Source organism: Schistocerca americana, chromosome 7 (genome assembly GCF_021461395.2).
Source record: "Schistocerca americana isolate TAMUIC-IGC-003095 chromosome 7, iqSchAmer2.1, whole genome shotgun sequence".
In the NCBI taxonomy this organism is placed as follows: Eukaryota; Metazoa; Arthropoda; class Insecta; order Orthoptera; family Acrididae; genus Schistocerca; species Schistocerca americana.
The window spans coordinates 37,263,828-37,335,916 of record NC_060125.1 but is presented as its reverse complement, the minus strand read 5'-3'; the positions used below and the strand labels follow the sequence as shown (position 1 = coordinate 37,335,916).

Genomic DNA, 72,089 nt, shown 5'->3' with positions numbered 1-72,089 from the left:
AGTTCCTGTCTAAAAGACAGAATTTTATGACAGTGCTGCATTTCATTTGTTCTTTTGAACGACAGACACACACACACACACACACACACACTACGACTATTTTAAAAAGTCACATAAATGAAACGCTTCCACTATTCGCGTAGATACTTGACTTACGTTATTAAACAACATAACGAGAATGAAAATACATTGATATTAACGAAAAGAAAGGCATCTGAGTGATGGGCCCAACTACACTACCGCTCCCAATATGATTGAAACAAAAACGCAACAAAATCAAAGTTTTCTCACACTCGGTGGCGTTCTTCGTAGCATGTTGCTTGCCAAAATAACAGAAACAAAAGTACACGTGTTAGTGGCAGAAACACTTCCACTGCCAATATAACGAAAACAAAAATTCATCGATAGCACAGGCGTCCTTGTGCCACGCCCGTAACACTTCTGCTGCCAACATAAAGAAAACCAAAATTTTTGTGTAGTAAAGGCAAGAAACGCTTTCACTGGCCTCTTTCTCGGAGTCCAGACGGCGAGCTAATCCACAATTGTGTGAGTCGGGGAGGGCGGACGTGACTAGGGAGAGAGACGGGTGGGCAGTGTCCTTGCGGGCAGATGCGGGACGGCCCAGACACACATCGCGTGCCGCCCGCCGCCCGCATCTCGCGCAGTCGGGCTGCCTGCTGCCTCCCCACTGCGCCTCTGACGGCCACTCTCTCCAACTCGAAGTCTCGCCGCCTCACCCTGTGACAAAGCGCCACCGACCGCACGCTTAGTTTCTCCCTGCACGCTTTACGTGAAGTCAAAGAGAGACATGGAGCCGCAGCGCTTCTTATCAATCTTCGTATATATAGACACTATTTTGCTCCTGCAGCCGATATGAATCAATACACAACGGAATTAAAGACATCAGCTGCCAGTGGGTACAGATTTATATCAATGGGGCAAGTTGAAAATTAGTGCCGAACCGGGATTCGAACCCGGTTCTCCTTCTTACTGGGAAGATGCGCTGACCACTGTACCAATTTGGTAGTGAGGAGAGGCGTACTCGGGTAGTCCGTGCAATTGTGGTGAGCACTGTGCCCGGGTGGTGTACTGGTCAGCGCATAGGCGTAGTGAACAGCTGGGTTCGAATCCACGTCCGGCACAAGTTGTCAACTCGACCCATCGATGTAAATCTCAACCTTGTGGCAGCTAACGTTTTTCATTCTTTCGTGGCTTGATTCACACTGGCTGCAGGATCAAAATGGTGTCTTTTATGAAGCACGAAAGAGCAGACCTTACATATACAGGGTGAAGCGAAATTCTCGCACTCGGACTTCGTAGCGCGACTCCTCGCATGCCAGCGATAAAAAAAAAAAAAAAAAAAAAAAAAAAATGTCTCTGACAAAATTTCGTCCCGCGAGTACATCCGGCAGAAAAAGTACGTTAAACAGAGGCAAACTTGCAACACTGTAACAACATGTACCGTAATTACCTCTTTCAGTTAATGTTACTCATGCTGCACAGTTGGTGCAGTGCATAGAGTTTTGGGATCGCATGCAGGAGGTCGTTGGTTCGATGCTGGGTTGAGGCATATGTTTTTTATTGTGTAAATGTAGTCCAGGTGGTACGATAGCTGGCATCTTAAACGTCAACAGCGATTGCAGCGGGTCCTCTAGAAAATATTTGCACTTGCATACTACAATCGTAGAAATGGAAGATTGATCAGCTTTGAAAGAAGGCTTTTCCACGTCGTGGGCGTGAATTTATTCGCACCACTTCACCTACTAGATGCGAAACCTGTTTTCTTTGTACCCTCCTCCAATGGTCCCACAGATTAGTAGCAACTATTATTCTTGCCTCGTCCAGGTCCAATACATTTCGTTAGGACCTTACGTTACCAGTAGGACTAGCAACGTACTTCGCGAATAATGTCCCAACTCGGTTACTATTTTGTGTGTTATCAGCATGGTCTCACTAATTATGCATTTCAACATTGAGTCTGGCAACCGCATGCTGTTTACTATGTATCTAAATGCATTATTATTATTATTATTATTATTATTATTATTATTATTTTCGATTATTCCCACTTAAAGAGTGCGTTTGAAGTTGAATTCCTTTATGATGATTCTTTATGTTTTCTCTGAGCCCAAACTTTCTTCATGTGTTCACTGTGTTGTTTCTTTCGCTCCGCTGTCCATTTGCATCCTGGTCTCTTCTGTGTTGTGGTGTCAAATTTATGTTTATTGATGATGTTTCTGACTTCAGTTCCATTTTCTGCATCGTTTACTGTTATGTGTGCTTGTATGAGGTCCTCTTCGACATCTTTTGTCCATTTTGTTTTTCCCCTGCCTGAGTTGATGACTTTAAGAATTCGCTTTGAAATTCTGTTTTCATTCATCCTGTGGATATGGACGTAGAACTGCATTCTTCTTTTCCTTATTGTATCGGTAATCCTGTCTGTGTATTTATATAATTCTGATGTTGGTCTCTCCTTCCAGATTCCTTGCTCTTGTATCGGGCCAAAAATTTTCCTGAGAATTTTCCTTTCTTGTTTCTGTGTTTCTTCGATTTTAGTTTGCCCACCTATGTGTGTTGTTTCAGATGCATGCAGTGCCTCCGGAAGTACGACAGTGTTGTAGTGCCACAATTTTCATTTAATGTATATGGACTTTTTGTTATAATAGTTCAACGTGAGTTTATATGCTTCCTGTAGTTTTTTTATTCTTTCCTCATTGGCCTTTAGGTTGATCCCTGACGACTGGATGATTTCTCCCAGGTACTTAAAATGTGGTACTTGTACGATTTTCCCATGGGTTGTCACAATATGCAATTTGTCTTGTCGCACTCTTTCTATGTACTGGGTTTTCTCATACGAAATTTGCAGGCCAGTTCTTTGTGCAATTTCGTGTAACTTCTCTATGGCATTAGTGGCTTATTTTTCATTATTTGTGAGGATTGAAAGATCATCTGCAAAAGCTAAAAACTTCACATTGAATCTATTATCTATTCTAATGCCAATTTGGATCACTTGGACTCTTTTCCCCATGTCCTGATAATTTTTTTAAGAATGATATTAAAGAGTAATGGTGAAAGTCCGTCACCCTGTCGCACTCCAGTTTGGATTTCAAATGGTTCAGAGATATCCCCCATAAATTTAACCTTGGAGACTGTGTCAGTTAATGTTTGCCGAATGATTGCTCTTACCTTTCTGTCAATGCTGAATTCTTCCAGCGTATTGCAGAGCGCAACTCTGTCTATTGAGTCGTAGCCCTTTTTAAAATCTACAAAAGTGACCATTGTGTTTCGGGTGTTTGTCATCTGGAGAATCATTGTCAGATTCCAGATCTGTTCTATGCATGATCGTCCCTTGCGAAAACAAGTCTGGTAATTTCCTATTTGTGGGTCAGCTTGTTCTTCTGATCTATTCATGAGAACTTTTGTTAGGATTTTATATGTGGCCGGCACGATTAAGATACCCCTGTATTTATTTGGTTCAGTTTTGTCCCCTTTTTTGTGGAGTGGGTGGATGAGTGCGCATTTCCTTCTCGGGGGTTGACCCAATTTCATCGCAGATTTGAGGAGGTCCACAAGTTCTGTCCAGTTTGTGGTGTTTGTCTAATTTCCTGTCAGATGTTTTCCTTGTTGATCTTTATGTATTCAGGGTCTGGTCTCAGCACTTTGTTTAGTTTTGGCTTCTTTCTGTTGGGTTGTAATCTGGTCTTTATCTGCAGAAGATGGTGGTCTGATTAAAAAAAATCCTCTTCTCGTTTTCACATTCAGAATTTCTGCTGTGCTACTCTTGGAGATGGCCACATGGTCTATCTGGAACTCACCCTCCATTGTGTTGGGCGACTTAAAAGTATACAGTTTCTTGTTGGGTTTCTCGAATTGTGTTGGCATAATTACGAGGTCGAAATTTTCGCAAAAGCTTATCAGTCTTTCCCCAGTCTTGTTAGTTCTCTTGTGAGCTGTATGGATTCGGGTGATTTTCCTGTATTTGTTCTCTTTGCCTAATTGTGCGTTAAAGCCGCCTAACAAGATTATGCATTATTATTATTATTTTATCGATGGGACAATGGAAACATTACGTCTATTACCGTCAGGGAAGCGGTGTAATTCGAAACCGAACATTTCACAATTAGCGGTAACGGGATGAATCATACAGAACAATATGTCAGTGAGGTAATGCGCTTTAGGAACAGCGCGCAGGACTGACGTGTTTATGCTGTATGCGCCGTCCACCAGGTAGGCACTAGCTGCGAGCGGAGTAACGCACCCGTGGCAGGCTCCAACGTACATGCGTACACGTATTGAATTTTCTCATTGTAAACCAGTGTGGCAGACGTATGGCACACACAAACGATTAACATGTGGATATGCCTCTGGCCCTTGGTGCACCTGACAACCGGGCTGGTGCTGCCGCTAGTGAATATGCAGCTAGATATCCTCGTCGACGCCATGCGTTTCGTCTTTTGGAGCAGCGCCTTTGGGAGTCAAAAAAATGGTTCAAATGGCTCTGAGCACTATGGGACTTAACATCTGTGGTCATCAGTCCCCTAGAACTTAGAACTACTTAAACCTAACTAACCTAAGGACATCACACACATCCATGCCCGAGGCAGGATTCGAACCTGCGACCGTAGCAGTCGCGCGGTTCCGGACTGAGCGCCTAGAACCGCTAGACCACCGCGGCCGGCTTTGGGAGTCAGATTCTCTCCTTACACCATCACGTGACAGAGGTCATCCACGGACTCGCCGTACTCCAGCTACTGAGGAAACTATTCTGGAGGTCGCACACCAAGAGCCTCAGCGGAGTACACGTAGCGTAGCAGAGCAGCTGCGTGCCTCGCAACGCACGGTCGTCAACGTGCTGCACGAGCGCGGGCTGCACCCCTTTCTATCATTATTGTCACTGGTTGTTAATGTGCGACATCTGACCGCTCATATTACATGTAGTATAAATGACAAGTAGATGTTGTAATATTGTGCTCTGCTATCATCTTTACCATTTCGACATTGATATTGCTGTTGTAGTTATTCTGTACTATGGCAGGTCGTTTGTTTCAACTCTCTATTACTTTTTGTCTAACCACGTATTTATTACGTTCAGCGTTACAAAACGCTGTAAATTTAGGATACATGCGACCTAAGAAACGGTGTATATTACTATATAAAATACCAGAATGAAATTAGCAAGCAAAAACATTCTGCCCCAACCCAGGATTGAAACTTCGACCTCCTGAATGGTAACCCAAAACTCTATGCACTGCGCCAACTGTGCAGCACGTACAACGTGTACTGAAAGAGGTACTTACCATACATGTGGTTACAGTGTTGTCAGATTACCACTCTTTAACGTCCTTTTCCTGCTGGACGAAATGTTGTGAGAGACGTTTTTTTACCGCTGTCACGTGAGAAGTAGTGCTGTGAAGCCCGAGTGAGCGAATTTCTCTTCACCCTGTATAATTAAGGCAATGACGGCCAATGAGCGCTCCAGTGCAGATTCATACCAAGCGAATCGGCGAGATGTTGCGAGTAATGAGCCTAGTGAGCAGGGGCACTACATCAGTAGTGTGGGGTATGGGGAATGAATTTGTGTCCGACGGGAGTCGTGCTAAGGTGGTCTGCTGACTACTGTGTCTGGATGGCTTAGTGGTCAGAGCATCTGCCTTGTGCCCAGTAGACCGGCCTTTCATTCCTTCGTGTCTTCATTCGTCTTGGTGGTTAGCTCCCCCGTTTAATCTGACACCTGAGACTGTACAGCATTTACACTCTCTTCTCAGAACAATTGCTTAATGCTTTTGTAGCTGACAATGAAAATGAGCTGAAACTGTGCTTTGATTTACACAATCGCAATACGATAGTTAAAACTAATTTCCATGTAAACTTTGCGTCCTCCTCTAGGGATCAAAGTAGAATTTTCTATTCAAATGCAGTCGACAAGTTCCCATTTAATACAAGCTGGACATAGGGAAACCCAAATCCATTAAAAAGAAAATGAAAAACGCACCGTTAATCATTTTGTCTGCATACTAACAAAATATCACGAATCAAGGATTAAAAATTATCTGAGCTACGTGGCAAGCAGCCGTGTCTATTGTAAACAATGTGCTCATTAGTAAAGTACTGCCTTTGGACTCTATCTAGCGACATTGGGGAATCCTTTCAATGGAAATTGTACTAATACAGCTACACACTGATCAGCTAAACTTTATGAACGCCTGAGTAATTGCATGCTAGTACGCCTCTGGAATGCAAGACAGTAGCGACTATGCGTGACAAGGATTCTAAGAGTCGTTAGTAGGTTTCACGAGGTATCTAGCACCAAATTTCTACGTACACCTCACAGATTTCCCGTAAATTAGGGGCCGATGGTTCGTGCGCGTATAGCTGGCTCGCGAGAGCCTTCGGCATGTGTTTCGGCATGTGTTTCGGGGGATCTGGCGAGCAAGACATGAGCGTCAAGCTCGTCAGAAAACTGTCACACGACTGTGGCCCTGTGACATAGCCAGTTATCCTGCTGGAATATACCACGGTCGTCGGGGAAACGTCAAGTGTCAAGCACGAAGGCATGCTGGTGGTCTGCAATAGCGCTCACGTAATCTAAAGCTGTCATCATTCCTTCGGTTACTACCACAGGCTGCTTGTAAGCACAGCTTATGGTCTCCCATAGCGTAACACTACGGCCACCAGTTTGCTCCCATGTTGCGGTGCATGTTTCGAGTAGCCGTTCGCCTGGACGTCGGCATGTGCTGACACGAGCATCGACAAGAAACTTGATTCATGTGATCAGCTGACACGTTTCTATTGATCCACAGTCTAATTTGTATGATGCCGCGCCCACCGCTGTTGCCATTGGGTGAGCACGAGGGCACGTACTAATCGTCTACCGCAGAGCCCTGTGGTGGACAGTGTACTTCCAAACACTTCTTCCTGCCCGAGTCGTACTCTGCCGTCACATGAGACACAGATCGCCAACTACACTCCTCCAGAGGTGGCTCAGGCCTCCGATCTCCATGTGACAAGGCGTTGACGACGAACACGTTGTTGCCAACTCAGTGAGGTATAACAGCTAGTAAGGTAGTAAGGCAGGTACAACAGCTAGAAACAGTCTTGAGGCAGCGTAAGCTGCGGCGCGCAAATACCCGGACTGTATTCATTCAGTATTTAATAAATAAAGAACTTAATTTTAAATCTCTACAAAACTCTTTCTCACTCACATCCTCTAAAATGATGAAAGGAAAAGCGTTTATAGCTCACTACATTTTCGCTATTCATATTGTGAAAATTCAGCATTTTAATTAATTAGCTCTTTACTACCGACTCTATTCGCAACACAGTTTTAAGATAGTATCCACATACACCACTGGAATGTAAATTGTACTCTAGAAGAACTGCACCAAGTAGCAGCACCAGTGGCATCTTGGTGGGAAAGTGTGGGCTGGGCGTTCATCAGCTGGTGTCGGCCAAATTACCGAAAAGAGCGGGCGCCGGTGCTGCCGGCCGGCGGGCACTGGCGGCGGCGGCGACAGGGCGCCTCCATTAGCGCCCGCTGCGCGCTGAGAGCTTCCGACCCGACCCGGCCCGGCCCGGCCCGGCTCTACTGGCGCGGCGCGGTGCGGCGCGCTGGCGCCAGTGAAAAGCGCGCGCCCCGCTGGCTGCGTGTCGCGCCGTAATTACCGCCGGGAAATGAGCAACCGGTCGGTAGCCACTCCAGACGCTCACCGCGGTATGCCGCCAACTCCACACCGAGATGCCGCCTCTCGGCTGAGGACAGTCCCTCGTCCAGCTCATTGGCTATTTTAAAGCGTTTGACGTTGCTCGCTCCCGAAACTACCCGCTGCATTACTTTGATACCTATTTCTTTGCTACCCGCCACATCATCTAAGTCTACCGTACCTGCGTCTGAATCACCTCGTCAAGCTAGGGTGGTCAAAATACACTGCCAGAGAAAATATTTGTAGACCTGGAAATACGACGTCGATTTTGATCCGATGGCGGCATACGCCACCTGCGGAATAGTGGATGTACTGATAATGGTTTCAACGCTGTTCGCCGACAGATAGCGTAGCGGCATATGTACCAGAGGTCCATCTGTGTCTACCTTTTAACAGGTAACGCTCACAGCCACAAGGCTCATTGTGGTGCAAACGTGTGAAGCTCACAGGCAACCGTGCCATGGGGACGCACTCGTGTTTCCTACAGCTGAGTGAAACGGATCAAATTGTGGCCTTCGTAGTCGCGGGATGGTCCTTTCGGAGAACTGCCACACAAGCTGGACTCGCTGCGTCAGCTGTGCAACGACATTGTTGTCAGTGGTCACGTGAAATTTTCAAACCCGTGGACCGTAGACGAGGATCAGGCTGCACAGATTCCACGCAGGATCGTCGTAGTGTAAGGGCAGCAGCGGCAGGTCGTACAGCTGCCACAGCACAGATCAGAGAGCCAGTGAGTCCAGACGAGTCAGCACGAGCTGTTGTGAAGCGGCTGTTGGCAGCGGAACCGCGGGCACGCACACGCGTGGCCGGCCTTCCACTCGCACGACAGCACCGACGTGCACCGCCCCAGTGGCGCCGCCAGAGAATCACTTGGAAGGTGGAACGGCGCTCCCCGGTATCCGGTGATAAAAGCGGGTTGTGACGGTCGTTCGTGCGTACGACGGAGACCTGGTGGGCGCTGTCTCGTAGAGTGCATTCGTCGAAGAAACACTGTTCTTACGGTCTGGGGTGCGGTAAACTACAACTCTCGTTCACCTTTGGCGTTTCTGGAGGCGGCGCTGACTAGCGCTCGGTGTGCACACCCTGTTGTTAGTCCCGTTACTCTGCCGTTCTCGCAACCGTAAGGTCGCTCGCCCACACACCACACACCAGCCCTGAAACTCAACGTGCTTTGCTACACGTGCGGCAGCCTCCCTGCTCAGCACGACCTCCGGACTTGTCTCCAACCGAGCACGTGTCGGGTACGATGGGATGAGAAGTGGCTCGTGCGACTGGTCAGACGACAACGCTCACACAACTGTGAGAACACGAGGAGCAGGCATGGCATAACGTGTCCCAGCACAGTATTCGCCAGCTGTACGATTGACTGGATACCAGAGCCAGCGCCGTCGTTGCCGCCCGTGACTGCTAAATCACGAACTAATATGGGTGTTTCAGCACGGATCGATACCTCATACCTCAGAACCGCTTGTGCTGTTGATCTGTAAATGTAATCACTTCGTGCAATCCATATTGAATTCTGTAACAATAAATCTTGAGTAAGTTGGAAACCTCTAGAAGGACGTAAAAGTTTTTCTTCCGCCAGTGTAAATCTTAAATATTTCCTGAAACCTTAACATTGGACGTTGTGATCCAGAAATAGATTATGATATCAATATAATGCTTATTGTTCAATGTTATTCTAGTGAAAACGCTCCATGTTGCTACCGTGAGTGAGTAGCACGTGCAGTGTATGGCAACCGTGTCGCCTGCAAACGTTGCAATACCTGTGCCTGGCGTCGTGGCGAGAATTGTGCGTTGCTTCAGGACGGTTCGCATAACAATAGTGTATGAGTGCGACGAGAGCCTCCGCAGTCACTCTACTGGAGCACGGAGTGAGACGTGTCAACGTCGCAGCAGACGTCGCTGTGAGTCAAAGTGGTGTTTCTAGAACCTAGAACAAGTTTTTAGCGACGGGATCAGTTGAGGATCGTCGCAGAAATGGTCGAGGAAGAAAACAAGAAATGTAGGACCAGTAACTGTATAAAAGAGTAAGCAGAAACTCCTCGTCACAATGCTACACATCTACGGCGGCAGTTCCAGACAGCCATCGGAGTGCAGCACAGACGATGCGAATGAGGCTCCATGAGCAGCGATAAGCCGCCGGAAGACTTTCCAAAGCTCCTTCTCCGAAACGGGTTTGAAGAGAGGCTCGTGTCACACACAGTAGGAAACCAATCTTTGTGGGCTAGCCAGCAATGGGACAGTACACTCTTTTCTGACGGGACCCGTATCAGTCCGCATCCTGATAATGCTGGGGCACAGAGGACAACTTTTACACCTTGTAATACATTGCCAGCCTTGTCAAGGCGGTTATGTCATGTTTTGCGGTGAAATCATATGTGGTCGCAGGACATTGCATCTGTCAATACATGTGAGGATGACTGGTGTGAAGTATCAGGACGACATCGTTTCACACATTGTGGCTCCATTTGGTAAAGATACTGGAGCGGGATTCACGCTGATGGACAACGATGCACACGTCCATTGTCTCAATATTTTCAACACCTTCCAAGTGGAGCACTGAATCAGTCGGTGTGAATGATCTCCATATTCTGCAGATCTCATAGACATAGGGTATGCACGTGCCGTGCTGAAACGAGCGGTTTGCAATCGTCTTGTCCACCAGAGACGTTACAGGCCGCTGGACAATATGCCAGAGTCTGATCTGCACAAATTGTTAAGGAGTATGCCTAACGGCATTCGCAAGTGCCTCCAGCTATTAGAAGGGCCAATTGTTTCATAAAAATGTGTTATGCAAGAGGACAGTGAGGATAAAGTGTAATGTTTGGACTGGAATCATTTGTGTGTGTGCGTGTGTGTGTGTGTGTGTGTGTGTGTGCGTGTGTGTGTTCATAAAGTGGAAATTTATCTTTATTGTGATTTTCTCATTACTGTACCTGACAGAACAAAATCAGTTCTGCTTCAATTTCCAACATTTATCTCTAGCACTATATGTGAAACGTATCGCCCTTAATTGGCGGCAAAAGTTCAACAATGTTTCTATATCGGGAAGTAGAATGACATGTTCCAGTCTCAACGAACATCGAACAGGTTTAAATCTCACGGAACACGCACGGTTTCTGGGTCCGTTAGTTTTCTTGATATCTGTCAATAATCTGCCGCTAACTGCGACAGTTGTCACAAACATTTTTCTCCTTGCAGTGGGCAGAAGTGTTATTATGAAAGGTATATGGTAGAATCTAATATGAGTTATATAGCTGACAAGGCGGTTGTTAACATTTGAACATGTCTTCCAGAGAATAGATTAATGCTTAATTGCAACAAATCGAAATGCGTACTATAATGGAATGGGTAAGGATTAAGAAAGGCTGACCTACGAGCAACAGCTCATCACGCTGAAAGCGTCACGATACATTCTGATAGTGCCTGTAACTGCTAATAACGATTGTTGGAACCTGACCAGGACGGTAAAGACCACTGAAGTAGAAAACTACGAAGTGAGCAGCGTTTTTAATTGTTGTTGTTGTTGTCGGTGGTGGTGTTGTTGTTGTTGTCGCCTTCAGTCCTGCGACTAGTTTTGACGAAGTTCTGCCCACTAGTCCATCCTACGCAAGTCTCTCGGTCTCTTCACAACTACTACACCCTTCGCTCATTTCAAGCTTCTTACTATATTCAAGCCTCGGTCCTCCCCCGTGCTTCTCTCCATTAACCAACTAATGATTTCCCAGTACCTTCGGATTGTCCTACCTCTCAATCAGGTTGTGTGCAGTAAATTTCTTACAGTTTCAGCCATCCCTTCTTTATTTAGTACAGGCCTGCCATATGAGATATTAATATGTGCTTCTCTATTATCCACAGGCCTCTTTAACTTCCCTGTAGGCGGCATCTATCTTACTCTTCGACACGCGTGCTTCTACAGCTAAGTACTTTTCATCTAGCCATTCCTGCTTTGCCACTTTTTCTTCCAGTCAGTCTCATTTCCTATACTTCTGTATTCCCTTTTTCGTTCGCTGCATTGTTATACTTTCTCCTGGTCTTCAACTATTAGAGGCGGCAGAGTCACTGTCCACACGAGTTGTAGCTGAGTCCCTCCACCAGAGACTACCGCGGCTGCGCTGCAGCTGGCGGCGGCGCTCAGCCCGCTCGCAGTGCTGGAGAGCCCGCCGCGCCGCGCCGCCAGCCGTCCAGCGGGCTGCATGCACTCGTCGCTTACCCTCTGGCGGCCCGCCACGGGCGGCACCCAGCGTGAGTCGCCCACGGCAGAAAAGGGCTTATCATTCGTCACAGTTCATTCCTGCATGACACGGACAGCCCACAGGCCGACAAAATGTCTCTGCGTCCTCGTAACTCAGGAGATAAGCAACTCGCAGTTGTGTGAGGCCTTCATTGAGCATACCACACTGATCGCCCGTTCATTCTCTCCTGCTTTCTTTCAGTCAGGTTTAACACCTCGGACGTTTGTATTACCTAAATAAGGAACCACTCGTAATATGAAGAAAGTCTACTGAAGATGTTAGACACGAATCAGGTAGGGGATGGATAGGGAAGGAAATCGGCCGTTCAGTTTCAGAGGAACCATACCATTGTTACTCTCGAGCAATTTAGTGAAACTGCAGAAAAACCAAATCGCGATTGGTGGGCGGGCGTTTGTGTCGCCGCCTGCCAGCACACGAGTCGTGTGTCTTGTTACTGCGCCATCCAGTTCGATGCTCGTGTTCTTCTTGTTCTCCAAAGACTGGTCTGAAGCAGGTCTCCGTGCTGTTGTATCTGAAACCTGATTGGTAGATACTCAGAGAACGCATAGGATAAGGTTACGATTGTGGATGGGACCGTTAACAGTTACTGTGAGTTTCACAATCAAACACACAACTTTATTTTTCTAAGAACCACTTATTTACACATTGCTTTAAAGATCACAATTAGACAAAACGGCTGAAGGCCTAGTTAAAGAAAATTTGATATGATTTCTGGGCTGAAGGCCCAAAAACACACCAAGAACAAGAACCGCTGAAAGGCCTGGCTTAGAAATCGAAAGCAATTAAAAATAGAAGGTAAAATTTAAAAAAAACATGCAATTGAAAACAATTAGCGGCTGAAGGGCTACACTACACGTCTGAAGGATAACTATAATTAAAACACATTATAAACAATTTTTCTAACCAAGAAATTTCTTTTTAAACTTACAACAGAACGGCCAAAAGCCTAATTAAAGAAATATTAACGTACCACTCGGCTGAAGGCCATAAACAAATTTGAATCGACGGCTTAGGGGCTGGATTACAAACAATTTAAAGAAAATTTTTTTTAAATAAAATAAATCTTCAAAATTTTAATTTAACATGGCTGAAGGCCTTTATGTAAAATTTAAAAAGAAATGAATAAATACACGCCGAGAGCCTCGTTCAATACTTCAAACTAAAATGAAAATGACAATCTAAAACAAACAGAATAAATGGTGCTCAGAAGTGTTCCAAGGGTCAGCCTGAGAAAGTAGCTCAAACCTAAGGTGAGGTGAGACAGGCAGCCAAGAGTTGAAGCTAAATAATCGGATGGCAACCCAAACTAGGGACGACCCAACGACTGACCAGGAATTTAACCAATTCCCTTCCTTCCGACCAACGGCACAACAACTGAAAATATCTGCCGAGAACGAGGATACAAACAGCACTACGTCTTCAGAAATTGGCGTCTAAGAACAGCCAAGGGAGCAATAACCACTCCAAGCAAATATGAACCAAACAATTTAAAGGCTATCGAATTACACGCCGTGCCGGACAGCATCAACAAGACGAGGGAAAGGCACACTGCCGGAAAACTACACTAACGACCAGGGCAGGTACCTGGGATGTTAATGGCCAAGGGAGCAACAACCCACAAATGAACAATGAGATGTCACAATAGTTGAGGTTTCGTGACAGATTAACTGATCACTTAACTTCAACGTCCAGGTTCGGTGGGCAACAAACTTTGTCGCTGTCGCAGCTTGCGCCTCACAATCCGACAGACAGCGTGTGCACGCCGCCAGCTGTCCCGGCCTGGCCACGCGCTGCAGAGACTTCCTCACTGCTCCATCCCAGCCGACTGACTCGTGCAGCGCGCAGACAGCGTTACATTAGCTGCACAGTCAAAACCACGCAAGCTACACATTGTTCCACGGAAACACTTCCACAAACAACTCGAACAATACTAAAACCAGTGACTGTGGAATAACAAAGACGAATGACAAGTCGACACACACGAAAAACCCAGAAGCGGTTGGCGACCAAATACACGTCATCTGATGAGGTGACCGACCGAACGACCAACCAAGGTCGTCCCCACTCAAGTCACGTGTGTCGGCAACGGTCGGGCGAGTTACGACTGTCCGGAGCTCACTGCAGCTCCGACCCGACTAAACTCCCGACACACGACAACCTGGAAATACTAGCGGTCGCTCCAAAGATAGTACGACAGCGCTCTTATCGATATATGCGCTGCTGCTGCCACTCACTGGCACCCAAGCCAGCAACTTAGTAACGCCAGTAAGTCGAATAAGAAACGGGACGGCAGTACCGTAAAGAAAATATGTCAAGCAATAAACGACACGAACACGAGCCGCGCACGGCTCAGTATGCCTTGCAAGCCTGTTCATCTCCGAAAAACTGCTGCAACCAACATTCTTCTGAACTTGCCTACCGTATTCACCTCTTCTTCGATTTTTACCCCCCCCCCCCCCCCCCCTCAAGCACACACGGTTCCCTCCGATACTAAATTCCTGACCCCTTGATGTCTCAGAATATCACGCGATCCCTCTTCTAGTCAGGTTGTGCCGTTAATTTCTTTTCCTTCCATTTCTGTTCAGTATCTCCTCATTAGTTACGTGATCTATCCACCTAACCTTCAGAACTCTTCTGTACCACCGCACTCCAAAAGCTTTTTTCTTTTCTTTTCTAAAATGTTCGTCATCAATGTTTCACTTCCATACATTCCAGACGAATGCCCTCTGAGTAGACTTCCTAACACTTAAGTCTAAATTGGATGTTGTCAAATTTCTCTTTTTCAAAAACGCTTTTCTTGCATTTGCCAATCCACATTTTATATCTTTTGTATTTCGTTCATCGTCAGTTATTTTGCTTCCAAATCGCAAACTCATCTACTGCTTTGTGTGTCTCGTTTCCAAGTCTAATTCCCTCGACATCACCTGATTTAATTATTCCATTATCCTTGTTTTGCTTTCGTTGATGTTCAGCTACTCTGTCTCTGACAGAGTTACAATGTCATCGGCAAATCTTAATTTTTTTTTCTTCTCATTGTACTTTAATTACCATTCCCAATTTTTCTTTGGCTTCCTTTACTGCTTTCTCAGCTTTCATATTGAATAACAACGGGGATAGGCTGCAACCCTGTCTCGCTCCATTCTCAACCACTGCTTCCTTTTCATTCTTCTCGATCCTTACAACTGCCATCTTGTTTCTGTACAAGTTGTAAAAGAGCCTTTTACTGCCTGCATTTTACCCCTGCAGCCTTCAAAATTTCAAAGAGAGTAGTCCAGTCAACATTTTCAAAAGCTTTCGCTAAGTCTACGATGCTGTACAAGGAACTTTGCCTTTCCTCAACCTGTCTCCCAAGATAATTCGTAGGGTCAGTACAGCCTCGCGAGTTCCTATATTTCTCCGGTATCCAAAGGAATCTTTCTTGTGGTCGACTTCTATCATTTTTTTTCTAGTCTACTGCAAATAATCCTTGTTATTATTTTGCAGGCATGACTTATTAAACCCATAGTTCGGCAACATTCACGCCTATCAGTACCGGATTTCATTGGACCTGGAATTGTTACATAATTTACCCGTAATTTTTCTTTACCAGTAGGAGTGTCCGCTTACCTTCTCCAAATAGAGAAACACCTCATCCTTATACTGTGGGTATCATAAATAACAGCATAATTAACATCGATGAATGTATACGATAATAAAAGCGAAAGCGTTCCGTTTAACTATTTGGATCCTTTATTGGCAGCCGGTGAGAGCAGGGTAGGCTGTAGGAGAACTTTGGTCCTTTCAGCCGAACATCCCAGACGTGTGGGACTTGGAAGGGGGGCGGGGCTGCAGCGCAGGGAAAACCTCCCGTACATCTTGGTCGCACTGGGGGATTGGAACTTCTTTAATTGGTTTCCGGATAAATGACGTCCATTTACTCACACAAAAATTTAAAATTTCTGTATCGGTAGATATCTATGTATGTAGAGTGTCCGTGCGCGCAAACGTATTTGGAATGGAAACATTTTCATTAGTTCCCATACATGTGGGATCAAATTACACATATGGCCCCCGTTTGGGGAATGTTGTACATGTATACGAGGCATCGGTACATTTTGCAGCTGCTGTTGTAGGTATGATCCAAGAAGGAGGATTCGCGTGGGGCCTGAAACTTGGTTAGCTAGGTCGGCTGACATCAGTACCCTGGAGTCATCTCAGAAGTGGTCTTCAGCCCTACTGTTGATACGATAGGAGAAATGGAGCAGCGTTGTTTGAAAGAATTCGGAACGAGTGCAGCACTGTTCCGAAATGCGACGACGGCACACACAACACCTCCTGTATCAGATAGCACACGGAATACCTCCTGTATCAGGAAAGAGTGTGCGGAAGTAGCATTGTATTTCTAGTTGATGTAGGCCACTAACCTGTTTTTTGACAACTATAGCTTAACGACCGAAAAATAAGGAAGTTTGACAGAGCTACAGGTACCAAAACATTGTGAAAATTGCTTACTAAGATCAAAATTTAACGGTTAACTTAGTTATTTTCTCACCTCAGCGACCTTAGATTTTGCGCCAGATACTGTTTAATGCGGATCTGCACCAAGCTACTCTTTATCCCCAAAAAATTACACGCTGATGAGAATCTAAAGGCGGACATCACCTAGACTGTTCAGTAGCAGCAGCCAAAACAGTTAAACGAGGTGAAACTAGCGTAGAGTGTGTTATACCCACTGTTAACAGTAGCCTGAAATATTACGGTGAGAACGTATATCAGCTACAGCGAGAGTGTTTACTTTTACATCTACGTAGCTATACGTTAAGATTGTTATAGGAATTTGACAACGACTCATTATGTAGGAAAAAGGGATAAGTTATAATTGGCACACTCCACTACTCACTATAAGAATGTACAATGGCTTCAGGTCCTATGCTTTAAGGATTAACTGAAAAACTGATACTGTTGTTTTTAACTTACTGCTCACTTGCGTTTTGCAAGTATTGTTAGTTCCCGCAGATACTGGTGTACAATAGACAGTGTCGTGTTATATCGAAGAAAGTTCTGAATTTGCCGGACTTTGAACGTACTCCATACAGCTATCTACATAAATAAATCAGAATTATATTTAAAAAAAATAGATAATACATCAGACAGGTAAAACAAACACTTCTGGTGATGATATAAAAAGAAAGGAGAAAACAACTTCAAACAACATATTGAGACCACACACAATTAGGGTTAAGAATAGGGTGAGACGGGGTTGTAGCCTACCCCGATGTTATTCAGTCAAGCAGTTAAGGAAACAAGCAGTAAATAAAACCAAAGAAAAATTTAGAATAGGAATTAAAGCCTAGGGAAAAGAAATAAATACGATGAGGTTTGCCGATGAGATTGTAATTCTGTCAGAGACAGCAAAGAACTTCGAGGAACAGTTGAACGGAATAGACAGTGTTTTGAAAGGAGAACAGAAGATATAAATCAACAAAAGCAAAATGAGGATAATGAAATGTAATCGAATTAAATCAGATGATGCTAAGGGGATTGTGCTAGGAAACGAGACACTGGAGTAGTCGATGAGTTTTGCTGTTTAGACAGAACAATAACTGATAATGACCGAAGTAGAGAAGATATAAAGTGTAGACTGGCAACGCAAGGAAAGCATTTCTGAAGAAGAGAAATCTGTTAACATAGAATATAGAATTAAGGGTTAGGATGTCTTTCCTAAAGGTATTTGTCTGGACTGTAGCCATGCATGGAAGTGAAACATGGAAGATAAACGCTTTAGATAAAAAGAGAATACAATATTTCGAAATGTGGTGCTACAGAAGAATGCTGAATGTTAGATGGGCCGGTCACGTAACTAATCAGGAAGTACTGAATAGAACGGGAGAAATTTATGGCACAACTTGACCAAAACGAAGGACAGGCCGATAGGACACATTCTGAGACATCAAGGGATTACCAGTTTAGTATTTGAAGGAAGAGGTGAATACAGTAAGCAGATCCAGAAATATGTAGGTTGCAGTAGTTATTCGGAGATGAAGACGCTCGCACAGGATAGAGCACCAAAGAGAGCTCCATCAAACCAGTCTTCGGACCGAAGACCACAATAACGGCAGTTCATATTTGTCTTTTCGCTTTCGTTAGACGCGAGTGAAGTTCTTTACACATTGCCAGTAATGCGTGCACAGATGTTGGTAACCAGTATTTCTTACAACTTACCTTTGTATCTTTGACATTACGTCCTAATGATTGGTACATGTAAAAAAAACAGTATGTGATATATGACTTGCACTTCGGCGAAGTCAGGAAGTGGACGTGTTGCGATGCTCATGCAGTGAAGGTGCTGTGCAAAGCGTCATTGGTAAAAGCAAATTTAAGAGCAGGCCCGAGTTTATGGAACCGAGGTGAGTTTGATAGCACTGCTGTTATCTGCACATAATGTTCTCCCTTAGTTATCTGAGAATCTTGCAATCCTTTGTCCCACTCATTCAGAATCCTCTTTCTCTAAATCGGGAATAGCACCTCCGTTGGAGCGCATGTCTTTCTAGTCATCTCTTCTTTAGGAAGAAAATCAGCGATCTTGTTTCCCAATACGTTGTTGTACGCTTTAATCCAATACACGGAGACATTGCGGACATTCATTTCCAGTTGGTTGACATTTGACCTTGTGGACTATCGCGTTATTTTTATACCCTCGTTAAAAATATTTCATGGGAATGAGCGAAGAATCCGAGAAGATGACAATGATTTCCTTCGGTACCTAGGACAGTTTTCAAAGATCTCTCTAAGCTCTGCTGTCATACAAAAAGAGGTGAGGAAACTACGCAGCCTGTTTTTATTGAGTCCTAGGAATTTTCGACAAAAGCTAGTGAATCACACGGCACGTGTTTGCGTATCGATAAAACTGGTTGCAGATATGACGCCTGGTTGTCACAATGGTCTGTGTGCGCAGGTGTGCCGGCAACGGAATTTGCCCAGAGGCAGCTCGGCTGGCGTGCCGAGAGAGTTTTTGTATGCGTCGTCAGTTACTGCCTCTGCGGTCTGCTTTCTCTCCCGTAATTTAAACCCGGAGGTAGTTTTCCAACATATGCTAACTGTTGGAATGATCATTTCGGGGAAACCCACTTCTTGATAATGAATTAAGCAGGCATCTATTCGTCGATAGGGGTCGCTGTTTTGGTTGTCAGAAAGGCAAAAAGACGAGGAAATCGTCATCGAATTTAGTTTGTGTTTAAAAGATGAGGCGCAGTGCAGACTCTTCACCGAAGAAATTGATATTCGAATATTGGATTGGTCTTTCAATAATAAATTTCCGTGATGATCAAAACAACGATATTTTACAATAGACACCAGCATTATCAGTGTATGGATTAGAACACCGTACTGAGCGAAGGTAGCTTGTGTACATCCCTCTAACCACGCTGTCGCGATAACCATTTGCCTTTAACACTGTCTTATATAATTGTATTGGTTAAAAACAGTCTTGGTTGCAATTTAGTATATTATTTTTCAGCGACGCGTTTCGCATTATTTAGGCATCTTCAGGTTATCTACATAGAAACCAGAGAACAAATACTTCTATTTAAGATTCGCGATCGCGTTGTGCAGACTTTGATAACCTAGAAGCATCTATAAACAGATCAAATATTGAAAGAGCAAATACCTTAATTAGGTATTTCTTACAAGAATCCTTCAGCCAGTGTAGCCAAAGGGCATCGTCGAATACATCAGGCCAACATCGCCTTCGTTAAACTCAGTAAAACTAGAAATATAAAATAGTAAAATCATTACCTTTCCTACATGGACGCGAGAGGTACCAAGCTCTGCATAACGCGTTCCCGTTCACAGGAGCGAGTAATATGGAGACTCAGGTAGTAAGCATAATGCACCACAGCGTCGTGTGCCAGTACTGAAGCCTAATACAGAATCACCTCAATAGGTGGCGCTGCGACGCAGCAGTGATAAGAATGAGAGATCGTAAACTGGATATACATACCCACTAAAACTTTATAAATGTAATGCACGCAAAACATTGATAAGATGGAATTACTAGGGGCAACACCTGTGCAATAACTTATCCCAAAATTCTGATGAAGCAAAATGTAAATGAACGCGGTAAATTTAAAATGAGAAAACAAGTTGTATAATACAACACACAGATGCAGTAAATAAACAGATTTTTCGTATCTTATACCACTAGAATCAGAACATTAAATACACAGGACCGTAATTTCAGATAAAGAAGCCGCCCATATAACACTCAATACTGTGTCACTCGGGGCTAGAACTTCTAGCAAGAAAACTTCTTCTTTTATAAAATACAAGTAAAATTATTAGGCTTAAAAATACACCAACGTGGAAGACGGACGTTATGCGGGAAAACCTTTCCCCCCTTTTTTATAGCTACATTGAAATGTGTAAAATGCGTTATCATTTAAAGCGACAAAATCGCAAGTATTTGAGTCAAAGAAACTGTAATGGCTTGGCTAAGAAGACGACATAAGACCAGAGAGAAACAGGGCTCATATTTAGGCAGAATTACGAGAGCTCCAGGATTACATTAATAACACCGATTTCATATCTTCTAAAATGGCCTGATTGGCGCCAAATATTTGGCTGTTAAGGAGAGACAAATCTTTGTCTTCCATATGGCCAAATATTTCAATTTCTTCCAAAATGTTCAACTTCTTACCCTTTTGCGCAAAATGCAAAATCTTAAGATTTTGTACTTGCGGAGGACTGTGGCCACTAGCTTTAAGGTGTTGGGCAAAGGCAGAGCTCTGTTTTACCTGTCCCCATCTATTAAGATGTTCTTGCAATCTAATTTTGAAGGATCTGCCCGTTTATCCAACATATCCTGCAGTACAGTCGCGACACTCCAGCAGATATACCCCCGATGCCAAAAGGTTGTTCTTTTTAGGTGATTCATTATGTATGGACATAAACTGGAGATTGGTAGCCGCGGAAAATACTATACGAGAGCCCACTCCTCGGAAAAGTTTTGCCAGTTCATAACTAAAATTGCCCATAAGTGCCAAAGAAATGTAATTGTGCTCCGCGACAGAAGGTGCATTGGGTGAACTCCGAAGGGGCGTCGTTGTTTTGTCTTGGTATATCTTACCAACGAGCGCAACCCTGTAGCCATTATTACGGGCGATATACCTTAGATTGTCAAGTTCTCTATTAACTGCGTCTTCGGATAATGGCAATTCGCATAGACGCGTGATCATAGCTGTAAAAAACTAATCTTATGCTGGCGAGGATGGCAGGAAGAAGCATGAATAATAGCATCTGTGTTCGTGGGTTTGTTATCACGTAGCTGTAACGGCAGATCTAGGTAATTGAGGACTCCGTCAGTATTCATATCCTCATGTGTGAAAATCATCTTTGGGTGAAGGGCATTAAATTCATCAAACAAACCCGAAATTTCTTATTCATCGCCATTAAACACAACCAGAATGTCGTCAACATAACGCCGATAAAATAAAATTTTTGACAAAAGTAGGAATTGTGTTTAAATCCCTGGAGCTCAATGTAGTTAACGAAGACATTAGCCAAAAAACCAGTCAAAACGCTGCCCCGTAGCCAGGTCATCTCTCTGACTGTACATGTTGTCATTGAACGAGGGAGATAACCTCGACAATTTCATCTGTTATCAATCGCTTATCGATTATCCTGGATAATCTAAATGGTTTCTTCTATCGGCGCATTTGTGTAAAAATTCCTTATGTCAAGGGATAGCAGACGACAGCCTGTCGGGAAGACCTGGTCCTGTAACAACGTAACCAGTTCTTTCCGACTCGTTAACGTCAAAGTCTGTTCAAAAACAAATTCTTCTTTCAAAATCTGCAAGAAAAATCTTTGCGCAGGTTCACCTATATTCCCTCTTGCATTGATTAACGGGCGGATAACGAAACCTACCTTATGAGTCTTAATTTGGGCCCTCAATCTTGACAAACTGTTAGGGGAAATGATAAATAAACATCCTTTAAGACAATCTTTAAGTTCCCTCGCATAAGTCTCCGATGGATCGTGGTCTAACCGGTGGATGTTATTCTCTTCGAAGAATGAAAGAACCTTATCCACATATACTCGTCCATATATAATAACGGCTGAGTTCCCTTTATCTGCGCGAGTAACAAGGGCTTCCTCATCCTCGAGTTTTTTGTTTATAGATCTCAGAACTGACGTCTCATCATTATGGGCTTGCCTTTTTACTGCCCTACAGGCCAATTTGACATTTTCTTCTTTAGTACACTTCGAAGCGTCGATGGACATTTTTACATCTGCTACTAAAGTGGCGATCTTTCTACCATCAAGCTTATGTTGAATACTATATTTTAAGCCTTTATCTAGAAGTCGAGATTGTCTTTCATCGAATGTAAGTTGGGTGAGATTATTCATCTACATCTACATTTATACTCCGCAAGCCACCCAACGGTGTGTGGCGGAGGGCACTTTACGTGTCACTGTCATTACCTCCCTTTCCTGTTCCAGTCGCGAATGGTTCGCGGGAAAACGACTGTCTGAAAGCCTCCGTGCGCGCTCTAATCTCTCTAATTTTACATTCGTGATCTCCTCGGGAGGTATAAGTAGGGGGAAGCAACATATTCGATACCTCATCCAGAAACGCACCCTCTCGAAACCTGGCGAGCAAGCTACACCGCGATGCAGAGCGCCTCTCTTGCAGAGTCTGCCACTTGAGTTTGTTAAACATCTCCGTACTTTTTTGGCGAAAGTAAGGGCATTTCTAGGAGTAATATTCGACTGTGAAATAGCAGTTGGACATCGCAACCTAAGTATTTCAAATTTACGAGCATGCTTCAGCAGGATGAGTTGCTTCTCTTCCCATACTCCTTAACGCGGCCCTCTAACTCACTATTTTTCAGTTCTAGAGCGCATCGATCATAAGAAAGTGCAGAAAGATCTTGACAAAATTTCCACATGATGTAATGAATGGTGGCTGTCTTCAAATGCAAGATAATACTAGAAACAAAGATAAAGGACCCAATATCATCCAGGACGTAGGCTAGGTGAGAAACATGTTGAGCAGGTCACCTCTTGTAGTTCCTTACGTAAATACTAAGAAGAGATGTGAAATGGAACGAAGAGTGCAGTGCTAGAAAAGGTGATTGGATCTCTTAGATTTGCGGGTAGGTACTGGGAAAGTACAGAGCACCTGTAAAAGAGATGCTGGTGTGGCCAATTACAGATTACTGTTCAACCTATGGGCATGCTTATCAAATACGTATTTCAAGAGACATCCAGCGAAATCAAAGGCTTTCTGGTGGGGTCGTTAACTGCTCAATACAGCCCATAGTAAAGGGCAGTGCATATGCTCGGAAGACTTAATTGTTTTCGGTTGGAAGAAAGATGGCGTAGTTCTTGTGAAACCTTGTTGCGTCAATATATAGGGTGTTCCAGAAATATTGCAACAAAGTTACTTCTAGGGGAATGAAAAGGATTGAGAATTGTGTAGCAACCAATGGCCGCAGACATAGGGGGTAAGTGGTCGCATATGTCGAAGATTAGAAAGGAAACAGGAGCGTTATTCATTTCAAATATTTACTAGACATAATGAGAACACATGGTGCACGACGTGAACACAATTCTAATGATACAACAGATGCTCCAAGTTTGCACCATCAGACACGACGCATGCCTAACACCGCCGGAGCATCGACCGCCGAACATGCTCGTACACACTGGGAGTTTCTTCGATGGTAGCTGCTGCGCAGACTGTTCTTCCGATGAGATCCATTTCAGACTCCACAGGATAGCGATGGAGGAGTAGTTTGCTCAGTGTGGATCTGCTGTTCGCAGGCATTTCAACAGTTCATCCCCTCATCGATGTGGCTTGGGCGTAACGGGCCCGTTCCCTGGCCCCCGCACTCACAGTTTTTATCGAGCCTCGATTTCTTACTATGAGGAGCCAAAAAATCTCTCTCATATTCTGTGGAGTCTGAAGCAGATCTCGCCGCATGAGTCGTCTGCGCAGTTGCCACAGTCAAGGAAACTCCCTTGTGTTCGAGTACGTACGGCAGTCAGTGCTGCGGCGGTGTCCGGCACGCGCAACGTCTGATTCTGCAAACTTCGAGCGTCTGTTGTACCACTAGAGCTTCATTCGTGTCGTACAAGGCGTGTACCCGTTGTATCCAATAAATGTTTGAAATGAAGCATTTTCTCCTTTCCTTTCTGATCTTCGTCCTCTGCTGCCTCGTCCTCCTGACGTGTGCGGACGTGGGTTCCTGTCCAGTTCTCATTCCATCTGCTGTGCCACACAGCCCCTGCAAGTTTGTCGCAGCCTTTCCAGGATACCCTTTAGGTGACATGTATGCGAAGAAGATGGTGCGACCATTGTGATACACTGCCGTATAGCTGTCACGCCTCCGCATGTTACTGCGTTCATTCCACTCAGCCGACCGGCGCACACGCTTTCTCCACTATTATGACTCACGCCAGTGGTGGACTGTCACATGACTGCGCTGTAGCACTTCAACTCTGTTCACAGCGTTCTAAAGCGGCGGGTGCAAATAACACACTGCCCGGGAAAGAACGTGACGAAATCAGAGCACATCCTCGGATGTCACTGCAATTTCGTGTACGTAATGACAGTCAGCAGATATGTGCATTACTAAATTTGCAATTCTCTGCGACAGGTAGAACAACCACCAGAGTGCATTAGTGTCGTTCGTGTTTAGTAATGGTACTAGGCCTGGTAGGATATATAACAGGCGTGAACTGGCAGATGCTGAGTGATCATTGTGAAGGACGCGGAGATGCTGCTTTCTCTTGTGAGACACCGGTATCAGCACATGACGGAGTTTGAAAGGTTCCACATGGTGGGTCTCCATTTGGCCAGTTGGTAAAAAACTCCCATTCCTGGCGAGCATTCGCACGTGACAGCGGCACGGAAATGGACTGCATGACAACGTGAGGGCAGGCGTACTCGTTATCAAGGCTGCGGCTGACCGCGTCCGACCGCCTCGAGCAAGTGTCGCTGTACTGTGCACCAAGCACACCGTAATCCCTTCACGCACTCCAGTCAGCCGAGAACACCTAATGGCATACCTGCGACATTCTGTGTCACGCCGTTCCAGTGTTCGGAGGGTAACAGTAGGCAGACGAGGGGAGCACTGTTCCGTGCCTAGGCTGGCCTTAACACTACAACACAAACGGCTGCGATTGGAGTGGGCCGGCCGGGGTGGCCGAGCGGTTCTAGGCGCTACAGCCTGGAGCCGCGCGACCGCTACGGTCGCAGGTTCGAATCCTGCCTAGGGCATGGATGTGTGTGATGTCCTTAGGTTAGTTAGGTTTAAGTAGTTCTAGAGGACTGATGACCTCAGCAGTCAAGTCCCATAGTACTCAGAGCCATCTGAACCATTTGATACAATGTTGTGAGTAGGCTGACACTACCAAGTCGTTTGTAAACCAGAGTAGATCTTGTAGTCACACAGATAACACGACGTACCCTGTCAGCCCGTGAAGTTTCATTTCGTCCCTTCTGGGTGCTTCGCTATTATAGAAAAGCAGTCGTTTTTTTGTGGTCAGTTCATATTTAGAACATCAGAGATCGTATTACAGTGTAATTCAGTAGAGAACGTTCGAGTGTCGTAGACTGTGGGATGTCCAGGTATCGAGCTAAAAGTGTGACGCGGCACTTTCTTTCTCGCTTCGCCGTGAGAACCGTACTGCGTATGCTTTACGGCGCGCCTTGTAGCTGGCGCTCCACTTTATCTCTCGGTTCAGTGAACCGGAGGCGCCCCTCTGCAGACAGCTGCTGCAGCTGTGTATCAGACGTCGGCTGCTGGCGGCAAGGCGACGGGACAGTGGCAGGGCCAAAGCTTCTACTTGACGGCCTAGCGACGCGTCGGTTGGACGTGTCGCCTGCCGAGGTGCCTGCTGCGCCCTCCGCCCTCCGCCCTCCTCCTTCAACGTGTCAAACTGGCCGTTACGTCTGCGACATCGTGGACACGACATGCAGCAAACTTCAAATTACTCTCAGCTGCACTAGTGCTGCGATATCCAAATTATTAGCGTTATTGTCCACGTGTACCACGTAGGCAGGAGTAATGCCATCTACATTCCAAGTAACATTTTTTCCAAAAACAAAATAAAAAAGAAATAAATGATGTATACTTTCCAGGGGGCCTTTCTTGTAACGAATATTTGAGCAGCAGTACACCTTTTACACCTTTCATTAATAACGCCCCTGTTTCTTTTTTTATTTTTATTTTTTTTTTTTTGTTTGGTAATCCACTTCCTCTACTGAAGACCTTTTTTAAAACGAATCCGAGTGTACCATTCACGGAAAAGGCGATGTTATTAAAATCGTGAGACAAAACTGAGTTTGGTCTTCTGCTCTACCACACAGCCTATGTAACGTAAGTGGTCTACCTTCTAGAACTAACAGAAAACAGAAAGAAAGCCAACAAAATCCTCGCCGATCATTCAATGAACCGCCTGCAGTCGAAGGTTTGTGTGAGTACAATGCCCTTGTATGAACAGAGGATGAAAATACTTCTTTCTCCAAGCTATTCGCAGGTTGTGTTCCAAAAACGAGCAGCTTGGAGAAAGAAGCGGAGGTACTTTGTCCACAACCTACCCATCATTTTCCTCGACAAAGCTCGGTAGCGTATGGCGCAAGCTCTGATCAATTTGTTCGATTGATGGGTGGGAAATGCTGTGATAACCACCACACTCCCCAGACTGAAGCGCTTCTGACTTCAACTTGATTCCCAAATCAAATGAAGTCCTTCGTGGCATTCTCTTCAGAACTGTTACAGCGATTTCTACAACTCCGTTCGAACTACCGGCACGTCTGACACAACTAATGACTTCCTGCGAGTCGCAAATTTCTGGCAACGCTCTGTACACAGTGGTGCTTATTAGTTTCAAGGACAGTAAAACTTTGAAACATGTATTGATATTTGTTTAAGCATGAAGTGCGTTGGAAAATTTCGAATACGCTACCACCATAGCTATCCAAAACACGCGGAACAGACCGCGACTCGAACCCGGATCTTCTGCTTGACGGGAGCGGTCGTCCTTGTGCAGTGGTTCGCAACCTGAGGCTAATCATCCTCTAACAGGTAAAGTGAAATTTTCTGAGGAGTAAAGACTAAACCATTCGATTCTTTTTCAGTCAAGAAACTTAATTATTTTCAAAAGGTCATTACTGTTATCACAGTTTTGTAAGACTCTAATACTGATTATATAAGTTAGCAATAAAAACTTTTTCTCAGTTAGAAACATTAACGCGGTGGAGGTTACAGGTTCCTCTCCTAGTGCACCCACTACACACATATGTTGTACCTTCTCCCGTACATCGCTGATGATAAGAGTCAGATATATATGTAACAAATGCTAAATATCTGAAGAAAATGTCTTCTCCAAGTTGTAGATAGTACCTGCAGTAGTTCAGAAATTGCTTCATTACTCGCTTCGAAACAGATAATGAATTAATTGGCAGCACGACACAGCAGTAGGTACATAAGGGCTACTATAGTGTTGTACAATGGCTGTGGTCAGACACAAAACATTACCAGCCTGAAGTCTTCCAATTTCTGCCAGTTCAGAAATGAGGAGCGCAGCAGTCAGCCGGCCGGGATGGCCGAGAGGTTTTAGGCGCCTCAGTCTGGAACCGCGCGACCGCTACGGTCGCACTTTCGAATCCTGCCTCGGGCATGGATGTGTGTGATGTCCTTAGGTTAGTTAGGTTTAAGTAGTTCTAAGTTCTAGGGGACTGATGACCTCAGCTGTTAAGTCCTATAGTGCAGAGCCATTTGAACCATTTTTTTGAACCTCAGTAGTCAAATGATTTACGAACAGTAAGTGTACTGCACACATTTTAAGTTGATGGATTTTAAATGGGACTTCTGAGTGCAGACGAAGCAAGTGTCTAGATGGAGAGTAGTAATGCAGGCTAAATACGGTTTGTAACAAGTATCTACCCTCACTGTGGATAGTTATTAACGTTCTTATCTGTAAAGGAGTTGAGTAGCACTTGCGATGCACCATGGATTCCTCCGTCATTTATTCCAAAACACACACACACACACACACACACACAAACTAAAAGAAACGCCTTTCATTCCACAGTTTCGTTAGGAGCTAAAGTTGGTGGTAAAGCGGTGGACGGGAGGGGGGGGGGGGGGGGGGCAACAGACGGTACGGGATGGATTAGGGCGGAAGTGGCAGTTAAATAGCACTCAGGGGTAGTGGTCTAAGAAAGGGTGGGAACCACTGTCTTAACCGATCGGCTATCCGCGCACGCCTGCGCGCGTCACGGTCAGACCCCAACTTCCATATGTCCCAGTGTCTCGTACGACGATGTTATCCCCACGTAGGGAGACACTTACTTAGTTTTCTCGTCAAATTGTCTTGGCATTGACTTGAAATACGTTAGTGCGGCGTCTGTATCTGGCAGACACCACTAACGTATTTTGTACAAGTTGTACAAAGGCGTGCTCAAAAGTAGCGCCTCCTAATTTTTATGGAGACCTCTTAAGGCTTTTGAAATAAAACAAACTTTATTAAAGGTGTACATATTTATTCTTCATCTGTACAGCCGAGCGAGGTGGCGCTGTGGTTAACACACTTGACTCGCATTCGGGAGCACGACGGTTCGAACTTGTGACCGGCCATCCTGATTTAATTTTCCGTGATTTCCCTAAATCGCTTCAGGAAGATGCCGCTACGGTTCCTTCAGATGGGCACGGCCTGCATCCTTTCCCCTACTTCCGTAATCCGACGGGACCGATGACCTCGTTATTCGGTCTCTTCTCCCCAAATCAGCGAACCAATCGCGTCTACGTATTTTCAGCTCCCTGCCGCTTATAGGACTCCCAATTTCACCGTGCAACGTTGCGGCACGCGAGGTAACTAGGTCGGTGCGTGAGAGACGTGCGGGTGTGTAGTCGGGCCTGTAGTGCAGAGGGTCCGTCCCCCAGCAGTGCTGACAGCGCCGGCCGGCCGGACCTCACACGAGCGCTGCGGCCCGACGCCTCGCCTTCCCCTGTCACTACCCTGCCATCCGCCGTCCTTCGTACAGCCCCGATTGAATCCTATCCGATTTTCATCTGTTTGCAAAAGACCTTCGAGCACTTCACTTTGATAGTGACGATAGGGCAGGTAGTGATTCTGACTACGTGGCGACGGCAGCGTCTACAGCGGTGGCATCGACGAAATGGTCTCTCGTGGGGAGAAATGTGTTCGTTGTCAGGAAGACAATGTTGAGGAATAAATATGTAGACACGAAGAATAAAGATACAGAATGGTAAAAGCGTTCGCTTGATTTAAAAGCTTTAAGGTCTCTCGGAATAAAAAAGAAATCGGAGGCATTATTTTGCAGCAAGTCCTAGTAAATAAATAGTTTTCATTATTGAAGTTCCATACCTCTGATGTGTCACACGATAGGTTTCACAGAAACAGTGGAATCTGTTGAATGTTGTTGCTATGTAACATTGCGTTGTGCGCGAACTGTTCCACACTGCATCACAGGCAGGACGTTCGAAGTGATTGTCACGCGAAACATATATAATGATAAAGAGCTTTTCATTAGGAATTTACCGAAGTATCAAATATTTGCAATCATAAATACCATAGAAGTGCTTTCCTGAAAACTGATAAATGAAAATACCAGATGATCATTCATTTCATTCCCACGTCAAAATACCAGTTTGACACCCATGTCCTGTCCCTCCTCCCGCTGAAATAGGAAACGGCGAGATATTTTTTTTTCTTTTCATTTCGGTACTTACGACACCGTTATTAATTAAAATGACAATGCAGTAATGTCTTCCACTGCGATCGCAGTTCAGACCGTACTGAAGAGGATTGCAAATTAAACCTCGTAAATACGGGGTGTGAAACGTGAAACTAATAAATGAAAGAGATTCATTGGTAAAACGAAAAGAAGAAGAAGAAAGGATTTAACGTCCCGTGCACATCCAGATCGTTAGAGACGGAGCACAAGCTCCATTTGTTTCAAGGATAAAGAGGAAAATTAGCCGTGCCTTTGAAAGGAACCATCCGCGTATTTGTCTGGAGCGATTTAGGGAAACCACTTGCCGGTTGCGGATCTGAAAAGTAGTCCTCCCGAATAAGAGTCCAGCGTGCTGACCATTTCGCTACACCATTTATTACCCTTACAGTAGGGCCAGAGCGAGTTCAGTGAAACCGTTGTCTGGTGTATGTGTGTGTGTGTATCCGATGGTAGAGAGGGAGCATTAAGTGGCGGCAATCTGGTTGTCGCCATTGGACGAGGAGGGAGTACCGCGAGAAGGGAAGGGTGCTGCTAGTGGGGTGCCGGGTGGGGAGCGGGGGGGGGGGGGGGGTTGCCCCACGGGGCGCCGTGTCGGAAGCGGCCCTTGATAAGCGTCGGGCTCTGGCCGGCGCCTGTTATCGGCGGCGCGGCGCGAGTTCGTGGCAGAGGCAGAGGCGGCAGCGGCGCCGGCCACGTGTTAGCAGAGCGTCGGCCACGGCTTGCCTCAGTCGCCCCGCGACACGCACGCAGCTGGCACAGTGCGGACGCGCCGCGCGCTCCCACCTCAAACTGCGTATCGTTCCTCCTCTGTAACGTTCTCTTACCTTCGGGGAACGACATTGCTGGACAGGTTAGTCGTGTGCATCAAAGGACCACGACTGTTACTCTTGTCGAGTGAGAGAACAGTTCGGATCGTAGTGCGAATACTGGATATTTATATCTTCGACCTTCGATTGCACGTCTCATGTAACGCTGCAGAATCACCAAGTGATTTGCTACACTTTCCGTGTTAACTGTTTCACCGGTACGTGTCGTCGCTGCCACATTGACGGTAGTTAGCGGCGGTCACGCTTTACAACACTTGTCTTCGGTCCGTGCGACTGTTGAGTGGTGGCTGAATTGCGCAGCGTGTGTCAGAAGCCGGCCTGCGAGCAACAGGTGGCAGTTTTGCAGCAGTTGAAGCGTCGAGCAGCGTAATTCCGCACTCGGCGACCGACTTAAGCAGTGACGCAAGAGCAGTGTTTTGTGACGTCACACCGCTGTCAGACTGTTTCGTGTGTATATCGTAACGTTCTTTCATCTTCGTAGAACAACATTGCGGGATACATCAGTGGAAAAAGTGTGTTAGTATGTGTCATAAAACTACGATTGTGACGACTAGGAAGTGAGATATTAGTCGGGATCGTAGTGCGAATAGTGGTACATACATCTGCGATCTTCGATTGTATGTCCACCTTTGAGCGTGGAACGTTGCCGAATCGCCAAGTTACTCGCTGTACTGCTAGAGGTGTTTAATTGTTTTGTCGATAGATGTCACTCCTACGACAGTCTCGGTAGCTACGAGCGATGAAGCTTCAGGTCTTTCCTAACTAAACATTGCGGTTCTGAGTTTTGTGATTGGATTGGTCATCGTGTCAGATACCAGAGTGAGAGCAAGAAGTAGTTGTCGTGGGAAAATTGGCAGTGGAATTCTACATCCAACAGCGTAAATTAACAGGAACGCAAAAGAAGTGTTTTTCATATACATTTTCAAGAAAGACAACTTACAAAACCATTATCCTTCGACTAAATGTGAATTATAGTGTGCCGGTAAATGACAGCCAATGTTCTTGGAAGTATGATCTGTGACAGAGAAGCATATTTGTGATCTGACGGTTGGCCATAGAAAACTGTGACTCAGATACTACTGTGTTTCCGAAGAATAGTGACAAAATTCGAGAGCGTTAGTTCGACTTTTCCTAGGACAGAAAGTGCAGCGTTCCACCACCTGTTGAACTCCAGGACGTAAACTGAAATACCAGAGCTACGGAACTGTAGTTCTGTTTTGAACCTAGAGAAGTAGGAACCCGAGAAGTATCTCTAGAGAACCGTTGTAGACGCTTACTCATGTCTGTTACTGCTGATAAATCGGAATGAATGTATGACATGAAATAAAACAAAAGTGACGTCAGCAGCTTCGTGCGAGTAATTTGGTTACGTGCTGTTGGTGTCTAGACCCGCCAAAGAGTGTTGCACGCTACAGTGGAAATTATATTGGCAAACATCCGAATACAAGGCTGTGAGGAAATTGAAGACGTCCAGCGTACACGTGTCTTACTGACACCGGAGTTGTATCAGCGACGTCAGAGAGCGCCATGGAAGAAGAGGAGCACACGACGCAGTGGGCGTTGTTCTTCCCGCTGCAGGCGGGCATGTCTGCCTTCAAGTCGTCGCTGCCCCCGTCGCCAGAGTCACCGCAGCCGCCTCCGACGCCGCCCCCCACCTACCACCAGCCAGCGCGGCACGCGCTCCGGCGCCGCTCCAGCCTACCCGCTCTGGACAAGCTGTCGCCGGCGCTGGCCAGGCTGCGCCCGGGGGCGGCGTCGGCAACCGGATCGGCGCCCCACTCGCCGGGAGGCAGCATCGGCGACCTGATGAACCTCAAGTGCTTCGGCGGCACGCCCACGGGCGGCGAGGCCACGGTGTCGCGCGGCGTGCCGCTGTCCACGCTGGGCAACGCCGCTCCCGGCGCCGCCTCCGGCCCCCGGCGCCGCGTGCGCTTCGACGACACCGACGGCGCCGCCCCCCGGCCCGCGGTGGAGCTGGCCGCCGTGAAGGCGCGCGCAGACGCGTGGCGCACGCAGGCGGCGCCGCCCCCGCCGCCCCCGCCGCCCCCGCGCAGGCCGCTGTCCTGTTCGCAGCGCACGGAGCGCCTGTCGCGTCTCATTCGCCAGAGCCAGCGCGAGCCACGACCGGTAAGCGAAGCCGACACAGAACTGTCTGCTGGGAGACTTCCCCAGGTGGACATAGCTCCACATCCGTCGTGCCTAATCCCGTGTTCTCGACCTGAGGGTTGTTACATCCTGACGAATAAACGGTGAATTTCTCAGGAGTAAAAACAAAAGGGCTCGACTGTAATTAAATGACTTTTAAAATTGAGTTACCATTACCAGCATTTCGTAAGACTGTAATATTGATTACATAGGTTACCAACAATTACGTATGCTAGTTTACCCTACCCCAATCAGTGAAAACGGATCCCTGGTAGAATCGCTTTGTTCTGCGTCTCCCCGTGTGTCTGTCTGTCTGTATGTCCTTCCAACTGTTAAGACCCATTTTTCTAAGGAACGGATTGGCATACCAAGTTAAAATTTATGACAGATGCTAAGGTCTATGGTCCCTTGGCAGTGTAACAAACGTTAGCTACTATGGCAATGCAATCAAGAGATACTGACATTTGTGTCAGATTTCGATACTCGAAAACTCATTTATCAAAGCCTCTAGAGTACTTTCAGTTGAGCTGGAATCATCGAATTTGACGAGAAGCAGGGTTTCACAGTACAGCTGAAGGAAAAAGTCGTAAAACTGCGCATTTTTAATAACTTGACACACACAAAAATTTTCATTTCGTATCTGACTTGTAACATGAAACTAAAACTTTCTCTAGTGTCTTAGAATCACCAAGACCGATATTTTGCCAGCATTAATGTCGCTAACGGGCAAAAATCAGAGAGATTCTCGATTTGCAGAGTGGATGAACTGTCTATATAAACAGACTTAAGTTTGTACGGAACCCTCGGAACACGTCCTACTCACGCCTGGCCATTTTTTACTTTTTGTATCATTATTATTTCTTTTTTGTCAAATTCTACCATGATTCTATGACACGACGTGATGGAGATTTCAGTTTGTCAAACGAATGTATGAACATCTCCTTTATACAGGCCGCTTCCTATAGACATGCGCTTATGAGCTAAAACACAATTAGCACTGGCCACGCCGACGTTCGATGACATCTGGTGGCGATCCGGGAACGTGGCGTATCTGGGTAACGAGTGTACACGTAAGCGGAGCAGACACCGATAGGGATCACGCCAGCGAAGACATGGGCTGAAGAATGGGGAAATCCACTGAGGCAGGCGACTCTGACAACGGGCAGATTATTGTTACGCAGAGCCTGTGAACGAGTATCTCGAGAACGGCGAAGATGGTCGAATGTCGACGTGCTACTGTCGCGTGTATCAACGGATAGAGGTAGAAGGACAGTCCAACTACCACTATGCGTTAAATGGTTGGACGTCCACGACTCTTTGGCAGAACGTGGAGTTCGGAGGCTTGTCTGCTCCGTAAAGTAGGATAGATCGGCATCTCTGGCAAAAAAGCAAAACGCTGATGCACGCAAAAGTGGTTCGGAGCACTCCGTTCATCGTACATTGTTCAAGGAGTCCCGCACCACATCATCCCTACGTGTTTACATGTTGACCCAAGGACATCGTCAGTTACGATTGCAATGGGCGCGGAACCGTAGCGATTCGACCGTCGATCAGTGTATACTTGTCGGCTCTTCGGCTGAATCACGTGTCTGCTGCTGCAGGTCGGTCGTCGACTCCACAAACGCCCTCATCGAGGGGCTCGAAACTTGCAGCAGTGGGAGACATTCTCCTGCGCCTGCATGGGGCCTGTGACAGTAATCGAAGACACGCTGACAACTTCGAACCACCCGCATCCCTTTGTGCTTGATGTCTTCTCCCACGGCGATGTCATCTTTCAGCGGTACAACTGTCCCTGTTTCGGATTCAGAATCGCGCTAAAGTGGTTTGAGGAACGTAATAGTAAACTCACGTTGATGTGTCGGCCACCAAATTTGCCTGATGTAAATCATGCGGAACCCATCTGGATCGCTATCGGCCGTCGTCACCGCGTATGGAAATCAGCGGCCCATTATTTACGCGAATTACACCACCTGCGCGTGTCTGACGCCACGTACATCCAAAAACAGTCGGATCCCCGATACACAGACCAGTGGTGTATTTCTTTCCAAAACGGACAAACAAGTTATTAAGCCGGTGGTCATAACGTTTTGGATAATCAGTATACTGTATCTATGACGGTAGAATTGACACTTATATATCACGTAAGCTTGAATATCTCTTGAAAAGGCCCCCTCATGTTGTAATAAGTTGCTGCAGTAGACCAGAAATTGCTTCATTATTCACTTCACAAGAATAAACGAACTAATGAATTGCATAACGTAACTATGTTATAGTTACTATCCTATTGTAAAGCCTACTCTGTATAACAACAACAATAATAATGAAACTGAAAGTTATCAGATACAATGCTTTGGCAAAATGAAGTCTTAAAATTTTTGTCATTTCAAAAGTAATGAGTCCTACAGTCACGTGATTTAGAAGGAGTAAGCCTAAGTATAGTCCATATATTGCAATTTAGAAGTGCGGGGTATAGCTCACGCAAATGTCTTTAGGTAGAGGAGTGGAGCAGAGGAAGCAACTGTCTACCATCAATTTGGATAGTTAGCTTTCTTTTCTGAGGAGTTGTAGGTAGTACTCGTGATGGACTGAGAACTGCTTGATCGCTTTATAAAAACATTGTTTAAAGTAAGCAGTAGCAATCGACTCAGTAGTTAATGGGCTGAAAGAACATCAACAAAAACAAAAGTCATTTATCTTTCGTCATTTTAAAACGAAAAGTGTCCCAAGAAAATTCTTTTGATTTTAACGTTTAGTTGACCGCTAATGTATATCGATGATACGAGAAGGGTGGGGGGCGGGAGGCGGGAGGGGGGGGGGGGGTACAAGGTAACCACTGATTTCACTCAGGGATAACTTGAACTGTTGAGAACCACTGGTGTATGTTGGCAGCAATATGGGGTTGCAAGACATAGGCACCGAAAAACAAGCGACTACGATATCTTATAAGGATAAAAAGTAGCAATCTAAATTTCAATTTATTTTACTTTTGCTTCTGTTGGCAGGTTTCTGTTAAAATAGCCATCATCTGACCAAGACGAGCTGCTTTGTAATACCGTAAGGTATCCGTCACTGATACATTCTACTATTACACAGTAGCTCCTCATGTTTTCTGAGTAAAGTGTTCTTGGTCTGCCTAAATCGATCACTACGAGCAAAACCAAAATAATTTGCGATTTGGATTGTTGCTTTTCATTCTACTGTCGAGAAGAGTAGCTGAGCTTCCAGTACATTGCCAAAATTTCTTCCACTACTGTAGTTGTGATGTCCACAGATGAATAAATCTTTTGAATTACAATAATATACCATATTGGCTGTCCTTTCTTATATTAGAATGTCCTTTCATTTTGTCTTTTTCACTGCTCAGCAGTTGCGACCACGTAGCTATTTCCATGCTTCTGGTGTAAAGCATCAAACGGACTCATTTGTGTTAAAGTCCAAACTTGGGTTCGTCATACACAGTTGAAATGTCACAGAGGCTCAGTTCGGCTATTTTCAAAGCGTACTTTGTTCACACTTCATCAAAATCAGCTTTAAAATAAACGATAAGATATCAAGTGTTTCTTGAGTAGATACTCAATAAACACACGACGTAATGTTGATTACATTTGTTTTATGTAGTCATTTCACATAGAAACATTGCAGTCAGATCGCCTGTTGAAGGGCAGAAGCAAGATCAGATTTTAACGTACCGTTATTGGACGCAGAGGTCAAAGTCTGATTGGAAGGAGTAATCAAAAGTATCCTGGCCGTGTCCTTATTGAAGAAACTAACTCGTCATTCACCTTAAGCGATTTTGGGAAACCGCAATAAACCTAAATCTGGACGAGGAGATATAAGTTTTGAACCCCCTAAATGCAATGAACAAGTTCTTCGGGACGCTACAGACTTAATGAACTCGTTACCTTTTAGTGGTCTACAAATGTTACGTATGTCGGCGTAACGCTTGCCAATTGTAAACAGTCGTCCACATTAAATACAGATACGGTAGCTATCGGCATTCCTACCTAACCAACGCAGTTTTCCTTATGATTGTGCTGTGTCTTTAGCATTAAATTACCACGGTAATCTAACATCTCTTGTATGACTGAGGAATGAAATGGCATGACCAGTACTCGAATATAAATTTCAGTCTTCAGCATAGGTGTAGCAGTGGTTAAGAAATTAGACTACGTTTCCTCTGTAAATCAGAAGTAGTGAAACGCCTCGTGTGCGAAGCTAAACGCAATGAATTTGGGCTTAGAGACTTCCCCGCGGGCATAAATGTTATCCGACAGGAAGCACCGGTGACCGACCGCGATAACACGGGGACTTGCCACTAACGTGCGATAGTGTGGAAGGCGAAATCGTCCACACTCATGTGGACTGTCTGTTCAGCGTATGGCAAATCATACGCTGTCATAGCAGTCGTATTGCGTTTCGCATCCTGATGCGTGTAATTGTTGAACAGAACTAATGATTAGCTGAGAAACTCATGTAAAATTATTGAAAGGTGACGTAACGAAAGGTCTAGATGAGAAAATGCAGTTACGTTTGCTGTCTAAGGGGTGATCTAACTGGCAGGCGCCGGCGCCTATGACTTTGGTGGTCTGTAGCGTCGTTGGAAACATTTCCAGACACGGGTTCCTATCATGAATGTGATCCTCAGGACACATTCCTCAAAGTTTGTCAGTATTGTTTTGTAGCACACTGTGTATAAAGGACAATTCCGTGATGATGTTACAAACTTTTTAGAGTATGATGGTGTGGAGTAGTTGCATCAGTTTGACGCTAGTGACCGCGACCCTGAAACGACTGGGTCGAACATTACAAGGGAAAATTGGTCTGATACTTCTGACAGTGGACATTTTCTGCTGCAAGCTCTTTGCATCCGTATTTTGGGAATAAGTAGTATGGACCAGTAAAGGAAAAAATTAACTGGCAAACATGGGTCCTAAACTGCAAACGTTAAGTGCTAAGAGCACTTGACCAGTAGAACAGATCTGTCTCATAGTGGCAAAGACGGACAATTGCTGATAGCTCTTAAGATATGCACATTAGAACACATGTTTACTGGTCATTTTTTTCTTGTTTTGTTTAGCGGCAGAAACTACTCGTCTGACAGCTCTGAATTACTTCATATGGCACTGTATTTTCGTTTTTGAGTAACAGTGTAATGGCAACACTAATGGCAGCCATAACTGCATGCATCAGATATTTGCTTTTGTTTCTACATCTACATCTACATTGATACTCCGCAAGCCACCCAACGGTGTGTGGCGGAGGGCACTTTACGTGCCACTGTCATTACCTCCCTTTCCTGTTCCAGTCGCGTATGGTTCGCGGGAAGAACGACTGTCTGAAAGCCTCCGTGCGCGCTCTAATCTCTCTAATTTTGCATTCGTGATCTCCTCGGGAGGTATAAGTAGGGGGAAGCAATATATTCGATACCTCATCCAGAAACGCACCCTCTCGAAACCTGGCGAGCAAGCTACACCGCGATGCAGAGCGCCTCTCTTGCAGAGTCTGCCACTTGAGTTTATTAAACATCTCCGTAACGCTATCACGGTTACCAAATAACCCTGTGACGAAACGCGCCGCTCTTCTTTGGATCTTCTCTATCTCCTCCGTCAGACCGATCTGGTACGGATCCCACACTGATGAGCATTACTCAAGTATAGGTCGAACGAGTGTTTTGTAAGCCACCTCCTTTGTTGATGGACTACATTTTCTAAGGACTCTCCCAATGAACCTCAACCTGGTACCCGCCTTACCAACAATTAATTTTATATGATCATTCCACTTCAAATCGTTCCGCACGCATATTCCCAGATATTTTACAGAAGTAACTGCTACCAGTGTTTGTTCCGCTATCATATAATCATACAATAAAGGATCCTTCTTTCTATGTATTCGCAATACATTACATTTGTCTATGTTAAGGGTCAGTTGCCACTCCCTGCACCAAGTGCCTATCCGCTGCAGATCTTCCTGCATTTCGCTACAATTTTCTAATGCTGCAACTTCTCTGTATACTACAGCATCATCCGCGAAAAGCGCATGGAACTTCCGACACTATCTACTAGGTCATTTATATATATTGTGAAAAGCAATGGTCCCATAACACTCCCCTGTGGTACGCCAGAGGTTACTTTAACGTCTGTAGACGTCTCTCCATTGATAACAACATGCTGTGTTCTGTTTGCTAAAAACTCTTCAATCCAGCCACACAGCTGGTCTGATATTCCGTAGGCTCTTACTTTGTTTATCAGGCGACAGTGCGGAACTGTATCGAACGCCTTCCGGAAGTCAAGAAAAATAGGATCTACCTGGGAGCCTGTATCTAATATTTTCTGGGTCTCATGAACAAATAAAGCGAGTTGGGTCTCACACGATCGCTGTTTCCGGAATCCATGTTGATTCCTACATAGTAGATTCTGGGTTTCCAGAAATGACATGATACGCGAGCAAAAAACCTAAAATTCTACAAGAGATCGACGTCAGAGATATAGGTCTATAGTTTTGCGCATCTGCTCGACGACCCTTCTTGAAGACTGGGACTACCTGTGCTCTTTTCCAATCATTTGGAACCCTCCGTTCCTCTAGAGACTTGCGGTACACGGCTGTTAGAAGGGGGGCAAGTTCTTTCGCGTACTCTGTGTAGAATCGAATTGGTATCCCATCAGGTCCAGTGGACTTTCCTCTATTGAGTGATTCCAGTTGCTTCTCTATTCCTTTGTGCTGGTTGACATTAGTAAACAAATATTCCATAGAATTTTGTTTGTTATTCGAGCCTCATTATTATCTCGGACATGGTATTAAGCTACGGACCACTAACTCAGGAATAAATTTCATAAACTAAGATGCTCACGCGAGTTTTTGATTTATGTCTGTAATTACGGGTGTCCGATTATCATCTAGACTATAAACACCACTAAATTATTCGGTTCGCCCGAACGACAGAAGCGGTCTGTATCCAACAAATCAACTGTCTCTTAAATCAGTGGCTTTTGTGTGTGTGTGTGTGTGTGTGTGTGTGTGTGTGTGTGTGTGTGTGTGTGTGTGTGCGCGCGCGCGTGCTCGTGCAAATATTGATATGTCAAGCTCATCTTGACAGTTTCTGATGTATCAGCCTCGCTGCTGTTGAAATACCATTTCTAGTTGTGCCGCTTTATCCTACATTTAACTCCATGACCTCGGTAATTGTGTGGTTCATATCCATTTAGAAAACGTTAGTTGGTGTTTCCCTCGATGAATTTTTCCTACGAGAGTAAATCGGTTCGTTCGACCAAACATAAATAGATGTGAGCGCAGCACAGTTAAGGATTTTGTAGATGGTGCAGAAGACGGACGATTATAACAATACGAATCGTGTCAGTGCTGATAATGAATCTCCCTCGACACTGATGTGTCACTAGTCACACGTCAATAGTCAGACCCGGCAACTTTCACTTCCCCGCCAGTCGGCTATCACTAATGACATGTATTTCTGGACAAGTACCTTAGCCACCGGATATTGCACTTAAATGGGAGCTCCGAAGAAAATTCAATACATTCTAAACGGACACGCACCCCAGAAAATATGTTCTGTCGAATCCGTCTTACGGCGGTCCGACGCTCGTTAACGGTTTCGTGTGCACTGCCTCATGTCTTCGTCATGCTAGACTTCCAGCGGAAACATCAACCGCTAGGATTTAAAAGCCAGCACTCGCGTTGTAGGAGCTGCAGTACCGCACACGCATCGTTATCAGGCCGGTCCGATACGTCGTCGTTGCGAGTCAGCTAGTCATGCGGGCGCCCTTAAACCAACGGACGCAGCAACAGGTGTTCCACTCGTGGTGGCTTTCATTTACACGGATTCCGCGGTACTGTTACCTTGACTCACTGTTCATCACGTAGTTTTCATCCGAACTGAAACTACTGTGTCGAGGAAACCGAACGAGGTACCGCAGTCATACGACGAAGTCCGCTTTCGAATGTCTAGAAAAAGTAGGACAACTATCTTTATTGAGAAAACAGGAAGCTTCCCATATTTGAGAGGAGATAGCATGGATCAAAACAAGAAAAGTTTGTCTGGCAAACATGGACTCTAAAGCGCAAACCTTATGAGCTATAAGCACTTGTTCACCTTTGCTCATGTGAAACACATCTACCGAAGAAATGCACATAGCTGTTAACATATGCAATCTAGAGCCGATGTTCACCAGACAATTTGTTTCTTGTTTTGGTCCATACTATCTCTTCACAAAAAATTAAAAGCATAGAAATCGCAGTATAAGAGGTCTTCTGTCAGAGTTATCAGAAAGATTTTCGCATATTACTTATGCCTTTATTCCTATCTCCTCAAATTCGTGCCTGTTTTTCAGTTTTATTCTGCAGCTCATAACCAATAAATTATGGTCATAATCCACATCTGCCCCTGGAAATGCCTTACAGTTTAATATTCTCCTTTCCACATCTTAGCATTACAAACCCAAGCTGAAATCTTTCAATGTCCTCAGGTCTCTTTCTGGTATACAGTCATCTTTAATGAGTTTTAAACGAAGCATTTGCAATTATAAAATCATGGGCTGTGTAAAATCACTCTTTCATCTAGTTCATGTTCTACAAGTGAATCTCCTTGTCCTCCTCTTCTTGTTGCCGAATTCCAGCCACACATCGCATTTAAATTTTCGTCTCCCTCAACTAATTTCCTGTATCTTATCACACATTCTTTCAATATATTTATCATCTGCGCAGCTAGACGGCTTTTAAACTTGTACTAGGGTGGTTCTGGTTGGCTTCGTGTCTGTCTTAGCTACGATAATTCGTTCTCTATATTGTTAATAGTAACTTACCCTAATTTCTATTTTGTTATGCATTATTATACATTTTTCATTTCGTATTGTGCCCAAGTCATGTTCTTGCTCCTACCGAACTTCTTTAATTCTCGACCAATCAACTTTCCTCATTCAGTTCTCCAACTAGCCTACCAGGTTCCACGCTCCGACCCGTAGAATGTCAGTTTCGTTTGCCCTGATGACGAGAACCTCTTAAGTTGTTTCCACTCGGAGATACAAATGGGGGCTATTTCGCCTCCGTAATATTTCACCCAAGTTGGAGTCCTCATCGTCAAGCCGTCTCGGAAAAAATTGCGGCTGTAGTTACCCCTTGCTTTCAGCCGTTCGCAGTACCAGCGCAGAAAGGCTATTTTGGCCAATGTTACAATGAGTCAGTCATCCACACTGTTGCCCCTGTGACCATCAAAAACTGCTGGCCCTCGTCATAAGCCACAGGCCGGTCCTGCTTCTGTGCAGATACACCTACGTTATGCTTGCACCTACGTTACCGGCTATCTGTATCGTTGATTCACTCAAGTCAGCACACCTCGGCAAGGAGTATGGTTCGTTTGGCGAGAGGACACCAGGAAAGAAAAACTGTTGTGAAGCCAACGTTAATCCTGTCATAAAAGTGCGTGCGTGAATCGCGTAGCGACAACAGCACACATGTGATTCAGAGCGGCAAACACCCGCTGAAGCAAACACGGGGGAGGGGCGTATGGTCTCCTCAAAATATAAATACGAAGGAGAGCACCAGTGGGTCGGCTCTGCCCCGTGGTCTGGTGTTTCCTGAAGGATGTCTGACGGCGTAAGTACACGTCAGTTGCGAGCGGGAACAATTGCTTTATTCAGAGAGTAATAGAATAGTTGCCATGCATTTGACCATGATGGAAATTTTACTTTATCTCAACATATTAATCATAAATTTTAACGTCTAAGTCGACATATTATGTGAATTTATTGTATATGTGCAGTTAATAGTAAATTAAAGTTCACGAATTCTCAACCATATATGGAACACAATCTGATCTGACACGTACAGAAAGCCAACAATTGCTACAATTAAAGACTTCAATATACGCAGTGTTCACAGATGAAATATTGATTCTTTTGCACTTTTATATTATGAGACAAATTAGGGAGTTGCAGCTGTTATGAACGCAGCTGAGTTTCGTTACTGAATGCATAAGACGGCAATATAAAATACATTGTGGACAACTCCCAGCACAATCCTTAGATTATGAAGTCATACGCACTGTCTGTGTTTGTCCAAGACACAGTATTAAGTGAGGGATCTGTCAACACATCAGAGACAAACGACGTATCGCTTTCTTATGGGTCATTAAAAAAGATCAGACTAATTGCGGCTGAGGAGGAGAAATTCAAGCAATCATTCCTTGTGCGCTCCAGACGTGAGTGGAACGGGAAGGAACCCTAATCCATGGTGAATGGGAAGTACCCTCTTCCACGCACTTCATGTTTCTTTCCCTTGTACGCATGCAGACGTAGAACTAAAGTTTTCGTCCGTCGAATGCATGTTTTGTATTCCATTTTTTTGACTACTCTCTCTTCACACTGTACTCCTCAGGTTTCTAGATTTATTAACGCGTCTGATATCGTCGAAATTAATTTCTTTCTGTGTCTGTAGTTCGTTGACATGTACATAGGCTATGGTGCTGCGGATATCATTACAGGAATTGACGTTTCACAGTTCCCGAATAGAGGATTCTGCTAAGTTCGAGGGCATTCCATTCAGTTCTTTCCGAAAGATGAGCATATCTAATGACGTTGGCGGCACATTGAAACGTGCTTGAAAGCTAAAGCTCTTTCAGTATTTCCGTCGTATGGTGGTCTGGTGCCGAGACGATCCAGATGAAAACCCTAGCTTCATTATATAGTAAATGTGTGCCCTCTGTCGTATCACCAAAATTCTGCTCGCAATGTGCGAATACGTTGTTCAGAAATGTATTATTAAACCCATATCATTAACTAGGGACACTCTTTCGTCAATCGACAACAGTAAGACCGTATACATTGTCAAACCAATTTATGTGCCAGTTCAGCGTTCAGCAACGAGACTTCTACAGGTAATGAAGTAATTATTTGATATTTTAAACGATAGAAACTCCGGGTGGGAATATAAATAATGCTGGAAAACATAGATTGCTACTTACCGTAAATATAACACTTTAAGTTGCAGACAGGAACAATTAAAAGACACTTAAGTTTTCCACCTCAGCCTTCGTCGAAGAAAGAGACCGCGTCCATATGTGCGTGAGGTATGCTTGCTTGTGTGAACGAATGGAGTGTTTTACTCTTTTTCCGACGGTCACTGAGGCCGAAAGATGAAGTGTAAGTATCTTTTAATTATGCCTGTCTGCAACTTTGCGTGTTGTCTTTACGGTGAGTAGCAATCTACCTTTTCCTAGACTCTTGATATTTGAAATTTCATTGATACTTCTAGCTGAAAGGATGCATTTTCCTCAAAACGAAAATTCTTTTGCAAAGCACTGAGTACTGCCTAGAGAAACAATCTAGGCGAATTAACCGAATAAAAAAATACACGGCTGAAGTGTCGATGCTAATTACTCATTCAGACGTACGTAAAGTCGTCGACTATTTCTAGAGGGGACTTGAGCTGTGTGTAATGCAGTACCTAGAGAGTGCCATGCTGATGTACTGGAGTAAGGATAATTGACGATTGCGTTCGGTCACACCAGAGGTTATCATGACATCGTAAATGGGTGACCTCTTAACACTCAGAACGCCCACAAAAATAAGATTAGAATATCAATCACTGATCACAAAAAACAGTGATAAGAGCCATTGGTCTGCGAAACGCAGCTGGTGTCTGCTGGCGCCTCCTGCACCTGCACCAACAAGAACTTTCTCTAGTTGTGCAAACCGCACGACAACAGTAAGAAGACATCTTGTAAGTGTTCGGTCGTGGGTTGGAGTGTAAAGAATGTGATCGGTATCGTGAGGCGAATTAATTATTTGACTTCGCTCTGTTCTATACATTCAACCTCGTGCACCAATGCCGGCCGGAGTGGCCGTGCAGTTCTAGGCGCTACAGTCTGGAACCGAGCGACCGCTACGGTCGCAGGTTCGAATCCTGCCTCGGGGATGGATGTGTGTGATGTTCTTAGGTTAGTTAGGTTTAGTTAGTTCTGAGTTCTAGGCGACTGGTGACCTCGGAATTTAAGTCGCATAGTGCTCAGAGCCATTTGAACCATTTGAACCCGCACCAATTTACAAACCTGTCTTACGACGTCACAATCTCCTTGTCAAAAGACAGGCAATGACATAACAATATCATCGTTTGGAAGCGTAATTAGTGTGGCGTTTGAGGACTACAACTGCTTAAATGAAGAAGTGGTGATGAATGTGAAAAAGTGGCTTTGGACAGGTGTGCATATTGTGAAACATCCCCTTTGAAAAATTAATGAATTACTGTTCTGATAACCCTCTGCGTTATTTGATTTTCAAACAGCTGAGCAAAACGTACTCAGACATTACTCTCTTTACTTATTCTGATCAACACTAAACTGACACACAATATTTTTAGCGCAACGCAATCTGACTTTCAAAAATCCCTACAAAAGAATGGCCCTGACTAACAGTAACCTATACCTTTCACGAATCACTTACCTCACAAAAATCTTCGTTACTCGAACTACTGCAATACAGCGAGCCCCAATACCGCCAGCTAAATAAAAGATTCAAACTACTGAAGGCACTAACTACTGATAGGCATAGTTAGCAAATGAAAGATTTTGATAGAGAACAAGCAATGTATTTACCTTAATAATGTTCAAAATTCATCATACATGATAGCCAGTATTACAAATTTACTCTTTCTGATGGACACACGTCCAGATCGTCTTCTCTCAAAATTCTGCCATCTCTCTTCCCACATCCACCACTGCCGACGGCTCACCTCCAACTGCGCAACGCTACGCGCTGTTCACATCCAACTGCCCAACACTACAATAGCGAATATTCCAACAATGTCAACCAGCCACAGACTGCACACAGCACAGCCAGTGATTTTCGTACAGAGCGCTACGTGACGTTACCAACATAAAAACCTAAATAGCCTACTTACAATTGTTCTGTTCAACTTCATTGAAATCTCACACCTACAGTTTCAAGACCCAATAGGTGAGAACCACTATCACGTCAGCAGAAAAAGTTTGTTGTTCACATAGTGTAAATATTTTAAGCAGAGGGAAATACAGAAATAAGCCACCACATTTAAAAGTGTGTCTTTTTGAGTCCTGTTATACGGATATTTTCTTTCTTCGCCCTTCCAAAAATTCTCTTTTAGACCTTCGACAGGTGGTCATTCAGATGTGTCTCGTGACAATAAGGGCAGTTTTGCATGGTACTGGATGATAACGCTGTTTCCGACGTGAGCGATCTGTGTTGAAGCACATTTTCATGCAGTTCTGCCCGACGAAGGCCACGCACTTCTCTCGTGAGAAAAAAAAAACGGTGGATATCGCGGAGATGTCATGTGGTGCCCAGTGGCATTTACGACTTCGATACACTGGGATCGCTTGCGCATTTCACAACAATAAATAAACATAACAGATTTTTACCCGCCCGCCGGCGGTTCTAGGCGCTACTGTCCGGAACCGAGCGACCGCTACGGTCGCAGGTTCGAATCCTGCCTCGAGCATGGATATGTGTAATTTCCTTAGGTTAGTTAGGTTTAATTAGTTCTAAGTTCTAGGCGACTGATGACCTCAGAAGTTAAGTCGCATAGTGCTCAGAGCCATTTTGAACCCTTCAGCGGAGTGTGCGCCGATTTGAAACTTCAAACTCTTTTTGAAGCCCAGTTATGGTATATCATATTCTGATTTCGTTTTGAAAGCAATATTTGGAAGTGAGAAAGGAATCAACGGAAACATTACCTTGAATGGAGAACCCCTCAAAGTGGTAGAAAGTTTCACTTATTTAGGGAGTGAAATATCTAAGGGTGGAAGAATAACGAACGAAATTAATAGGAGGTTACAGAAGGGAGGCAATTTCTACCAAACAATAAAACACCTGATTTGGAATAATGAAGTTTCAGAAAGAGCAAAACGCCTTATGTATGAGAATTATTACATCCCTATTGTCACCTATGGTGGAGAAACATGGACATTGACAGAACGGGACTGGAGCAGACTGCAAGCAGGGGAAATGAAATTTCTCAGAGCAGTTAAGGAAAAAACAAGAATGGACAGAGTAAAGAATGTAGAGATTAGAAAGGACCTCAAACAAGAAAGTATGAGAGAAGAAATTGAAAGGAAGAGATTAAGATGGTATGGGCATGTTAAGAGGATGCATGGGCAGAAACTCCCCAAAATTATGGAAGAACTAAAGATGGATGGGAAAAGACCTAGAGGGCGCCCAAGAATACGGTGGAAAATCTGTAGAAGGGAGAGGTGTGACCTGGCAGCAGGTGGAGGAAAAAAAGTGGTGGGAGGACCGAGCCAAATGGAGAGGACTTATCAGCACCCAGACCCGGCAGTAGCTGGAGCGGGATCCGGATAACTAATGGACCGCGGCCGATTTAAAACTACCACCTAGCAAGTATGGTGTCTGGCGGTGACACCACACCACGTTCAATGACAGCCCCGATGTTTTCGATCGTGTTCAGATCTGGCGATTTGGGGGGTCCTGCACATCAAATGGGACTCACCACTTTATTACTCAAACCACTCCGTCAAATTCCTGGCCTTCTGACATGGCACATTATCCTGCTGAAAATGCCCCAGGCGTCTGGAAACATCGATCACCAGTGTACAATAGTGCTTGGCCGTCATGGCGCCCTCCTCGAGCTCCAGTGGACCCACGCATGTCCACGGGAATGTTCCCCACAGTATAAAGGAGCCGCTGCCAGCTTGTCTCCGTCGCGAAGTTCAGGTGGCAAGGAGTCGATCCCGTGAAAGACGAAGGTATCGGGATTGATCAGACCGTGCTACGCTGTGCCACTGTGCCGGTGTCCAGTGCCAATGGTCACGCACCTGTTTCATTCGTAATTTGCGATATTGCGGCGTTAACATTGGCACAGGCGTAGGTCGTAGGCTGCGGAGGCTCATCGTTACGAATGTTCGGTACACTGTGTGTTCAGGCACTCTTGTAGTTGCTCAGGATTAAAATGTGATGTCATTTCCCCTACAGTTTCGACGCCTGTCCTGTTTACCAATCTTCCCAGCGTACGACGTCCGACATGTCTAATGAGGGCTGGCCGCCCAACCCGACGACGTCTGGGCGTGGTTTCACCGCGGTTTTGCAACGTGAAGAGACTGACTACAGCACTCCTCGAACAGCCGACAGGTCGTGCAGTTTCCGAAATGCTCGTGGCGAGCCTCCGGGCCCTCACAGTCTGCCCTCAGTCAAACTCTGATGGATCGCGCGGCTTCCCATTCTGTACAGGGACGGCACACTCACTGGTACTGCTTGCAGCCACCGTGCGTGGGTCTGACCAGCAGTCGTTCCTCGCCAGGTGGCGCTGCCACCGCTTGGACGGGTTTGTATCGATAGTCACAATGTTCTGGGTGATCAGTGTAACACTATCTGGCGTAAATGTCTCCGATTCTATCACCTGCATTCAAGCAGTGCTGAGACAGGCAAAGTCTCATGGCAGTACAGTAGAGTGAGACGACGAAGACAACTGACTTTCGCCCTCTCCGGGGCAGGTTTTATCGCCATTTTCGAAGTTCTCCAGGCAACCTACTTGTGTAGTCGACTGTCACATAGCATACCAGTTGTCGCCACCTTTGGTGGAGCCGCTAAATAGACGATGCCTATGGTCTCTGCCATCGACATGTCTTCGTTCATCGCCAGCAAAGAGATATTATGTTCCAAATCTTGGCGGAACCACATTTGCTCAGCATGACGAAGTTGATGTATGACATCGGCTTTGTGTTTCCCTACAGGCTCCCCAGCCAGGAATTCAGACGCTGGTTTGCTGTACACTCAAGGTGTTTGAGAAAGTCTTACGGTATTTCTTGACGAACTAAACTAATAGGAGGTTCTCAGGTTTCCAGGCATATCATCTAACTGCTGGCGTAGTCCACAGTTGTGTTCTGTTACCGGTCAATTACTCGCATGCATACCTGACAACCCAAAATCTCCCATCCCGTGTTCAGTGTCGAGACGTCTGCTCTTCTCACTATCCGTCCGATCCTCCAATTATCAAAACGACCCCTCTAACTGCACCTCCTCAATTTCATCTCCGGGTATAACCTTTCAATCGACCATCCAAAAATGCAGACTGAGGATAAAACATGGGCATGGTAGCTCGAAACCGGTTATGGCACTGAAATAAAGCAGGCTAAAATGTGGTTGCGTTGTTCACCCACAATCACTGACGGCCGTGAAATTCACAAGATCTAACATGGATATAGTAGCACTGACTTAATTTTACCACAGACTGTACCCCTTTTTACGGTTCCGTACCTCAGTCGATAAAAACGGAACGATTATAGCATCACTTTGTTGCCTGTCCTTCCGTCCGCCTGTCTGTCCGTTCCTACGACTGCTCAAAAACGAGTGGACGTATCAAGTTATGTTGGATATCCAGGTCACTGGTCCCTTGGCGGTATAATAAATGTAAGCCACTATCCCAGTGCAATAGAAAGGTAGGGCCATTTATGTCACACATTTTGATACTGGCAAACTCACTCAGCAAAATCTATAGGATCTTCCCATTGACCCAGAATAATGAAATGTGGTAAAAATCAAGGTGTGTGTCATTTGTTGTCCATTGTCTGAGTGTCACACCATCTGTTAAGACCCTTTTTTCTCGGGAATGGGTATATGTATCAAGTTGAAATTTGTGTTACAAATTAATATTGTAATGTTGTTACTTTAATTTGGTATGCTGAGATCGGTGCTAATTGACAGTGAAAGTGGGTTAAAAGCCGTGATCTGTCTGGGGACGTTAACCGTGGATTACTGGGCAACTGTTTTATCAGATATTTAGTCTAGGTTTACCAAGCAGACTAACATTAATGATAATCTTTTAATAGTCATACAAAACCGGTAATATATATATATAAAAAAGGAGAATTTAAATAAAAAGAAAGGAATCAGTTTATATTTGGAAATTTATTTTAAGATTGTTCATTGAGATTTCAGCATATTATACGTGAGTTATAACGGAGCTGGTGCCTTATTTACGATTGAAAAAATGTGAGATTGTAATCTTACGGAACACATAAAATATGGAGCCAAGACTGGGAGACTGCATACAACACTACATTCATAAAATAACACACGAAGAACATTGAAACATAAGCAAGAAGAAATTAACCACAACCAACAGATTCAGTTTTTACCCAAAGAAATTACGTTCATACCACAATCCTGTCCGTCATGTAATTACCACACACTGGTATACTAAATTCATATTAACTCTTTGTGAAATCTTCGCAAAAAGAATAGCTGAGGGCTACTTTGATGATTATACCACATGCTTCACGTGGTCAACTTGGTTTACACAAAGCGTACAACTCCACAATAATTTTGATAATTAAAATAAATTAGATCGAAAAGCAATTGACAAAAGAAAAACCTTGAACTGGTTACTAACGTCTTACTATTAACCTGATGGGTCAAACAGTTATATAAGCACGTGGTAGTGGTCTCGCAAAGTACACCCCACGTGGGCTGAACATAAAGAAAAGTTGCTATATTGAAAATATAGTCAAGACGAGACGTTATAATCACACAAGCATTCGCATTTAAGATTGATCTTAGTTAGAGTTACTGATCAACACGTAGTTCCACTTTACTCACAAAGTAGTAACAAAGCAACTACCGGAAAATAATCTGAACTTCACACGAGAACTATATTGCGCTGCAATTTAAGATAACATCGGATATTTTAGACCTAAACCCGAAATAAAAGTGATTAAATTTTCAGTTAGGCTGAACTTAAGAAATCCATGGTCCTACGGACTTAACAGACACGCGCTTAGCCGGAGATCTTACCACTTCAGACGCTCGCCACGGCCACCCTGCAACTGCCCTACAGCCGAGCGTGCTTCCTGAGGGTGGCTCACAAAGACCAACGGAAGTGGCCAGAGGGGCAGCTTCCTATACCAACATGACAACGGACGGACAGAACCATACTAAGGATAGAAACCTCTTTGCTTTTAGGAAGCGTAGCTACCTGTTCCGACGTTGGTCCTACTGTTCTCTAGCAGACAGGCTTGTCTGCTACCCTCAAGCATGCAACTACAAATACATTTGCTCATTCATACTCTCACACAGAAGGGAAGGGGGATGACAGTATCTTATCATATACAGTATATAAAAGAAAGCGGATGTAGGTTCCGTATGAGACTGTGTGACATGAATTACATATAAACTGTGTTTTAAAGTGTAGTAGTGTGACAGATCGTTCTTGTTTATGTGTAAAAGTAACACGTTCCACTACTCAGTCTCCTCCCAGATAGTCAGAAACGCCACAGTACATTTAGAAGAGGAATTTATTCCATAAATGGCAACAGATTTAAGAAATTAAACATGAAAGGAATCCAACAGAGACCTTTCAATATCTTAAGTTTCTTGACGGTGAACTAAATGTAAGCTTCAAAATCAATTCAGTCGGAATATGCAGCTATGTATGTAACATATTTTGATGCTCGCTAACTCACGCGTGAAAATCTACAGGCTACTTACCGTTGACCTACGATCACGAAATTTGGCAAGTAATAATGTATAACAGTACAAGTAAAGGAAAAATCCGGAAAGTGTTAATTTGTAATTATGGAAACGAAAGATTTTATTTTCATTTGTTATCTGACTTCAGTCTTAAAATTAACACATTCTGGAAAGCTATATGTAAACTGAAGGGAGGGGAAGGAAACCGAAGGGACTATTGATGTAAGCTGCATTGGGGCTTTATGTGGAATCAGTGGCGAAGAACGAAAATATGAGCCTGTGCGGTATTCGAACCGGGGATCTACTGCCTACCAGGCAGCTGCGTTAACCACTTTTGTTTTAAATCTCATTTTGTTCGCTTTTGTTCGTTGAATCTGCTCGGGGTGGACGTTGTAAGACATCCGTTTAAGTTCGTTGTTAATGGATTAACTCAGTTTTTTATTACAGAGGGCAGTTGAACCCTCTGACCGAACACGCTGAACTACCGTGCCGGCTGCCACTGAGCCACCGGGACGTCAGTGTTGACCGCAACTGCGCCAGCTGTCTCGGTGCACCTCTCGACCGACCCGTATTCCCACCTGCCGCAGCCTGTCCCTAGATCCGCGCTCCGTGTCCTCCGTGCTAGCCACTTCGACATTCCCGCAGAATATCAGACGTAATTGTGCATCCGCACCGAAGAAGGTGGATTCGTGAACCGTCGACGCGAATCAGTTTTATGAATGTGTGGTGTCTGTCCTTTCTGTCACGTCTGAAGAAACAGACACCACGCATCCATATAATTCTAGAAAATCTTGGAATTACCAGGATCGATAGCATGCCGATGTCATTGTCGATAACAGGCAAAAGTCGTCGAGATTCTCTATTCCCGGAATGGATGAGTAGTTTATACACACAATTGAGTGCGTACTGAGACCTCGGACAGCATCTCCTATTCGACCCTGGATAACTTTATTTTGTTATCGATGCTTAGGCTATAACCATTTGGTCAAGAGAATGTTAATTACTTTGATCTGATCATCCGAGACGTTTACCGTCCCCGGCAGAACTGCACGTGTACAGACACAAGTGACGGGAAGGCGAGCTACTCCGGCGCCGGTGGCGAGTGCAGCGGCGCCAGTTGGCGCACGCCTCGCCGTCGGCCCCTGCGGCCTCGGCCCGGCTCGGCTGCGCCCTCCTGCACTGTTTGTCGCGCAAACAACGCACGCAGACTAATACGACTGGCGGCCATTTCCCGCCGCTCCTCATTACTGGGGAGGCCGAGTTCTCCGCGCCGGCGTCGTCACCGGCTGAGTTGTCTGACCGGCTGTCCCGTGGCGGGTCCCACAGGACGTGGCGGCGTACGTCTGACACGAGCGTGAGCGCAGCAGGGCGCCCTCCCTCACCGGGACACGCCTTGTCGCTCGCCAGCACTCGCCTCGCCATTGCCGGCGCTCAGAGTAGCACACCGAGAGAGAGCTCACCGCAGAACCCAGAAAATGACGAGGGCGGACATTCTCTGCCTCGGGGCGCCGGCAGCAGCTCTTTCTCAGTTATTCCACAGGCCGAAGGTTTGAAAACGCGAGTGGCGTTCCCTCTGGGCCTAGACGCGGCAGCTTTGGTACTGTGCCGCACGTTCTTCATCGCGAGTGTAGACCTGATGGAAGCAAACACACACGCCACGACCGGTCAGCGGCCGGAGCACACGAACGCTCGAGTTGTTGCGCTCTTGGAACTAGGTCCTACTTATGCACTGGACATCTTAGCACTGTGTTCAAAAATGGCTCTGAGCACTATGGGACTCAACTGCTGAGGTCATTAGTCCCCTAGAACTTAGAACTAGTTAAACCTAACTAACCTAAGGACATCACAAACATCCATGCCCGAGGCAGGATTCGAACCTGCGACCGTAGCGGTCTTGCGGTTCCAGACTGCAGCGCCTTTAACCGCACGGCCACTTCGGCCGGCTTAGCACTGTGTTACAGTAAATGTAAATCTAAGACATTCTAATGTATTAACAGCCATCAGTGTCTTTCTTTACCATATTTTAGTTTCTATATTTCATGGACTATAAGACGCACCTTAATTTTTAAGCATTTAAAAAAAAACATTTGCACCATTTTCATTTTCAGATGGCAAAGACAGACTAAAAAAATTCGGAGTTCATAAAACCGAGCTGACCTTTAAAGTCCTTGAGAGTCGTCATCTGAAATTTCCTTCTGAGTCGCATTAGTAAAAGGCAGACATCAGACAAGCAGTGACTTTATTGTACAAATGACACGTTTCGGAATCTATCAATCATCAGATATCCTGAATACGTACAGTAATCGCTCCTGGATATCTGATGATAGATAAATTACGAAGCGCGTCATATGAACAATAAACTAATTGAAACTTCCTGGCAGATTAAAACTGTGTGCCGGACCGAGACTCGAACTCGGCCCCTTTGCCTTTCGCGGGCAAGTGCTCCACCGACTGAGCTACCCAAGCACGGCTCACGCCCCGTCCTCACAGCTTTACTTCTTTCTGCCAGTACCTCGTCTCCTACCCTCCAAACTTTACAGAAGCTATCCTTTCTTTCAGGAGTGCTAGCTCTGCAAGGTTCGCAGGAGAGCTTGTGTAAAGTTTGGAAGGTAGGACACGAGGTACTGTCAGAAGTAAAGCTGTGAGGACGGGGCGTGAGTTGTGCTTGGGTAGCTCAGCTGGTAGAGCACTTGCCCGCGAAAGCCAAAAGTCCCGAGCTCGAGTCTCGGTCCGGCACACAGTTTTAATCTGCCAGGAAGGTTCATACCAGCGCACACTCCGCTGCAGAGTGAAAATCTCATTCTGGAATAAACTAATTCCTTGCCTAATGTTTGACTTTTACCAACGACCGAGTCAGCCTGAAGGCAGAGCTACTGATTACTATAATAATGGCCGACTGCCTTCTCCATGACTTTGCCACACGTATATGACTGAAATTAAAAACATTCTCGAAAATCTTGGAATCCTTGGGACCCATATGTTGCCAGTAACAGTGTGGAATACAGTTTTAATACACCAGTTCAGGATATACTAGCACGCATGACAGGTTATGTCTCTTATCTCTCTCTCTCTCTCTCTCTCTCTCTCTCTCTCACTCACTCACTCACTCTCTCAGAACTTTGAACGCTTTCCTTTTCTGACGAACTGTCGACTTCCATATCGGCCCCTGTGCTTTTTTGCAGCTCGTGTTATCTGTCGACTGTGTAGAACAAAGCTCTGGGCGACTTGCAACGCATTCTTACTCGTTAAGCGCTGCCTCGGATTTCCGGCGACAAGCGTAAACAGAAGGTCCTCTCATTATCTAAAAACAAAGAACGTCTAAGCCTGTTTGAAAGATTGAATTATCTGGGAGCTTTACACAGTCTCCTTGTTGGAGAAGCGATACAAATAGCCTGCAAAGTGAATCAACGAACAAAACGGGCGCGTGAGACGTGCGGCATTGTAGTTCCAAGTGGGGGGGGGGGGGGGGGGACCGACGAGAATCCGTCTGTCGACAGACCTGCGCAAAATAAAAGAACAATATGAGCTGCAACGGCTTCGGGGAAGGCAAGGCACGTAATCCCAACGCAACATCGAGATCGGAAATTACAGTGACAAAAGGGAGGAACAGACAGAAATGGTGTCCATCCTCTTATCATCTTCAAGATACATTCTGCGGTCCCATTTTTTCCGTCGAGGTGTATTTCATTTAAAAGAAAAAATATATTGTTTTAAGTAGCTTTGCAACGCTCTTCTACGTGCAGTCGGGACCGGCCGACCACCGTGTCATCCTCAGGTGTGGCATGGAAGGGCGTAGGATCATCACGGTGCTCTCCCGGTAGCAGACCTGGCCCGCTACTTCAGATTCAAGCAACTCCTCAACTGGCTAACACGTTGCAGAGTGCTGCCTGTACCACTCCTCCTACAGAAGAAATACCCCTGACTGTACCGGGAATCGAAACCGGATCGCCCGCATGACGGCACTGACCACTCAGCTACTCTAACGGAACGAAATAAAAATCGACAAAAGGACAATTAAGCTGATTACAATATACAACAGAGAAGATATGAATATTAAAACAGAGGGAAGTTAAACTGAACTGGTTCCACAACACAGATAACAGTCAAAAATGATAACTGGTAACTTAGCGAGCAAAAAAGAAATATGATACAGAATCCCAATGGTAAACCATACTTTCCAAGAAAATTAACTCTTTTGTGCAGCAAAATGGGGTTAGATACTTTTTTGTACGGCTGTGGAAGCTGGACACTGAAGAAGAGACAGAGAGATAAAATTGAAGCATTCGAGATGTGGGTTTGGAGTAGAATAGAGAAATTAAAGTGGGTAGGTACAGTGAAGATTAGTAAAGTAGTTTTTGTAAACCTGATCAAGAAAATGCAAACAAGCTGGGTGTAAACATACTGTGACGAAAAGGAATTCAAACAACAGTTATAGGAGGTACAGTGGAAGGACGGAAAATTACGAAGGGGAAAGTAAAAATGCTGTATAAAGTGAAAAGAGGAAGATACCAGACTACGATGTAGTTGATAAGGAACAGGATCATAGGGATGTTGCAGCTGTGTCGGGAACCTGCCAATAGGCTGATCATCTTATTATGAGAACTAGAAACGACGGGAGGTAGAAATATTAGACTTAAGCTTGTCTGTGTGGCGACAGAACGGTTTCCGGTCACACTCTATCACTAACATTCCTAAATTCGGTTCTGAACATGCCGACAAGGGATAAAAGTCACAACGGCAGACTGTTGGCTTGGACGTTGCCAGCCCCTCAGCCCGGCGGCGTACTTTTCGTTTCGACGAAGTCAGTCAGTGCAGGCTGACACCTACACTTTGCGTTCGGCTAACGTCAGTGCATGCGAACGGCTGTAACAAGTTTAAAAAACAGATTTTGTAATTTTAATAAAGTTCATTGAAACGTTCAGCACAAACACATGATTTTGATTTGGACTTATTACAAAAGCTAACCATCTGTACAGTTAATTTTCTAGCTGCACCGTGTTGAAGGTTTTTGTGTTTGTCTCCTAGCATTAAGAACAATATCGATGCCTACTGTGCACCTTTCCTTCCCTTTTATCCAACCGGTGTTTGCTTCTTTCTGTATCGGTACAGACTGGAGTTTACTCAAGCGAATGCCGTGTGAGCGCTCCTGCCAATTGTTTCCGGACTATCGTGATCGACACTTTCCATCCTGCCATGTCTCGGAATACATACAACGCATTCGTAACAGCAGCGTTCAAAAAGAGATCGAATGCTCACTTTCTATGTGATTTCGCTATCCTTCTCAGTGGGTTGCTACTTATCTAATCAGGAAGGTGAGTAGCATTTCCTTTATTGTATTCAGTAACAATTTTTGTTTTTGATGAACTCCGGCTGTCTTGTTTTCCATTTCACTCGAACACACACGTCAGGTGGTCACCTCAGCGGGAAGCCCAGTAAAATCGGCTCAACGTGTTAATTATTTCACTTTAACTGAAAAAAGTGAGAAAGAAACATAAAAATATCATCAAATTTCATACTGACGTGTTAAATATAAGACACTATCTGCGTAAGTTGTATGTAGAATGTGTCAAAAAAAAAAAAAAAAAAAAAAAAAAAACTCGGTAGTCTTCTCTTCTTCTTCTCTTTCTTTTGACATTGTTACATATCTAGACACAGTCGCCATGGTTAGTATCGGATTTGGCGTTGTTAATGTCAGAGGATGGCCCGATGCCCTCCGTGTCGCCGTCTCGGAATTTCTGTACTACAATTGTCCATAGGTAGTATTTTCCATGTGAAAGAAAGTGTGCGAACGTTTTCTAAATTCTTGCGAATCTTCTGAGGCGGACGTGGGTACTAGGCCGGTATTCGCCTAGTCGGAAGTGGAAAACAGCCTAAAAACCGCATCCAGGATGGCCGGCTCAGCGGTTCTCGTCGTCAACCCGACGGGCGGATTCGATACGGGACCGACGTGCCTGACCTAATACTGCAAGCGACGTGCTTATAACACGCGTTGCTGTCCCGGCTTTAAGAAAACTCACAAGCGGAGCGCGCCTACTCGTCATACCGATTTCGTCCAGATTTATGGTGTATGCAGGGCTAGGCCAAAAATGAAAGTGACAGAAATGGGCGATCCGTATGGCCGAGCGTTTAGAAAAGAATAATACTTTGGTATGGATCTGCCTAAGGTACGAGCCAATTATTGTAGCCTAGTATGTAGGCAGTGGTTGGCGCAGCGGAAGGAGTTCTTTACACTGGAGGTCCACTTTGCAACCACGACACCATGCAGTGCGGTACAGCATGTCGAATGGACAGCTCAGGGTTCGTATCACGTTCTCTTCACTGATGAGTGTCGCATATGCCTTTGGCCAGACAATCTTCGGAGACGTGTTTGGAGGCTACCCGGTCTGGCTCAACGCCTGTCCGGCGAGTGCAGCAATTTGGGGGTTCCCTGTTGTTTTGGGGTGGCATTATGTGGAGCCGACGTACGCCATGTCATGAAAGGCGCTGTAACGGCTGTACGATACGTGAATGCCATCCTACGGCCCATAGTGCAACCATATCAGCTGCATATTGGCGAGGTATTCCCGCCCCCATCGCGCACATCCTTCAGGATGACGACATCGCTCGATTAGAGTGGCCAGCATGTTCTCCAGACATGAACCCCATCGAACGTGCCTGGGATAGATTGAAAAGGGCTGTTTATAGACGACGTGACCCACAAACCACTCTAAGGGATCTACGCCGAATCGCTGTTGAGGAGTGGGACAATCTGGACGAACAGTGCCTTGATAACCTTGTGGATATTATACCACGACGAATACATTCATGCATCAAAGTAAGAAGACGTGCTACTGGGCATTAGAGGTAGCGGTGTGTGCAGCAATCTGGACGACCACATCTACAGATCTCGGTGTATGGTAGTACCACATGCATTGTAAGGTTTTCATGAGCAATAAAAAGGGTGGAAATGATGTTTATGGTGATCTCTATTCCAATTTTCTATACAGGTTCCGGAATTCTCGGAACGGAGGTGATGCAAAACTTTGTTTGATGTGTGTATTATTGATGACTAACGTCTCTGTTAGTGTATCTATTGTGTTTGTTAAACTGATGGAAAAATAGTACGAACTTATGCGGCAATCCAATATTTTGGTTTATTTGCAGTTTAAGTAACGTAAAAATTGTAAATAACTTTTCACGCAGAGACTCCAACTCACGGCCTGCCGTACTCTTTCCGGTGCCCCAACCGTTGGCTGCGAAGTACGTTAAGGTCAGCGGGTCATTTCTCACCAGCCCCGACCAAATAAGCTATTTTCTCCAAATACTGGGCTATCACGAGATCCCTCTTCCGTCGTTTTTATTTCTGACCAGACCGTGCATATATCATAAATCTGGACCAAGTCGATGATGACGAGTAGGTGGGGTACCCTTGTCAGTAGAAAGTAGTTAAATTCGATGGAGCATCTATTAGGTCCGTGCATAGCTTTATAACGGTTTCCCATTTATTTACTAAACACCCCAGATACACAGAACAGATATTTTAGTATTCTGAAATATGGTTTCCTTCTCTATCTACAGCAGTCTTCCAAGGTAGGCGTGAGTTTTCGATTCCAGCTGTAGGTGTCACGTGATTTTGAGGCGAAAAACTCGTCGAGCCGTGTTCGGAGTACATTTTTATCTGGAAAGTAAGTTCCTTGAAGGCGGTTCCACACACAGCGAAAAAGGTGAAAATCTAAAGACGCAGAATCAGGTGAATAATGAGGGTGCGGAATGTCTTTCCAGCGCAACCGATGTGTAATGTTTCTCATCAGTCAAGGAGAACACGGGCGGGCGTTATCGTGGTGCAGCATCGCTTCACGCAGCCTTCCTGGTCTTTGTACGTGGATTGCGTCTGGAAGACATCTCAGTAGCTGACAGTAAGTGTCAACAGCGACGGTTACACTTGGGCAAAGCAGTTCGTAGCACACCACACGCTCGCTGTTGCACCAGACGCATAACATCGTCTTTCGTGGATGCGTGCAGGTCTTTGTACGGGGAAATGCTGCTTTGTTCAGGCTCAACCATTCCTTTCTTTTCCTCATGTTAGCACAAAGACGCCTCTACTCGTCATCAGTGACGATACAGGACAAGAATGGTCGGTGCTGTTCACGAGCCAAGTGATAACGCGCAAGCAGATATACGGCCACCCGACGAATTTTGTAGTGTTGACTTAGGGCATGCAGCACCTGTACACCCGATTTATGAACCTTCCTCATTGCATGCAAATTTCGGTAAAATGATCAGTTCAACACATTTGCCAGTTCTCGAGTACAGTGACGTAAATCATTGTGGATTAATGCATTTCAACAATCCTGAACATGGAGAGTCACTAAAGTCAAGACGATCCTTCTTGAAGCGAGAAAACCATTTTCGTGCCGCGCTCTGCCCACTGGCGTTGTCCCCACACACGGCACAAGCATTTCTAACTGCGTCCGCTGCCGTCACGCTAAATTCAACTCGGACAGATGACTATGCTGGAAATGTTACGATTTTTCCACTTGACACTCCATTCTCTCATTCCATAGCCCCACACTTAGTACCTGCAAATGATAAAATAACAGTACGTAAACTGAAATAGCCACAGTGAATTACTTATGACAAACGTTAATCGATAAATAACACATAGAAACCGGAATACCAACATAGAAAACAAAAGGCTACGAACTATTGCAGCAATCTAATATTTCTTATTAAGGAAGGCCACATTTGTAGTAAATAGGACAATATTTGATATGAAATCAGATGCGGATAGTAGCCACACGTATAGAGTTATCTCGCAAACGCCTCAATTTTGGACCCGTGTTTACTGGAACATTTTTATTTCTGTTGTCCTCTACTTTGACATGTGTCAGCTTTTGCAGCAAATTATGATACACCTTTATAAAAATTTTTCACTCTGGCGCCCGTGAAGCAGCCGTTGATGTCGCTTCGGCCCTTTCGTGAAGAAGTTGACCTGCGTCTGCGTGTACGGCAGTTGTGAGCACCCGATTACTACACTCTGACAGGACGAGCGGACAGGAGTATACTCGTGGTGGTGAGAGTGGAGCGTCGCGTGTAGGGGAGCGACCCGGCACGCGAGTGCAGAGACCTGTGGCGGCCCAGGCACCGGCCCCCGGCCCCCGGCCCCCGGCCCCCGGCCCCAGGGGAGCGCTCGTCAGAGAAACTGCAGCCAGCTGAGACGGCAGAGCGCCGAGTGGCGCGCCGCCACGTGTGCCGTGACGCGGCCGCTGCGCCGGTGCGGCGGCTTTGTCGCCGGTGTGTCCCGTGTGTGCTGTGTGTGTGTGTGGGCGGCGCCTGCCAGCCCGCTGGCTTTGCCTTTGTCGCAGCCGCGGCCGCCGCCGCTGTGCTAACATCCGGCCTCTGTCACGTGCCATTCACCTGCCTGCCATTCCTGTGCAAGTTCCTCCAGTGTACAGGTATTGGACGTGCAGCGCTAGGTTTTCATGTATTTCGCTAGTTTTCGGCTTCTGCTTGTTCGCCACTCTCACCTGTCTACATGTTTGCACGACGGCTATTGAAAAGCAACCTCTGGTTGAAGGTCATAGACGTTATAAAATGGATGTATATGTATGTGTGTTCACTGAGATGAGAGAAGTCATAGCGTAGCGATATGCACGTGCACAGATGGCGGTGCCGCGCGGAGTAGCCGCGTGCTGCAAGGCGCCTTGTCACGGTCCGCGCGGCTCTCCCCGTCGGAGGTTCGAGTCCTCCCTCGCGCACGGCTGTGTGTGCCGTCCTTAGCGTAAGTTACTTTAAGTTAGATTAAATAGTGTGTAAGCTTAGGGACCGATGACCTCAGCAGTTTGGTCCCGTAACACCGTACCACAAATTTCCAGTTTGCAGATGGCGGTAGTGTCGCATACAGAAAATATAAATGGGCAGTGCAATGGCGGAGCTGTCGTCAGTGCTCCGGTGATTTATGGGAAAAGGTGTCCGACGTGATTATGGACTCACGACAGGAATTAACAGACTTTGCGCATGGAATGCCAACTGGACCTAGACGCATGAGACATTCCATTTCGGAAATACACCGAAGAGCCAAAGAAACGGGTACAGCTGCCTAATATACTGTAGGCCTTCCGCGAGCACGCACAAGTGCCGCAACACGACGTGGTATCGACTCGTCTGAAGTAGTGCTGGAGCGAACTAACATCATCAATCCTGCAGGGCTGTTCATAAATCCTTAAAAGTACGAGGGGCTGCAGACCTCCTGTAAACAGCACGTTGCAAGGCATCCCAGATACACTCAATAATGTTTACGTCTGGAGAGTGTGGTTTCCAATGGAAGTGTTTAAACTCAGAAGAGTGTTCCTGGAGTCACTCTATAGCAATTCTGGACGAGTGGGGTGTCACATTGTCCCGCTGGAATTGCCCAAGTCCTTCTGAATGCGCAATGGACACGAACGAATGCAGGTGATCAGACAGTATCCTTACGTATGTGTCACCTATCAGACTCGTATCTAGACGCATCAGCCGTCGTGAAATGGTCTAAGGGAATTTCCCCGTCCCGTCGCTCGTGAGCCGACTATAGCACTACATTCAGACTCATTTAAATCTTGATAACCTACGATTGTAGCAGCAGAAACCGATCAAACTGCGCCGGACACTTGTCGTTTTATATAGGCGTTGCCGACCGCAGCGCCATATTCTGCCAGTTTACATATCTCTGTATTTGAATACGAAACCGTGTGGAAGGTGTGTGCGGGTTTCTGAGCGGATCGTCTACAGCCTACTCGTCTGACCTTGGCGGCGCGTGGGCGGGCGTGATGCTGCAGCAGACTTACTCCGTTCAGTCCACGTGTCGGAGAACTGGCACCTGATGACGCACTTCAATTTTTTCCGAGTATCCGCGTGCAGAAGTTTCGTTGGAAAGCCGTAACATATTATCCATACAATCACGACCTCTCCCCACGTGATTTGCAAATTTTTGGAGCCCTGAGGAAAGGCATTCGTGGTCGCCGATTTACTTCGGACAGAGAGGTGGTACACCTGCGTACAATCGTGTTCCGTAGGCAGCTGCAAACATTTTTCCACAAAGGCATTAGCAGTCTTGTCTCGCAGTGGGATAAATATGTTAACAGTTATGCTGATTACTTTTTAAATAATAAACAGTTTATTACTTTTCTTTCGTTAGCCTAATTTTTATTTGACCGTCGCTTATAAACTCAATGTCCCATAATTTTTGTTTTTTCTATCTTGATGTGCCTTTTTTCTGAAACAATTTATCCCAGAGCCATTAAATTCTAGGATTCAGTTGTCCCAGTAGAAGCGCATTTAGTAACATTCTTTTACTTTTCTAGCGATATTGTAAAGCAACGTATAACATCTTTTATTTTAAAAATTTGACCGAGAAAAGGGTCTTTATTAAAACATTTTTTTCAAAATTACGGTTTTAATATATTAGTCTTATAAAATGTCTGCTTGTTAACAAATCGTATAAATGTATGTGGAAAACACATGGGTGTTCTGCTGTTAATACTTTCCCTGAAAATGTGCACTGAAAACTGCCATTTTACATGGAGAAGATATTAGGTACAATGTCCCCTTAAGGAGAGATGTCATTCATTACACAAAATGGAAATTCTGGTCAAATCTTTGTGCAATTCCTTGGGATTGTCCAACGTCAGTACCTTCACGTAGACAAAAGCCTCGTCAACAAACAAGATTATACTGCTCTGCTTGTCGTAGTTGACAAATCCTTAATGTATACTGAGGACGTTAGAGCACCTGCCACACTTCTTTGGGGCGCACTCGATACTACCTTCGTTCCTGTGGAACATTCACCACCCAGTCTAACGCACTGGGTTCTATTGGCCAAATATTCCTCGACCAAATCGCATCTGTGCGAAGATTTCGTGCGTAAAATATTAATGTTCAATTAAGTATAATGGAGATTTATTTTGTCTTTAAAATGTGTTGCTAATTCGATTTGGCATACAAATGGCAGTAACTTGATTCCAGTCGTAGCCCTCCCGCCTGTCCCAGGGGAAATGCAGGGACGAATAGGCGCGCCCGTCACACGAACTCGCCATTAGTCAGGGCGCCGCCGTCGTATCTTTCGGACTGCTCCCTCATCAATCGTGGCACCACTTCCCACATTTCAGACGTCGCCATTAACGGTTGGCCGCCTAACCGCGCACGCGCCACGGTTGGGGCAGCACGTCGCTGCACTGATGCTGCCAGTGAACTCGTCGCCACCCCCCTCACCCTCGCCCTCCATACAAGCCAGCGCGGCACGCCACCAGCTGTTGCATTTCGGCCGCACGTGCTCCGCTGCCAGCCGCCAGCAGCGGCACAGGGGCACACCCGCACGCCACCAGGCGAAAGACGTGGAGTGGTAAAAGTAATTGAAAAAAGGGCGAGACAGGGTTGTAGCCTAGCCCCGATGTTATTCAGTCTGTATGCTGAATAAGCAGTAATGGAAACCAAGCAAAAACTTGGAAAAGGAATTGAAGTTCAGGATGGAGTAAAAGAGTGGTATGTGTGATGACAGTATCATTCTGTCAGAGATAGCAGCTGAACGAAATTAAAAGTGTCCTGAAAAGAGGTTATCAGATGAACACTAACAAAACAACGGTAATGAGCATTTTTTTAAAGAAAAAAATAGAGGTGGAGCCCCTCCACGCCCCACCGGCATGATGGCCAACACAATAGGTCTACTGCCATCTCTGCATAAGGGTTAGTATTCACTAGAGTGCGGTGTCGCAGGATGTGGGTACTGCGATGTTTGCGTACGTCTGGTAAAGTTTAAGCATTAAAACGCGCTCATCTGGAGATAGATTGGGCCGAAGTCGAACGAAGGGTAGCGGTTTGAAGGGCAGATGAAAAAAAGTGCCAAGGGAAGAGCCAAGGGAATAAAACCTCTGCGATAGTTAGGTCGGGTGGTAAGAGCAGTAGCGGATGTCTTGCTGCCTGCGATAGGTCGTGCAAGGGTAGGCTTTGTTAGCAGTGGGTATCATGCAGGTCGATACCTCGACGTTGTCCGGTTGTGTTGCTCGGAGGCTGGCGGTGTGGAGTCCTCGTTCAGCGTCAGCAACCTGCAACAGTTAGGTTTATTATCGTTTTTGTGTCCGATAGGTCATATATCGGATGCACAGTGTAAGGTAATGCTGGCGGTTTGTTTGTGCGTCAGTGGGCGAGCTCGTCGGTGTCCCTGCTGTGGCCTGTTGGTCGGCTCTAATGGCAGCTGGTAACTACCAGTCAGTGTCGCTGATATGCAGGGGCTTGCCGACGTTTGTCGCTTGTTTGCGTATGTTAGTTTACCGTACGTGGCTATGCCCTAGCTAGCAGTGTCTTTGGCCGCTTGTGCTTCCACCTATGGTTGTGATCGTAGTTTCCCAGAGTGAGGATGAAAGGATTGTTCGAGTGTCTCGAGTTCCTGTGTAGTCGTGTGGCGTGTTTTTTGAATACTTCCTTGAGGATATCAAGGCGGTATTCATGGTGAAGATCCAGGTGCGTGTGTAGCGTGGAGCGTTGCTAATGATTCGTAGCACTTTGTTCTGTATGATCTGCAGGTGGCGCTGTCGTGTAGGAGCTGCATATCCCCAGACGGGAGCTGCGTACATCAGAGGTCTAATCAGTGTCATGTATATGGACCTCGGCATCCTCCTATTCAGTGTGCTTTCCCTGTTGAGCATTGTGTAGAGCTGTTTGAGCCCAGGGGCCTTCCTAGCGTTGGTGTCCTTGATAGCCCATGTGATTTCATTTGTGCTAGTGCGTCTAATTTCGTTGCGCGAGGGTTGGGCTACAAGTCGTGTAACCTCCTGATCCGTTTCAAGTGTCAATACTGGGTCTGAGGGAACCAGATTCGGCATGAAAGACGCTGCAAGTGTTGTGGCCATAAGCCCTGCCTTCTCCGTCGCGGAGTAGGCCGGGCCGTCTGCTCCTTGTAACGTGGGAATGTAATGTTTCTCCCTGCTGAAGTGTCTGGCTAGCTGCCACACGCCAGGACGTGTGGTATCTTGCCCAGCGACTTTCTGTCCCCATTGTTCGTTTTTGAATGTTTGTATTTTATCCCGTATTATCCCCTTGGTTGTGGCTAAGCTGAGTGAGGGCGGGCTTTTATCGTGCAACTGCTCCTTTTGATCTTTTTAGATTCTCACAATATCGTTCTCCATTGATGGTCTTCCCGTGAGGCAGAAATTCGGCAAAAATGATTCTTTTTCGGTCAGAAAACATTGAAGCTGTAATTTTTTTGCCCAAAATTATGGTTTAGAATTTTTGGCAGTTGGGAAACCACTGTGACGACTCTCTTTTTTGTCTCAGGCGTGAAATGAGCTACCCACGTTTCATCTCCAGTGACAACAGAACTCAGAAAATCCTCTCCTTCCAATTCAAGTCGCTCAAGAAGCTCGCGAGGGCTATTGATCCTTTTGCTTGTTCTGCTTTGTCAGCAACTTTGAAGCCACATCTTGATGTGAAGCGTAGGTAATGTCGCAATCCAGGTATAAGAAGTTGTTGACCTTCTCTGTTGTTTTCTTGTTAATTTACTACCCCTTAAATCATTTCATCTGGAAGTTTTTGTCGTGGAGTTTTTCAAATGGTGCTCTTGTACGGCTTTCATAACCATTTGTGCACTTCGCTGAAGGTCATCTTGAGAGTCCATTAAAATCAGTAGAAACAGCGCTGTGTTCAGATTAATGTGAATAATTTTAAAATGTGTGCGTACCTTAGATACCGTAATCAGTAGATGACAGTGAACACACTTTCTAGAGCGCTGGGTCTATACCGTTCGTGCGGTAGCATATGAAATTTCGAAATAGTTTTTGTCGTATACACTATTAACTATTCTCCCTAAAGACGTAGTCACTCAGGATGAATTAGCTAACTTTGACCTGGCGCTCCACAGTTTTGTAACGTCACTTCCTAATATTTCACATTAAGGAGTGATTTCGTCTCATGAAACACAAAATAAGATCTGCGATATTCCAGCAACGTGCCACGTAAAGTTCGATCAATAAGGAAGGAGAGCGCTCTACGTCACAAGCAGAGCTAGCGGGGCGCCATCTAGTAGTGTTTGTGGTGTTCAGCTGAAGCCCATATTTGGTGGGTTTTGTGTCGTGATTTACAACCTATGAATATAAGCTGTTTCCAAGCGCCAGAACGTAGAACCTCTCGAGAACTCGTCGTTGCTGGTACGATTTGTTGTAAGAAAATGACGGGAAACGTATTGATCGTCAAAGAATTTTCGTATTTAGTTGTTTTCGTGTTATAACTCGTGTTTTATGAATGTACATCATTTTAATGCAATCACACATTGAAGATTTTGACGTTCTTGACACGATTCGTTGTAATTAAATGTCATTTAATAGCATATCAGCGATTAAAACGTTCAGAAGACTGTAACATAAAACATAAGGTCGCTAATTGCAGCACTTCATCCTAGTGTAGTTGGTAGTGGCACCACATTACGAAGCAGTGTGTAGCTGGTTCGCAACCCTCTGTATGCACGTTTTTTTCGCCTTCACATTCTCTAAAACGTTGTACTTTCTTATTAAATTTATAGGAATGACTTCTGTACTATTCTATGTTGTGTAAAAATAAGTTCGCTCTGTGACAGAAGCGAGTTTGTTCGATTTTGTAAACTTTTGTAAGCTGTTGCCCTTACTGACTGGACATGTAACTTTCCTTTTTGTCTTACTAGATCTGTATGGATACTGAAGTTTTTTTATGTGTACTACAGACAGAAGAAAATGACTAATGTATGGGCAAGGGATGAAACTTGCGTCTTAATAAAGCTAAAGTAGGAGTTTTACTTGCGACCACCAGGTGAGGTGGCGCAGTGGTTAGCACACTGGACTTGCATTCTGGAGGACGACGATTCAAACCAGCATCCGGCCATCCTGATTTAAGTTTTCCGTAATTTCTCTAAATCGCTTGAGGCAAATGCCGGGATGGCTCCTTTGAAAGGGCACAGCAGACTTCCTTCCCATCGTTCCATAATCCGATGGGACCGATGACCTCGCTGTTTGGTCTCCTCCCCCAAACCAACCATTTTCGTAACCTACTATGTTGTTTGTCAGGGGAACACAGACGAGAACTGGCGCTGCCGATAGCTGAGAGCACGGAATCACGATAGGCAGATCGTTCTGTGATCCACAGTGCTGTGTCTCTTGAAGAGGGTTGACTTAGCCGAATTCATGTGAAAGCTACCTGCCTCTTGTCGTGTGTTGAAGGCTTAAGTATTGTGGAAAGTAGGATAAGACTTTGAAACAACATTTTCCTATGCACTCTGTCGAATGCTTTCTCATTATCAGTAAAATCAACATAAGTTGGTAACTTGTATTTGCTCTGTTTTTTTATTAGATATGCCATGAAAAATATACAACCTATGCACTACCTTCATGTGCGGAAAGCTTTTTACCATTTAATCAAAACACTAGATTATCTAAAATATGCTTTGATAAAAATTACTTTGACTGTTACGCTGCCTGATTTCGATATACCAGAAGTAACCATTGACGGACAACATAGAAAAAGTTCAAAAAGGGAAGCTCGTTTTGTGTTATTGTGAACAAGTGGGGGAAGTGACACGGATATGAGACGCGAGTTTGAGTGGCAGTCATTGTAACAAAGGCGTTTTTCTTTGGGAATTTGAATTTACAACTGTCTACTCCGAATGCGAATACAGTTTATTGACACCCAGCTACGAAAAGGAAGTGATTATTGTAATAAAATAAGAGAAATCGGAACTATCTCGGTAAAATTTAAGTGTTTTTGTCTCCCACGCGCTGTTCAAGAATGGAACGGTAGAGATACAGTGAGAAAGTGGTTCGATGAATCCTCTGCCAAGTACTGAAGTGTGAATTGGAGAGTAGCCATGTAGATGAAAAACCGAAGTTTTGAACGTTTTTCCATGCATCACTTCCTGGCCGACTATACCAGGTGTAGAAGTATGAAACCGGAATTTCCCTATAGATGGTGCTAGCCGTCAGTGTTGGGGCAGTGGGACCGTGACTGCAAGGACATCTGCTTCCTGTAACGCCAGACGACGAACGTGAATACACAATAATTCAAGTTCCATTCGTCGGTATCTGTTTCAAACACGTAAATATGTCGAGTCTTGTGCATATTAACTACGATTTGTGGTCAGCATTGGTTTTCTGTTATCATTTGAAGAAAACTGCTGCAGAATCGCCTCGAATGCTTGTCGAAGATTTCAGTGAACCTGCTCTTTGGAAAACAGTGTATCGAGTAGTGGTGACTTTGATGTGAGAAACGACGAGCGCGGGAAAGTACCGAAAAAGTTAACGAGTTGTAGGCCTTATTGAACGAAGAAGATACTCAAACTCAACGGGAAGCCACGGAACAATCGAATGTGATGCAGAAAGCCGTTTCTCTTCGGTTGAAAGCTATGGGAAACGTCCAGAATGTGGGAACAGGGGTTCCGCACGAACTGAATGAAAGACAGCAAGCAGTTCGAAAGATCACTTGCGAGATGCTACTCGCCAGATACAAAACAAAGTCGTTTCTCCATCTAATAGCGACAGGTGATGAAAGATGGATATATTTTGAGAATTCTAAGCGTCGTAAATCATGGGTGAATCCAGGCAAACCCTTCCGCAGCTCGTCGTGTTGCGGTAGCGTTCTCGCTTCCCGCGCACGGGGCCCGGGTTCGATTCCCGGCGAGGTCAGGGATTTTCTCTGCCTCGTGATGACTGGGTGTTGTGTGTTCTTCATCATCATTGACGCACGCAAGTCGCCGAAGTGGCGTCAACTAAAAAGCACTTGCAATACGGCGGCCGAACTTTCCCGCATGGGGCCTGCCGGCCAACAATGCCATACGATCACTTCACTTCATTTCGTTTCATCTACAGCCACTGCAAGACCGAACTGCTCTGGAAAGAAGACAATCCTCTGCGTGTGGTGGGATCACAATGGTGCCGTCTGCCATGAGCCGCTAAGACCTGCTGAAACCGTTAACACCGATCGCTACCAACAGCAATTTTAAATCGAACATTACGTGAAAAACGACCGGAATATGCAAAAAGGCAACAAAAAGTCATATTGCTCCTGATGACGCCCCAGCACACACAGCAAACTTGGTCAGGAGGCTTTCAGTTGGGAAATACTAGGGCTTGTGGCTTATTCTCCAGACTTGGCTCCGCTCGATTATCATGTATTTGCATCACTGGGACACGCCCTCGCTGAAAAACGCTTCAATTCGTGTGAAAACGTACGAAAATGACTTGCTGACTGGTTCGCTTCAAAAGAAGATCTGTTTTTTCTTTCCTTTCTTTGCTTGGCATTCATAGCCAGCCGGGTAGGTGGGAAGAATGTATAAACAGCAAAGGAGATTATTTGGAATAAAATATTGTTTATCAGTTTCAAACAACGGACGTGTAATTACTGCAACAAAATTCCGGTTTCATGCTTCTACACCTGATACAGTTTAGTCTCTCTGAAGAGAAACGCTGGAAACAGCGCCGAAACGTCAGTTTTATAGTTTCTTTATTGCTTCTAAATGACACAACCTAATAACCAAAAGGACTGCAATTAACCTGATTCAGCCGTGGAAGACTACGCGCTTACAGAATCCGCTCACATGTGGAGCTGCGACCGGAGTAGTCTCCGGCCACAGCCCGAGTCACGTCTGCGGGCCTTGTTGGGAGCTGCCGCGTTGCTCGCTTTCCAGGGATAAGCACGCACATATCGGCCGGAACGGGCGCCGCTAACTCGCAGCCTGCCCCTCACGGCGGCGAGTTGGGGCGTTGTCCTAATGAACACGCTGTTCGCAGCCGACTCTAGTTGTAATCCGCCCGCGGCTACAAACGCCACTCAATGAAACTACGCTGCCGCTAAAGCCGTGGCCGAACTCAACTCCACTGTTTCCTGCCAGCTCATCCCGCGGACTGGCTGTACTGCAGGGCTCACAAACCACTAACTGTTTGTCCACTAGTTCTCGACCCTCTTCTTCCCTGCGATGGCTCCTCTTCAGCCTACGCTCTACATAGCATTCCTAATGTAGTCTCGTGTTCTGGTCTGAAGACGTACAAAAAATAGCTTTAATTTTTTCGCAAGTGATCCATACTTCTCATAAGTACAGGGTGTTTCAAAAAGAATATACGTACTACAAAAAATTATTATTTTGTCCAAACTCTCGATCGCTTCTCCTCGGCTCGGCTATTGGAGAAACGAATACAAAGTCTAGTTTATATTATTCGCCGCTAGATGTCAGTTTTCTCCTGTTTTGCTCGGTCACCGTCGTATTTTAAAATGGCTGTTCCGCAGCTGAAATCATTTTGTGTTCTTGAGCTTGCGAAGTGCAATTCCGTGATTACATTGCAAAGATGTTTCAGGCTGAGGTACCAAATTGATCCTCCGAGTGGGTGGAACATTCGCAGATGGTATCGACAATTTCAAGATACAGGATCTGTATGTAAAGGAAATACTCCTGGCGGCCATCGTGTTTCTGAAGGAAATGTTGCACGAATTCAAACTGCTTTCCAACGTAGTACTTCAAAGTCAACTCGTCGTGCCAGTCGGCGGTTACAACTGCCTACAGCAACAATTTGGCGTGTTTTGAGACGTTGCTTGGTTACGAAGCCCTACAACTTACAGCTGTTACAAGCGCTGCGTCCTGATGACAAACGCAAACGTGTGGCATTTTGTAACGAGATTCTGGATGTTATTGGCGATGATAACACTTTTGCACAACACACCGTGTTCAGTGATGAAGCGACTTTCCATTTAGTGGTCAGGTAAACAAACACAATGTTCTAATTTGTGGCCTACAGAAACCACATGCAGCCATTGAAACGCACGAGATTCGCCCAAAGTCAATGTGTTTTGTGCAATATCCCGATCATTTCTTTAGGGCCCACTCTTCTTTGATGGAAACACGGTTAACGGTCAGCAGTATCTCGCTATGTTACAAATCTGGTTGTTTCCGAGGCCGCACGAAGACAACTTCATTTTTCAACAGGACGGGAAACTCCCTCACTGGAGTCCCCAAGTGCGAGAATATTTGAATGAAACTCTACCGAACCGTTGGATTGGTCGTCAAGGAGCTGGCGACTTAGTATGTCCCAGCTGGGCTCCACTGTCACTGGATTTGACACCCTCCGACTTCTTCCTGTGGGGTTTAGTTAAAGACAACGTTTATGTACCACCACTCCCACAGAACTTGGAAGAATTGAAGAAGAGGATCCGTACTGCCATAACATCAGTGACGAAGGACATGCTTGCCCTTGTATGGGAGGAATTTGAGTATCGATGTGATATTGTTCGTGTCGCTGATGGGGGCCATATTGAACATTTGTAATCGGAACTTGAGACGTTCGTAAATATGTTTGTAAAGTTTCATATTCGTTTGTCTTAAAATTTAATAAATATTTGCATTCGAAATATTATATTCCTTTTGAAGCACACTGTATTCTGCAGATTCGCCGCTTGGAGCAATATACAACCTCTTCGCAATTCAAACCTTGCAAGCTCCTTGTAATCGATTATGACGATGTAATTACTACTATTTACAGTGCCTCTCATAAATTTTGGGACAAACATTGTGCACAGTATGTCTAGGTATGAAACAATTTATGATGGTTAATATGGAAATATAGACGTACGTCTGCAAGTTGTACGTGTAATTATGGGCGATGAAAAGTACAGTCACGCATGTTTGCTTGTTTACAACAGAACAAGACCCATTTCTTACTGGGAGATATGAAATTCTGCACTTCAAAAGTTTTGGAACAAATTTTGGCAACACTGTCAGTGCGCATATATTTGTTATTCTTTACTTCCAGCGACATCAGTCACTACCTGTCGTGAGCTCAAAGGGAACACAAGTGTGTTTGTATACAGTGGTAGGTAGAGGTAAAAAGAACACTTTTTAACAGAGGCAGTCAGTAGTATTCCACCACGAAAAGGGAAGAACATGCCCAGAAATAGCAACGTTACTGAATATGAAGAAAAGTACTGTAGGGAAC

The 72,089-nt window shown here is 45.2% G+C and overlaps 1 protein-coding gene across 1 annotated transcript; it reads left to right on the top strand.

Moving 5' to 3' along the window:
* The first annotated feature begins 32,062 nt into the window (after nucleotides 1–32,062).
* Nucleotides 32,063–60,509, top strand: LOC124622255 (translation initiation factor IF-2-like). The gene is made up of 7 exons (XM_047147917.1): nucleotides 32,063–32,157; nucleotides 32,233–32,461; nucleotides 32,552–32,662; nucleotides 48,408–48,472; nucleotides 52,185–52,322; nucleotides 52,468–52,688; nucleotides 60,262–60,509. Exons 1-7 carry the CDS (start codon nucleotides 32,063–32,065, stop codon nucleotides 60,507–60,509), a joined length of 1,107 nt encoding a protein of 368 aa, XP_047003873.1.
* Nucleotides 60,510–72,089: the final 11,580 nt, after the last annotated feature.

Coding starts and splice junctions, on each gene's coding strand:
- LOC124622255 (XM_047147917.1), top strand. CDS start 32,063: ATGGAAGAAGAGGAGCACACGACGCAGTGGGCGTTGTTCTTCCCGCTG. Junction 52,323..52,467: donor CGGCTGCGCCCTCCTGCACT/GTTTGTCGCGCA, acceptor CGGGTCCCACAG/GACGTGGCGGCGTACGTCTG. Junction 52,689..60,261: donor AGTTATTCCACAGGCCGAAG/GTTTGAAAACGC, acceptor GTGGCGGCCCAG/GCACCGGCCCCCGGCCCCCG.